The sequence below is a fragment of the Xenopus tropicalis genome, chromosome 7 (assembly GCF_000004195.4).
Source record: "Xenopus tropicalis strain Nigerian chromosome 7, UCB_Xtro_10.0, whole genome shotgun sequence".
Lineage (NCBI taxonomy): Eukaryota > Metazoa > Chordata > Amphibia > Anura > Pipidae > Xenopus > Xenopus tropicalis.
The window spans coordinates 96,521,451-96,593,539 of record NC_030683.2 but is presented as its reverse complement, the minus strand read 5'-3'; the positions used below and the strand labels follow the sequence as shown (position 1 = coordinate 96,593,539).

The following is a 72,089-nucleotide window of genomic DNA, read 5'->3' as shown; positions in this document are numbered from 1 at the left end:
TGTAGCCACGGGGGCAGCCATTCAAGCTGGAAAAAAGGAGAAAAGGCACAGGTTACATTGCAGGTAACAAATAAGTTCTGTAGAATACAATAGTGTTTTATCTGTTATCTGCTATGTGCCTGTGCCTTTTCTCCTTTGAATGGCTGCCTCCATGACTACATAGCAGCTTATTTATATAAATTATAGTAGACTTTCTGAAGTAAACACACAACTTTTACCAGTGCGGGGCAGTTACATTTATACACTTTCATTTTTTGGTGTTACTGTTCCTTTAAGACACTAAGTTCAACCTAATGAAATAAACGTAAAACTAGATGAACACAAGCCAAATTGTAGGATATTGGGCCAGTCTGCTGGATGTTTGTGCAGTTTGAGCAGGAAGTATATACAGTATATCCCATGGATAAGCCCAATTGGTGACTGCTAGGGACCTCCAGTGCAGTGCCAAGATACATGTTAAATCATCTCAGTGGTTGACCTGTTTTTTTGCTTTGGCCCTCATCAGTAGTTCATTAGTCACTAGACTAGAACACTCGGGGGGTACACTAACTCTGCACTCTGCTGTTTTAGGGCAACGCAGCTCTAATGCTGTGACATCCCTTGTGTAAGAGTTGGTATATTCAACTTGGAGAAGTCCTTTTTTTTAACTAAACCTCTGACATTCCACCACCAGCCTTTCTTTATTGCAAGATGTTTACTAACAAAGGCCCTTACTGTACTGGTGTATTGCCAGCAGTTGATTACACAGGGCAGACACATTTATCCATTTTGCATCTAGGCTAATTGGTCAGATACTAGGCAAGCTCATCTGTTGAAGGCCATTCTAACAGATTACCCATTTTGATACACAATAACATTTTATGAAAACTGAACTAGGAATCATAACACTGTTCAAGCCTCTGAACAAAATAAACAAGATTATAAAGAAGACCATTGTCTGATTATTGTGTGTGCATTTTTAAAAGAAAGACGTTCATTCTTTTCAAATACAACTGTACAAATGTGAAGTCTTACTTTCCCCTGTAAGCTCTTGCCCTTCTGGGCATCCATAGATGGTGCACATCTCACAGTTCGCCCCGACACATATTTTGCCCTTGGTACATTTACAGACAGCATTCGAGGTGGGGGTGCACTTCCTCTTGTACTCGAAGATATCTGTTGTGGTTACAGACATGTTAAAGGAACTGACTGATGAATAAAAAGATTTTACAAATATAATACCTTAAATGGTTGAACTTAATGGACATTTAAGCTTTTTCCTCCTAGCTATGTAATTATATAAGAAAGCGGTATAACCCACACACAGTGGACAGTTGACAAAATCTTTGGCCCTAGGGCTCTTACATTCCTGTGTGGTGCAACACAGCTCATTGGAGCTCAGGGCTTAACTGACCTCATTCTGCTCTAGTGGTCTGTACCCATAAGAGAACATTTAAACACCGGTAGTATGGCAAATACATACACATATACACCATAAAATAGTGGCCATTTTTCAAATTTCTCATCAGTTTAAAGTTGGCCATACCTAGGCCGATATAAGCTGACATCTTGGGTAATGTCATGATCCATCCAGCTAATATATGGCTGAAAATTGGACAGATATCTTTTGGACAAGTATAACATTGGCAGTGATTTGTCCTCTCCCAACAAGTCAGCGCATGTCCTATTCTGATGTGATAATTAGTCCAGAAACAAAAAGTTCAGATCAGCCTGACTCAAAACACAAGCGTATTATATATGTGGCCAATGTGATGCTCTATGTGTTTTAATCCAGGAAATTAATCTATCAGTCATTCACCTTCACCCTTTGCTTTTTTTCCCCTATTAGGCAACACGGAAATTTCACAGACACAGTCATCCTAGAGAAAAACATGTGGCTTTGAGTCATCCTATCATCCCAAAACCAGCCATAACATTCCCCTTTCTGTGTTTTGTCCTTTCTATTTCCTTGTTTGCATTTTTTAAAATGGACATTGCCTGTTTGGATTGTTGCCTGTTTTATGGGCACTGTAGTCTGATTTTTGCTAAAGATATATATATGTATGTATATCTTTATTTATAAAGTGCTACTTATGTACGCAGCGCTGTACAGTAGAATAGAATAATACAAACAGGGGGTTATTAAAATAATAATAGATAAATACAAAGTATAATACATATTCAAACTGTCCAACATGGAGCTTTATTCAATAGTATTAGAAGCAGTGACAGTCAGAGAGGGGCATTATGACCGCTGCTGTTTATCACTGGATGACAGAGATGGTAGAATACCTTATAAGCCATTGGTAAAACATTTGTTTTCAGGCCTGTATTACACTGTTTTCAGGCAGAACAAACACATTGTATACATAACAGTGTCAGCCTTGAATAAAACAGCCTCAAACACTTTCTTAATCCATATATATTAGTTAGGGTTAGGGAAGTATAAAAACCCATTTCAAATCAGACCAGAAAGATCAGTATTCTAGCAGATTTACAGCAATGATATGGCATGACTTAAATGGGTAGTTAAAGTATTTTCTAAAGAAACTACAGGTAGTGACTCGAAAATGAATTTAAAGAGAATTATTTAAAGAAAGTTATTTAAGGACTTTAACAGTAACAAGTTACACAATCAACTTTATTATTATTATGAATATTGTGAAACATTTATAAATAATTATTGTGAAATACTGGAAAACTGAGTGACTATTAAAAAGTGGAAACATAATTGTAAGTATATGACTGCTGCTGCTGGCACAAGGGCCACTAAACAGTGCGGCGATGTATATATTACATATAAACATATATATATACTAATATACTTTCAGCATGATGGTGGAATAAAAGCATAACTTCTATTAACGAAAAACGGAGTGCTGGTCCTTCATACTTTATATATATATAAGTCAGATGTAAAGTAGGCACTCTCGTATAAGTAAATAGATAAATTGCCTGCGTGCAGAAACATATCAAGTAGGAATTCAGTTTAATCAAGTTTCCATTTTGAATAAACATCCTTTGTTTGCATAAGACCTGTGAGTGTGGCTGAACTACTGGATTCCTATATATATATATATATATATATATATAGCGAACCCAGGGTGGCACTCTGCTTCAGCTCTTAGCTCGGGTGCAAGGTAAATGATTTAAATATCCAAAAAAGACCAGCAACACCGAGTTATGTTCCAAAAACAATCAATTGTGTATTAAAAACGCATGAACAGCCTGTTGGCTGTTCATGCGTTTTTAATACACAATTGATTGTTTTTGGAACATAACTTGGTGTTGCTGGTCTTTTTTGGATATATATATATATATATATATATATACAAGTATAGGAACCACTGGCACTCGCGTATAAAGCACAAAAATTGCCTGGGTGCAGCCTTCAAAGCAGAGAGCCGAAATAGAAAACGAAGAAGCCGCTCTCACAGGACTTACCGGTATGTACAAAATACAGATTCTTTTTATTTAATGGTGGACTAACGTTTCGGCTGAATACCTCAGCCTTTCTCAAAGTGATATATATACCAAACTATATTTGTAATAGTAAACTGGCCTTTCGGTTTTTCTGAACATTTTTTTCTGATATTTGGCATGGGATTTGCATGGTTATTTTCATACATGAAGGGTGTTACCTGGGATCAGATTATAATACCACTCAAGTGTAAACGATTCTATTAAACACAGGGGAAAACACAGAATTTTCATAGGGGAAATTCCGCTTGCACTTTCTGTTATGCACCATCACAAATGCAATATTATTGCAATAAATAGCCAGGACATCCAGCCCCGACATTACAATGTTTTATTCATTATTAATTTACTATTTACTCAACACTTTGGCTGTTACCAGCTTTTTGGTAGGACTTGTGCACTTTGTAGCAAGATGGCAGGGTGCTTGGGTGCTGCCTATTTAGGTTTGAGAGCTTACAATACATGTGAGGTGCTCTTTATCTATTTGTGCTCTGCATATCACTATTAGAGCCTGTTACTAAGGGTGCATGTCAGTCCTACTGAGTGGTTAAATCTATGCAAATGTATTCTTTCAGAAGCAATGATCTGCAAGGTCCCTGGTGATTCTGAATGTTCTACTTTTAGTTTCTAACTACAAATGTTTGGTGCCCTAAATTTCTGAAGTTCCATCTGGGGAACCAACAGAAGAGGCTGCTCAGTATTTGCACTGGCTGACAGTGTTGGATTGGCTTCTTGGTCCCACCACTTAATATTGAGGGCCCACTCAGGGCTGATAAGAATGGTCCTTGGCTGGGGGGGCACTAGGGCTGGGGCTGACTGCAAGATCCTCTGATACTCTGTTAGGGCAGTCTAACTCTGCTGTGAGACAAATAATGTAGTAGAGTAACAGCCTAATTGATGCCCATAGCCTCCCTGCTGCAGGTATTAACTATAGCTATTGTATGTATTATCAGGAATGCTTTGCTTTTGGGCTTTCCATAAGGCTACAAAAACATTTTAACATTAAATAAACACAATAGGATTGTTTTGCCACCAACTTCTATTCATGCAGTTTAGTTGCCATCAAGTACCAGTTACTGTTTTATTATTAGGAAAAGGGAAATTGGTCAAAAGAAAACATAGTTTCCTTTCAAAGCATTCCCATATTTTAAGCATTCTGGATAATAGGTTTCCAGACAATAATTCCAGTCCTTGTTATATCATGATACAATCCATAGCTGATGTAGGCAACCAGAGATACACAGTGCATGACAGTGAGGTGTATCCTGTCTGTGGGAGGAAAGGGAACTCCTGCCGTCTGTGCAGAGCGTAACGGTGGTTAAGCCACACACATAGAGCCAGGGAGTTCCATGCCATCACGTGTGTCTATGGCTGCATGTCACTAGCTTAGGTAAAGCTGTGAGGAAGTGACTCTTCCTGACTCTCGGTTCTCAGAGGGAAGCACTGAAATGCTAACCCAGCATAACAGTACAAAACATGAAGCTGCAGATTTAAAGTGTGTGTAACATAATTTTTTTTGTTCAAGGAATACTCTTTGCACCTGCATAGCTGACTAAAGGACCCTATGCAAAGAATAGATGCCCAAGGTTTCCAGATGCCTCCTACCGCCTTCAGAAACCTGAGAGCAGCAACTGATACATGATTGGGGGGGTATTAAAAATAATAGGCAATTATTCTTTATAGACATTATTTCACATATTGTAACTTTACTAGGATAACTCTGATGGTTGGGTCCCATAGTGTCAGTGCCCTGTGTTACAGATGACCCTGCAGTAGAGGACCATAGCAATGCAAAATATGATATAAAGGTAAATAATCTATTAGCTGTGTCTTTCTATATATTTGGATAGCCATTTATTAAGGCTACCTAAACTAAAAATGTAAAGAAGAAAAGCCCAAATGGATCATTTTACCACCAATAGGGATTCAAGCAGCTTAGTTACTATCTAGCCTAAGGTACTGTTTTATTATTACAGGGGGGAAAAGGAATCAGTCTAAAAATGTAAAAAATGTAAACAGCATTCCTATATTTCAGAGCATTTAGGATATTAGGTTTCTGCATAATAGATCCTATACATGTGTTGTTTTAACAGGCACACATCAAAATTATGTAAGGGACTTACTTTCACATGTTTTGCATCTCTTACAGCTGGAGTTGTCATTGGATGTTTCCATAAAGCTTCCTTTCGGACAAGGAGTACATTTGCCGCATCCATTCATCATGTTAAGCAAGTATCCTGCAAAAACACAATTTGAGATTATTGTTACTACCAAGCAAGTAGATCCCAGAGGCACCAGTGAGTAGATTCAGCCTGAGGAATCAAGGTGCTACGAGTGACTCCCCCCATTGAGAAAGCAAGATGGAACTGGTGGCCCTGGATGGTGTAGTGCACCTGATACAGGGAGGCTACTGTCCAACTTGTTCTTAGTGTATCTTAATAAATGAACATATTAAAAAACAACATCCAAACAGTGAAGTTATAATTGAAGGCGAATTTACTATTAACCTCAGTATCATTTGGATAAAGTCCTCTGATGCATTGCCTGGGTATGGGTGGTATCTGCACATGCCAGAACTAGTACATATCCTGCACTCTCTATAGAGACCAATCATTAACAGTAATACTAGCACTGGGGGGTGATACATTTATTTATAGGGTGATACATTTATTTATAGGATAGAATGCTCCACATCAGAGCTGTGGTTGTTAGTACTAAACAACTGGATCAGTCTAATGTAGCCCACAGCATGGGTGCAGATTTATTGCTTTGTTCAAACAATCTTACCAGGATTACAAAGATTGCAGCAGTCTCCTGTCTTTTTTTGGCAAATGTCATAGTGTTCATTAGCCCCCATGGTCCTTAGCACCAGCAACCCCAGCAAGAGGCTCCACAAGGCAGTTTCCATCTTGTATTAAGTAAACGCCAGGCAGTCTGAAATGTGCAGTAATATTGGCTCTACCTAAGGAAGTAAAAGTAAATTATTATTATTACTGAAAAGGGGAAGAGAAAGGTGAAAGGTAGTTTGTTCAAGGTAGTGGTGCAGAATTTATTATCAATATTTGTTAATGGACGTTCCTCATTCTCTATATATACACTCTTACTGCCATCTTTACTATCAGCCTAACCATTATAAGTTCATGCTGTTTTCCCCTTTCCCAAAGGTAAAGGGAAAGTGTTGCTTTTATAAATAATCCACCAAACTAAGTCCATGCTAGTTTGTTAATTTCTTCCCCTAAACACTATTAAATATGTTTCCATTATATAAATAATAATGCCCTAGTGACAAAGAGCATGGTTAAGTTGCTTGCAGTAGGTAGTACAATGTTAGATAGATGAAGAATATATAGTGTTATATAAATCTATTTTCCAGAATGCTTGGGACCTTATGGTTTGTTATTTGGATCTTTAGTAAAAAAATATATTTAAACATTAAATAAACTTAATAGAATTGCCTTGAATGTATACATCTTAGTTACAAGGTAGTGGTATTACAAAGAGAAAGGGAATAATAAAAAACAGAATTATTTAAATAAAATTAACTCTATGTGAAATGGCCTTCTCATAATCCAGAGCTTTCTGGATACCAGATCTCCAGGTAAAGGATCCCATACCTGTACTGTAATCAAAGTAGGAAAATGCAGAGAAAAAGTTATTTGGTAGATTGGGAAGATTTCGGGAGAGATTCGTTCAATTTTTCAGGCATAGTGACTGTAAATACTATACAAAATGTAAAAATGAAAGAGAAATGGCTAGCCTTGGACATTAAAGGAACAGTTTTACCAAAAATGAAAATGTCTCAAAGTACTAAGAATATAATGTACTGTTGCCCTGCACTTGTAAAAGTTGTGTCTTTGCTTCAGCAATCCTACTATAGTTATATAAACAACGTTGCTGCTGTGTAGCCTTGGTGATTGCTATTAAAAATGAAATAGGGCTAAATGGTACAGATTACATAGCAGATAATGGATAACATCTGTAAAACACCATTGTATTTCACAGAGCATATGTATGTACAGGTTACATAGACCTATGCTATGTAACCTGTACTTTTTCTCATTTTTTTCCAGCTTGAATGACTGCCCCCATGACTACACAGAAGCTTATTTATATAACCTATAGTAGAGTTACTGTAGCAAACACACAACTCGTACCAGTGCAGGGCAACAGTACGTTGACACTTTAATTCTTTTGGTATTACTGTTCCTTTAATGAAAGCTGTCATTGCAAATGATCGGAGTAAGTTCCGACTATCACAGTACCATTTAAATCATCTGTCTCTCATATTCACTTACTGTAATGTTGCGGGGAGGTGAGCCTGCAGATGTATGACACTGTGGTGCCTCTCTGGATGAGAAGTGCAGTTCAGGGCAGGTTATGGAACATTCTGGGAATAATTCTGCTCAGAAAACAGACAAGCAGCTGAGTGCAGCAGGTAGTACTTCTGTAGCTGCATACAGATCTGTAATGGTACTGTGGTTCTGACAAACATCCAATCCTTGGACAGGGAGACTGCCTGTTGCTTGTCTATGCATTGGGTCCAGATGGGTTCAGAGCGGTTCTAGGAACAAGAGCTCAGCCTTGCAGCCCCACTCTGTGAATAAGCCTCACAATATGGGCATGTTCAGCATTCTGATTCTTCTCTGGAGAGCAGGTTATTCCCCAGCAAGCAGCATAGCACTCACACACCATCTGCAGCCCCTGTGTCACACTGCATGTTGTGTTTAACCACGGTGTGGACTTTCCCTAATTAGAGGAGTGATTATATTTTGAGACTGCCCTCCCGCCCCTGCTTATGTTTTTGAATGCATTGAAGCAATGGCAAGGCAAGTTAATGCTGTGAACACAAATGAAATGAAATGATTCACAAGGAAATCCCATATAACAGATTTTACTGCTAGGGACAAGCTTTAAACAGTATGAAGTAATTCTTTGCTGGTAAATGGTAATGTGGGACATGTCAGTAAATGTGGGCACATTATGTTGTTGGGGACAGCTTTAGGACAGCTACTGTCAACAAAGTAGGTGTTAATAGGAATGTCGAGCAGATAGTCATAGGGTAGGTTGGTGTTGTGACAGGGTTAATAGGGATGTGCTTGGGCAGTAACTGAGTACCCCAGAATTTCAGGTGAGGTTCTGAACTACTGTTTATGTGATTATTAGGGATGTGGTCAGTTAAACACTAAACTGGGAACCAAGTAATATGAATAATAGTAATAGTAAAGGGGCTGTAAACCCAATGTTGCCTATTCAAAGACATTATAAAACTGAAATTCTAAGCAACTTTCCAGTTATTTTAATTACAGAGCTGCAGTTGTATTAAAGTGATTTGTAAATATAACTGTTATTAAATTATTTATTTGTTTTAATGTAAAATATACATTACTTTCTTCTTTAAAAATAACTGTAGCTACTACATTTTTTTCTGTGCAGAATGAAATGAATCACACAAGCTTTCCTGGCATTACCCAGTGGAACTGTCCTGTTGCACAATGATACATTCCCCTTCAAACCAACACTGAATTGCACAGGCTCACTGGGCTATTACATGGTACCCAGCAGGCCATTCTTTACAAAAGATTAGTGTATTTTTTACATCACTGAGCCTGCAAAGAACAGGCTTCTGCTTATCTGTAAGTCAAAACAGTTGCAAAGGAATGAATAAAAAGGGGGGGGGGGGTTGTTTATACGGATCTCATTATCTCTAGTTAAGCTAACAGCTAATTACATAGGTGTAAGTAATCCTAATTAACTCTCTATTTTAGTTTTATATTAAAAAAAGCATTTTGTTAAGATTTTTTTAAAAAAATGTTCTCATGTTACAAAAAAGTTATTGCTGCCCCTTTAAACCCCATAGCTGAACCTGTGCTTTTTTTACATAAATACACACATTTAGTAATAGAACTGCACCTTCAGGTTTTTTAGCACATCTAGTACTTCGGCCAGGAGCTGTAATAAGTATGTCTGGTTTAAAGAAGCATAGATACCCTGGGCAAGCATTACAATGTAACTCCTGTTACAGAGTCTAATGCTCTTCGATGATAAATCTAAAAATATGTTCCAAATTTTCTTGTTTGCTAGGAGTATTTGTTTTAATAATTAACAGTATTTCACATGACCTTTATTTTGGGATTGTACGTTAAAAAATGGTGTTTTATAATTGTTTACGCTAGCTACACGGAATTGAATGAATACTAGCGCCATCTAGAGGATACATAATCTACTAGCATCAAAGCTGCTGATTCTTCTAAATATTTAGATACCAAGTAGAATTCATAACAATAATCTCATAATGATTGCATAGCAATAATATGATTTTTGCTATAGTCGTGTTGTGTTCATTGATAACAAAACAATCACCACACAGTACACAGCCTTGTGGCTGTAGGGTAATTACTTGCTCCATAAAGACATCAGCAATTATTTATTTATTTAATAAAATAAATAATAACTATTTAATATACATGTAGATACCATATAAAATACTATAATAGAGGACTGTAATATAGAAGATGATGTCTTCTTACTTCCTCACTGGCTAAAGTCTTATGGGTCAAACTTTTCACAGGCAACAGGCAAGTTGTAGCATGGCACTGACCCCCTTATGTAAGTGACAAATACAAGACTCAAATAGAAAAGGCTGCTAATTTGGGGCAAGCCTAAAAATGGGGGCTTTTAATTACCCAGATATTGAGTGGAGCTACAGTACTGCCACTAGAGTTAATGAAAACAAGTTTCTAAACGTCCTACATGACGTTTTAGGTCACAGGTTTTTGAGCAGCCAACCAGAAATCATGCACTACTAGATCTAATGATCTCTAATGACCCAGAATGTATAGCAAATATAAATCTGTATAGCAAAATAGCTATACCAATATCTATGCTGGCTCTGATATGCATGCCCAATGTAGTTATGATGCACAGATTATAATATTTTCCGTGCTTGCGTATATAAAAATAAATAATATTTAATGCAAAAACTACTCATTTTTGGAAACAGAATCATAAAGTGAAAAATAATGCAATGTACCCAATGTATTTTTGATATAATGATAGATCCCCCTTAAATATTTAACAGACATACATAGGGGCTGATTTACTAATCCACAAATCCGAATCCCGAATGGGAAAAAATCTAATTGGAAACGAAGATTTTGCGACTTTTTCGTATTTTTTGCGATTTTTTCGGCGCTGTCGCAACTTTTTCGTGAATTGACGCGACTTTTTCGTATTGAGCGCTAGTAAACGGCGGGCAAACCTTTCTGATTTTTTCGCAACGGCTACGAATAAGTCGCGACGGCGACAAAAAAAATCACAAAATACCGATCATTACGAAAAAAACGCATTCGGACGCTTTCGATCCGTTCGTGGATTAGTAAATCGGCCCCATAGTATACCAGTGCTAAACAAGTGTTGCATATATGAAATGAATGAAAGCTGGTACTGGGACAGCACAGCTACTGTAGGTGGCACTTACTGTAACCCCTATTTGCATGTAGAAACTAACAGAAATTAAATTTTTCGGGGCAGTGTTGGCATTTATAGTAAATGATTTTGCTCAATGTGTACATAGTACAAGGCATGGCTAGAACTAACCTGGCTCCTAGTTTAACAGTAGAACATTCTGAAACCAAATTTTAAAAAAGCCAAGAGCAATAAAAAAGAGAATTCATATGAAACCAATTCCTTAGGGTGCGGTGTGTGTGTGCGCCCAAGGTACAGTTGCACCCAAGCTCTCAGCTCTCTGTGCCGTGTCGAGTTCAGCGTTCACAGGTGAAGTCACTGGTGTCCTAAACTAAACATGACACGGCAAAGAGAGCCGTGGGTGCAACTGAACCTTGGGCGCACACCACACACCTTGTCCAGTGAAGAGCAAATAATAATAAATAGTGATGGGCAAATGGATTTGTATCGAATTTCCATGGTTCGCCATTGTCTGATTTATTTGCAAAACAGGCAAAAAAACTTGGTACGTGTCCAAAAATTGTCGTCAAAAGAATTGTTGCGAGCGTCAAGAAAAAAAAAAGAATTGTCACACGTCGAAAGAATTGTCTTGCGCCAAAAATAATTGTCTCAATTTTCTCTCTTTGAAAGAATTGTTGCACGTCAAACATATTGGCGCGCGTATTGTCATTTGACATTTTCCCTGTTTCGCACAATTCACCGTTTCGCAAATCTTTTGAAAGTTTTGCAAATTTTTTGGCGAAGCAAAACGGGACAGATTTGCTCATCACTAATTATAAATAAAAGAGATTCGGAAGTATAGAGCTGAGACATAATCATTTAAAAAACAGCTAGACTGTGGTCTGTACTGTATTTGTGTCTCCACAGATATAGCCTAGGGGGTGGGGGGTCTTCACATATTATAAATCCGCCACTGATTCTGCTTAACTGTCTGGTCACCTTACTGGGGCATTTTCAGCAGGGCACTGGATTATAGGTATGTAAATTGTATGTATGTATATGTTGATTTGTAATTTGTATACCACTCCTTGGATGGTTGGAGGTTGAAATTATGGCTTTTTCATTATGATATATAAATATATAGCAGTTGGTCAAAATCCAAAGTTCTGCATTATTCATCACCTATACTACTTGCATACACGGTAGATGAAAAAAATACAATATCAGACCAGATATAAACAAGAATATAGAATATACATAAATACAAAAAAAATGTACAGGTCTCTTCCCTGTGCAGCTTCCAGTGAGTGGGTGGGTAACTTACAGACACAACTAGGTGAATAATAAGTACTGTAAAGTTTAGTGGTTTGAGGCATGGCTACCCCGGTGTGGTTGCTCTACCAAGACTGAATTTTCATGTGACAGTGTCCTTGTTAAAGGGGTACTAGGAGGACGCCCTTGGAGAGTTTCAGCTCCCTCTTGTTTACAGTCTGGGGGCCTAAGGTTTGTGGTTTTATAGGTTGATTAGCTCTCCAATTGCAGCTTTAGGAAAGGTACCATTGTGCCCAGTGTATAAAGCCCCAGAGCCCTAGGTATCCTGCCTTCTTCCACTTGGTGGTATCCCTAGGGATCAGCTAGCAATCAATCTAGTTAGTAGATTCTTCTAGGTCCTAGGATATCTCCACCCTTTCAGGTTTCTATTTATCAGTCTTTAGAAAATCTTTTTCTAAGAAATTTATTTTGAATATTGGGATCAAATAATCGAATAATCAGCATTGCACAGAGCATTGGTCACTTTCATTTGTTGGTAATTCACTTTTAATTTAGTTATCTAATTACACACAAAGCATGTGCACTATACATTGCAGTCACACAGTGACCATAAAGAGGTTTGTCTTCTCCTCTCACCTTGCCGAAATCCCAAAATAACATTGAATTGTTGGCCTCTAGACAAACACACAGGATGTAAAACATGGCTATATATACTGCTTTTTGTAGTAATAAAGTTTTACGCCAGAGGGAGGCCACAGCGCTAGAGAGTGTAATAATGTTTTTTGTATTTACAAATCAGAATTTCACCTCTTTATGTTACCAGAGGCAGCTCTTTGCCACCCCTAGTAACTTGCCGGGCGCTGCCACAATTGTCTCTAATTCCATAATGGGCTAAAAATAAAGGTTTACATATCCTTTAACTGGGCTTATATGAAAACCCATTATCCAGAAAGTTCTGAATTATGGGAAGGCCATCTCCTATAGGCCCCATAACAAATTATTCTAATTTGCAAAAATGATTTCCTTTTTCTCTGTAATAATAAAACAGTACCCTATGCTTGATTCTATCTAAGATTAATTAACAAAACAATTCTATTGGGTTTCATTAATGTTTAATTTATTTTTAGTAGACTTGAGGTATGAAGATCCAAATTACAGAAAAATCCCCCAAGGTCCTGATTATTCTGGATAACAGGTCCCATAGCAGAGCAAATAGGAATTCTTTTTAAATTATTGCCTTCACCTTGGGCCCCCGCAGCCACTGATCTAGGTCACCCTATGGGGGTATTGGTGCAAGGATCAACTTGAAACCAACAGGACCTGCTGGTTTACCTGCGAGTTGGGGGAACTAGTGATGGGGTGGTGCTTACCTACATACTCGCCCAGTGATGGTGGGGTAAGTGCAGGTACATAAAGCGCCAGGGCCCAGTTGGGTTGAGTTATATCGGGTTAGGGTTGGGCTTGGTTTGAATTATCCTAGCACCGCCTATCACTATAGGGGGGCTAGCCCATCCCTCTAATGCAAAAAAAAAAAAAATACTATTTAACTTTGTGTAATCATCCTGCAATGACAGTTTCCTTTAAAAAAAAACCAAAAAACTATTTATTGTGTTTTTTTTTAATGCAAAAATATGTTTAAAAATTACTTATTGTATGGCAAATTCTCCTATAATCCTCAGCAGTCAAGTAACCCTACAATGAGAACACTTACTTTAATGGCTACAAAGACTACACAATACAAACAGTGTTCCGTATAGACAGTTGGGGCGTAATATGTAGAAAAGTACGAAAACTAACCACTACTTCCGGAGCGAAACTGCGATGATATCTCTCAATAGATAATTATAGCATCTCAACCCACTTTTTCTTTAGTTCATTTCCCAGTTGTAAACCACAAACTGCCGTGAGCTCTTATTGTTATGCAAAGACTTGTAAGTTTGATATCCCACCCACACATGGGATCTTGTCTTATTAATGCTTTGAACTTGGCCTGGCGAGCAGCTAAGGGACTTTATTGGGTTTTTTTTTTTTCAATTACAGCTGCTTTCTCACACACCCCCCCTTATGTTAGCAGAAAATATTTGGCTGTGTTGTGTATTTGTGTAGGGTTTGTTTGACTGGGCCACATACATTTCCCCACCAAGTAAACTCTTCAATAAACCCTAAGACTGCTTATTGAAAGGGGGGCACTAAAGTAATTACAACTTGGGTTCTAGAAGGGAAAGATGAAATTCTGCCACCCCGGCAGTGCAAAGTCTATGGAAAACATGACTAGAGAAACACAGGACGACAGTATTGAATTTCCATTGACGTGGTGTTATGGTTTGCCAATTTTATGACTGAAACCTTGAAACTAGAAGCCCCTGATTTTGAAACTGTATGTACTTGCACAGATACTGCATTACAACAGGGGACCAGGGAATGTGCATTAATCAACCCCTCTCTTTTGTGAATTTTTGACTCCCATAAACAGATTTGGTTGTTGATTTTGGACAGTTTCCATCGGAGCATATGTGTGTCCTCTGGTGATAGTTACCACTGCATGGCTAGATCTGTTGGCTGGGCCATACCGACAGGGCTATCTAGTACCACGTATCTATGGCATGAGCTGTATTATAATAAAGTATAGTCTTCTTAATGAAATTCAGTGTCGGACTGTGGGAGACAAAGCCCAACTCCATCTCTGTCCCAGCTATTCCTCCCCAACAAAGGTAAATTCTTTCCCTTCATTCAGAAAGAATTTGGTATTGTTTTTGGAATTTCAAGAAATTTCTGCAGTTAACCAAACCACTAAGATTAAATGATGTGGTTTTGAACAAAGGTCTCACACTTCATTATCTGTGGTTTCCTAATGAACTAGGTCTCCTGGAAAAGTCCATCAAAGTGGTAAAACAACAAACAGAAAAGTCTCCAAAGTGTTGAAAGACTGAGAGCGATGATGTGGTGGAACTGTTCAGTACTTTGTAAGCTGATAGTGTGCATAGAGGATGCCTAATAGCCAATCTTAGCCCTTATTTGGCACCTCCATGAAATTTTATGATGCTTGTATTGCTCTCCAAGTCTTTTTACATTTGACTGTGGCTCACGAGTAAGAAAGGTTGGGGACCCCTGCTTTACGGTGAGGGCAGTGAGGTTGGGGAATGCCCTTCCTAGTGATGTTGTAATGGCAGATTCTGTTAATGCCTTTAAGAGGTGCTCGGATGATTTCCAAGGCTATTGTGATAGATAGGATAAATATTGGTATATAGTTATATATGTGAGCGTATAGATAAAGCTGTATAAATATGTGTATATATGTGAATTCAGGTGCATTTGGAAGGACTGAACTTTTGTCTTTTTTCAACCCAAATTAACAATGTAACCATGTAATTATAAAACAGTTTTCACAGTCCATTGTCCACGGGTTCAGCGTATAATATACACATAAACCTTGTGACAGTGATTTGGACACCAACTATAAATCTAATAATAAAACAAGTTTTTCTATTATTTTATTTGTGGTAGATGGTAATAAATGACAACAGTTTGGACAGAATAACAGGTAAACGGACAGATTATAACTTTTTGAAGAAAAAAAATGTAAATTAGTAAAGTAGATACAGTTTCTTTTAATCCCAGTACTGTCTTAAACCAAAGTAGGCTCATGGCAAAGGGAAATACTGATGCATTTTAGAGTTTTAACCTAAAATGCAAATATCTGGGAAAAAAAACAATTCAATTGTACTTACTGGATACTTAAGGGCCTGATTTATAAAGGTGTGAGATTAGAGCGCACCACAGAAAAATTCACCTACTTTATATTCATTTGTGTAGGTTTTTCAAGAGGGTATTTATCAATGGGTAAAAGTTCTCACATTTTGATACATTTTCTCCAAAGTGTATTAGATGAAGGCATTTGTGTTACTGTATGAATGGCTTGCCTAATAGCTGAGAAACATGGTTGAAACCACAGTTATAGACTGCTGTTAGCAGGAGATCTCCAGTCGGAACAGCCAGTAATGTTTTCCATAGAAGTCACAAGGGCATTTTGTTGTGTAAACAGAACACACATTCTCTCCATTTATGCAAAAACTTCATATCAAGCAATATAGCAGACGTGCGGATACATATATGTACCGATATTCATAAACTTACTGTTCTTTGTTCCCAGGTGTATGTATTCTTTTGCAGTCTTTCAAAGAGAAAGAAAGGGCAAATTGTATGATTAGGAAATTTAATCCATTTAAGCTTAAATGTCATGTCTCTCCAGTAGTTAGAAAGTATAAGTCCAGTCATCCTTTTTGCCACCATGGACATACTAGTCCTTCACAATAACTTTGACTCAAAAAAAAGTCTTTAACAAGGATAAGCACATTTGTTGTGCAAATGTTGGTCAAAATGCTGAGACGGATACAAAGACCTACTTCCAAACATTACATTGAATTCAGAACCCATCTACTGAACAGAACAGTGCGCTCCTACCTCCAAACGTGTTTAATTAAAGAAACTAACAAACTAGCTGAGGTTTTTGTGATCTCCTATAAATAAAAAGAATAAAACAGTATCTTGGGAATGAAATCAAACTAAAGTTCATCATGGTAAAAATGTTTGTCTTGAAGCTGCCTTCCATAGTCTGTCGCTTCACTGGTTAAAAATATATCCTTGTTCTGTAGAATTTCCTCTTCGCTCAATCTCTGATCCTCATTTTTATCCATTTCTTCCATTAGATGGCTCGCCTTAAAGGAAGACATAATATGAAACAAAAATAACTTTATAAATAGGACAGGATGTACATCAGCACTGTACTGTCTGCAGTCAACACTGAATGGAACTTTCCCAAGAACATCAAAACATTTTCAGCCGATTTGCTGTTTCCTTGTTAATAACACGGTACCTTGCAACTGATGGTAATTAAGCTGCATAAATCCATGTCATATTTATATATAGGCACCTTAAAAGCCTGTGCCTAGGGTGGCACGCAGCCCTGTGTGTGACATGGGCGGGGCACTGTTAGATCCTGTGCCTAGAATAGCACCAGACCTAAATATAGAGCTGGCTTAAATTTAAAAAGTTTCAGTGGTTCTGAGGCCTAAAGCTCCAATGGCAACATCCCAGAAAATACAGTTCCCAATCATTTCAGATAAGAAATACCATTAAGATACAATGGGCTGGCCTATTTTTCTATTTGTATTATCTATCTACTGTGCAAACAGATTATCACTTTTCAATACATATATAAATATGAATGTTTCTGACAGTGACACATCAGTGTTGATAAATTTGTCATTTAAACTGTCCTTATTGTCTGGAAAATGTTCCCAATAGTCTGGAAAGATTTAATGAATTCAGAAACAGGTCAAATTTTTATTTCTTAAATCAGCCTGAAAATTTTACATAGGGTATTATAAAAGTCCTTGGACAGTCTATACCAATGATTGTCAGACTGTTTTGGTTCAAGTTCCCCCTTGGAGGAAAAACAAATGTTGACCTTCCAGCTGAGCCCCCCTCACCCCTGCTCCACAGAAGGATGGCCTCAGTCTGGGAACCAATGGTCTATACAGTAATTATATGAATGGTAAAATGTTCTACTGGGGATTGAAAAGTCACTATACTACACATTAACCAAAATGAAAGAACTGGTGCACACGAAGGCTACTGAAACATTGTCTTGAACCAGTTCAGTGAGAAAAAGTTTTAGTGATAGGTGAGATTCAATTTGAGATACAATTCAATTCAGGAATACGTATCTCACAATATCACAAGAAAATTCTACTGAAGTCTATGGGAAAAAACTGGTTTAGGAGAAAAGTTTTTTTTTCTCTTCGAACTGAATCTTGTCTCCAAGTTTTCAAATGACAAACCATGAGATTACTTTTTCTCACTCAACTAAATTTGGCCCAAAGTGTATAAGGAACCTCAAATCTTAGTCACAAAAGTAATAAATTACCTCTTCTTGTGAAATCCCCAGGTTATTTGGAACAATCCAAGAGAGGAGCTCAACAGGGTTGAGTCTCCCATCACCATCCTTATCATAATCATTCATAAATCGGTCTTTCTCGACGATTAACCAGTGCGGATCTTCCACTGTACCTTAATAAAAGTAGATAAAATGCAAAAGTAATGTAGGCTGGGAATACTAATCTAACAGGTAAATCATTACAACATACATGTTGAGTATACTATAGATATAATGTTGAGTTTCAGATATTTAATGACACTTGCAATAAAGAACAGTAAATGCCAAAGACCCATTTGAATTTCCAGTAAGATCGACTACATATTTTCAGAAATATCTTATTATGCCCCACATCAGTTCTAAAGAAAAAAAAAAAACACACACAATCGCTTAGGCTTCATGTATATACGTAAGAATGTAAGTATTTTTGTTGAAAGCACAGGCATGGGTACGACAGCAAAATATTTTAAGTCTCCACAGAACCCAAAGAATACTAAAAAATAAAACTAAAGACACAAAAACAATTAGCAGCACAATGTTACAAATAAGAATGCTGAGATGGCACAGATTATACTTGATTATAAAATTATTATACAGATTATTAATGGTTCCTTAGGAGAAAATAATGTAACCTTCGAATAATTCTAATAATCTGCATGAACTCTGGTCGGATTGGTTTTCTCAACCACATTTGTAACCCTCTCTGACAGTTAACATCCCTCGCACACATACTGGAGACATTAATAAGTGCCAGTACAGGCTTTCACAAGTTTGGTAAGCCACATTCTAGCACCCGGCTTTATCATTTGGAATGCTCAGGCCACAAGAAGGTCATAGCACAACACACAGTAGCATTCCTTTCAAGCTGACTCACTTTCTTCACTGTGACTATTATATATATATATATATATATATATATATATGTAGGTTGCCATTCGCCAGTTTTCAACTTTAGTGCATACCAGTTATGCAAACTATATATCACATGACTCTGAACCAAGGAGCGCCAGACATATAATTGTAGCAGTGTACAAACTGTAGTGTTAAGCTTATAAACAGTCAAAGATGCAACCTTTACCCAAAAACTATGTTGCATGATGGATTCTAAGCAACTTTCCATTATACATTAATTCTTCTTCTGGGATTCCAATTTTTTTTTACCACAATTCTTTGCAATTTATTAGAAAACAAATTTGAGAAAATTTAAAAAATGAAAATAAAATGCTGATAAAGTCTTTAGTAAATGAATACAAATTAAGGATCGATAAACTTACCTGGATCTTGTGTATAATCTCCAAGGTATTCTTCCAAACTAACAAATCCATCTCCATCTTTGTCGTGCTCTTCTAGAGCTCCCTCAATGACAAATTCCTAAAATAATGAAGAAAAATGTTGTGTAGAATGTAGAGGCAAACAAGGAAATCAGGAATGACAGTTAAGAAGTCAGCAGTCTTTCTCCTAACTGCCGACACTCCCAAAATCTGTATATTCTGAAATTATTTTTATATAAACATATGTATCTTACCGACATATGATCAGTTTCCTCTGGGTGCTCAAAATCGGTAAATTCTGTCAGATTCAAACCAGGAATGTCATCTCTGTCTGCATGGTCAAAGCGTCTCTTGTCTCTTAAATGAATCTTTAAAAGTAAAATATAATACATATGTTTTAAGATTCAGTAACATTTACTAAGCATCCATTATAGTTTACTGAATGTTGAGAGTAGTGATGGTTGCCTGCTTTAATAACGCTACTTAAGGGATGTCTAACTGTAATAAAGGTTTACTCCATCTGAAATCCCTTGTCCTTGTAAAGTCTACATTAGCACCTACATTATACATACATTTTGCAGAGACTATATCGCATGCATTTTACCCTAATCTAAGATGTTGGAAATATGACAGACTATACAGCTGCCACCACAGAATGTCAAGATATTGTTGTTTAAGTACTTAAACTCCAACCATAGCAAAAGCATAAGGTCATCATTTTAGTACATTAAGCTTAGTAAACAACAAAGCAGGGGGACATGCTTTAGGAATGTTTCATTCGTCAATAGAATTAACTCTTAAAAAGAGCAGAAGAGAAGAGGCAGGTTTGGTAGAGCACCAGTGACAGTTATTAGATGTAACATAGAACACTTGTAGATGAGGTTGAAAATACTCTGAGCCATAAAGTCGAACCTTTTTGCCTAAGTGAAACTTGCCTACCTGCTGGTATATAAAGCACCCAAGCGTATATTATATCATAACCTTGCATATTTACACTAAATAATCATATTTACCCCTTACTAAAACCAAAAAAATTAATCTGTACAATTGATGCAAACATCATTGAGCACTTTTGTAATTGACATTGGTTTTCTATTTTTAGTGATTTATGAGATACAGGTATAGGACCCATTATCCAGAATGCTTGGGACCAAGGGTATTCTGGATAAGGGGTCTTTCTGTAATTTGGATCTCCATACCTTAAGTCTAAGAAATCAATAAAACATGAAATAAACCCAATAGGATTGTTTTGCATCCAATAAGGATTATTTATATCTTAGTTGAGATCAATAACAAGGTACTGTTGTATTACTACAGAGAAAAAGGAAATCAGTTTTAAAATTCTGAATTATTTGATTAAAATGGAGTCTATGGGAGACGGGCTTTCCGTAATTCGGAGCTTTCTGGATAACGGGTTTCCGGATAAGGGATCCCATACATGTATTTGCATTTGTAGCTATTAAATGTGTCTGAAATGATTTGCCCTTAATATTCATTTAATACTTTTGTCACAAAGGCAGATGTGTTCCTACCAATACATACTGATGGAGAGAGTCACCAATATGCATGAAGTGCTCTACCTTTTTGAGGCTCTGAATATTGTAATAAGAAGTAATTAAAGGAGACATATCCTATAAAAATTAAGAATATACCAGTGAATTATACTCCTCTAAATATAGAAGGATTTCAGACTGAAATTTAACCAAAACCCCACTAGCCCCGCCCATCTGTTCCACTTCCTGCTGGCTGAATTCTCTGAATCTGCAGGGAAGCCGGCGGCTCTCAGTACACTGCACTGTAGGATAGCAACCAATCAGCAGCTAGGCTGAACTGAAGCCTGTCTTTGCTTGTGTGAGTGCAGGGCTGTGATTGGCTCTCCCCCTCCAACCGGGCTTCTGGTAGGGACCGTTAGCCCACTCTTCATTTCAAACTCAGACAGAGAAGTGATAGCATCTATAGGGAGCTCCAATAAAGGGGCCATTTTTACAGATAGGATTAATTTTTAGCACAAAGTGAAACCAGCACCGTATATTATTCATAATTGCCTACAAAATTAGGGTTTTTCCCATTTATCTAATATGTCCCCTTTAAGTGGGAAACAATGACAAGTCAGTGATTTGAAAGAAAATTGTTTTCTTAAGTTCACAGTAATACAATACCTGCTAAAACATTCCCATTAATTACCTGCCGGAATGATTCTTCCTCTTCATCTTCAAGAACAGTGTTTTCATCATAATCAATTATTCGGTCATACATATGCATATTGTATTCATCCCAGGTGACAATGCCATCACCGTCTTTATCAATTTCAGCAAAATGCTCTTTTGTATCTTCTAATATATAGTGTTTGAAAGATTTCTGAATCCAGAAACTCAGCTCCTCTTTTGGATAAAAGAAACATATTATAAATAAATGCAATTTCAATAGACTTTACAATATATGCAGTCCTCACCGTACTTTTTTTAAAATAAAAGAGCCAGCAACACACTAAAATCTTTTAAAAACATGGAATTGTATTACTTTAGATATCAGCGGCAGTTTAGAACTCAGAAGAGGGGATCAGTAGTAGAGGGCCTGAAAACAATGATGGGCAATTGAAAATAACAAAAAATTCAACCTTCACAGTCAATTTTTTGGTGGTCCTTTGTCAGTGACCTCAACAGCCTGATAGCATTATAAGTTAAAGGCTGAAAACAGGCAGAATAGGAAAATATAAACCCTTATAATTAATACAAATCCAAAATGAATAATTAAGACCATTTGCAAAGTTGCTTAGAATATGCCTTTCTATAACATACTAAATGTAAGCATTTCCTTTCCACAAAAGAGAAGACTTGGCATTCTGGGAGTAATGCCACAGATGCGCATAGCTTCCTGCAGGGCTGTATTTAGGTCTGGTGCTCTCAGCACAGGACCTAAATGCGACGTAGTTCATGGAAGCGTGTGACGTCACTTCTGCCTATTTGCGCACTCGGCAACCTCATCCCCCCCAAGATTCGCCTCTGGATTCATCCTGCATTGGCTTTTTTTTTTTTTTTTTTACATTCTATCGATTATATAGGCACCCAAGGGCTATCCCCCTAAAGCTACCACCCTAGGCACAGGCCTTTGGGTGCCTATATATAAAAAAGGCCCTGGCTTACTGGGGCCATGTAAGTTAAAAGGTATTTTCTTTAATTCAATTTAATAAAATTATTTAAAAAGGGGTTTTTCAGAGAGGAACTGACTATGCCTCTTGGTGCCTCAGAGATTACATTTAATTTTTATTTTAACTTGTTATATTAAATGCCTATATATGGATTTATCAGCTTTTTGTGCAGATGTATCAAAGTATAAAATTAGAGCTCAGAAACTCTCACCCACTCTCTATTAATTTCTATTGGATTTTTAGAACTGTATTTATAAAATGGTGAACTCTAGCTTTCTCTCATTGATAAATACACTTCTAGGAATCATCATAATAAGTATATCATAACATGAGAGAAAAAATATTGCTCTCTTACTTACCTTCTGTAAGATATCCATCTGAGTCTGTATCGATTTTCCTGATAATCGACTTGAGCCTTTTCAGCTGATCTTCTGGACTTAATTCAGTGAATTCTTCAGCTTCTTCCTGTGGAAATAAGAAGAAGCTCCAAATCAGTAATTATGGCAGATGGAAATGCCATATTCCTGAGCTTTCTGGAGAACGGGTTTCTGAAGAGTAGATTCCCATACCTGTATAAGCCTTCAACTGCAGAAAAGAAAAGGTTTATGCCATCAAGAAATCAGTTAAGTTTACATGCCCCACTTTGCCTAATATATTTTTGAAGTAACCAAGTACTGCCCTGAGCTACAGGCATACCAATTGTTATTTGTTTAATACTGTTTTATTTCGGATACGTTGTGCTGTATCAAACCTGCAAAACTGAGTGCTGGTCTGCAAGTCTCACCTTGTTTCTACACACATACCATCCAATTTTTGTGACTTTGAACTGAATAAAAGTCAGCTGGCAGCGTCAACAGCTTAAAATGTAACATTTGGGACAGGTTAAAGACACTTTACATGTAAACCTTGGTATTGTATATTTTCAGGGCCTGTCTCCTAAGCACTTTAACTGTAAAGCTCTGAGGGTGAACTTTTTTTTGTTACTACCAATTACATTACCTCTCCTCCAAGGAACATCTTTTTGTCAAACTCAGCATTGTGCTCCCCATTTTCATAGTGTTCTTCATGCTGATGTGCTAAAGAAAAAGCCAAGCACACGGTGAAGAAACACCAGATTGTATGTCTCTTCATTTTCCTGGAATCACTGAAAACAGAAACAGAACTCGTTATATCATTAATAGGTCAACATAAAAAAACACCCCAAACTATACTTCTGCATAGATGATTTGTAGGAAAGTGAAGCCAGTCACACATTATAATGCATCGCAGAGCAGATTATGATTATAAACCACAGCCTCCGCGCATGCCTTACATTAAATATACAGATACAGGAGGAGACAGAGTGGTAATAGTAGTAGTAGTGTCATACCCCTATGCTTATTTTTCAGATTTTTCAGGTTTTTCAGTCAGACAATCTGAAACACTTTTGTTCCACTTTTGTGTACTATCAGGGATAAAACTTGAGCAGGTTGTAGTTTAAATGAAAAGGCAGTCGATAAAGTGCAACGAATACCATAATAATAGTTCTTATTGTGAGAATAAAGTTACTAAAACACACAGAATGAAAGTACTTCCCTTTCTAATTTACTTTATCTAGTTATGGCTGGTTTTCTGGAAGTCCGAAAGCCTAGGGAGTTTTATGAGAGGGGTCCTTTAGCAAAAAGCCAATAGAAATACAAAGTAAAAAGGCACTCCCATCTTTGCTACAGAGCAGCCTGACCTGAAAACATCTATTAATACAGTACCTAAAACAATGGTGCCTCTTTTACAATTAGCACTGTTAACCCATTGGTTTCTTGCTCACCTGTTCACTTGTCGATCAGTAATGTATTGTGATACAATTACGAAAAGCACAGATTTGCTTTCCTAGATTATCCTAAAAGCAAAACTTCTGTTTAAATTACATAAAAATGTATTCTGTACACCTAACGTTTGTATGAGTTCATCCAGCGCGTTCTATTATAAGGTTCATTCTATAGCCCTATAGAGAGCCATGAATGCCCACTGTATCATATACAGCTTATCAGTTATCTGCTATGTAAAGGTGTGTCCTATAGCCCCATGAGAACTTGGATTGTTGCTCCCATGGCTACACAGCAACTTATTTTACCATAGTAGCACTTGTCAAGCAAACTCAATTTTCTCATGCAGAGTAAACATGCCCAAACTCAGTTGGGGAGTCTGGACTATTGCCTGAATGCCTATCCTGTCAATCAAAGACTTTACCAATAAAGTGATGTGGGCCCAGTCCCAATGGGTCTGCATAGACTTTACAGACCAAAGGGCCCCTGAGAATGCAGAGAAGCTAGGTCCCTTAATGCAATACTGAGTGGAAAACTTGTTAAACTAAAACTCTCCAACCTCCCTAAGGTGTCAAAGGCTCATGTTAATACAATGTATGTAGTATCAACATGTCTTTCCCTTAGAGATCCCATTAGGACTGGGGGCCCAGATGGCGGCAGGGCTTGAGCTAAGTGGGTGTGTGAGTGGGTACAAGCGCCTCTCATATTATAAAGCTACTCACACAATGACAGGAATGATATTAGTACCGGGAATGTGTGCGTTAAACGTGGGTGAGTGAGGCCGGGTCCCTACCGTCAGATAGCCAGTCTCTCTCTCAGCCTACTCCCACAGATAGCGCACAATAGCATGGAATTGCCTTCTGGGTCAGGAACAAGATGCGCCTGCAGTCGCCGCTATTATTCCCTTTCTCTCACACTCACAGAACAGACAGAAGGTGACGCCATGGGTCATGTGACCGAGCTGTGCCTGTGGGACGCGCTGAGGCAGGAAATGGTGTGTCGGGACTACGACTCCCAGCATTCCAGCAAAGCTTGAAACCTGTCGAGCACCACTGTAACCGCAATGTGAAAGTTCAAGCTATGAAGCCGGAAAAAATACAATGTACAGTTAGAGCCCCCGTTGCGCATTTAATTGAATTAAGCAGAGTTTGACACAAGAGGCTTTCCGTCAGTTGATGCAGGGGGTGGGGCTGTACGTGAGATATTGGTGCGCTCTGGCCCTGGAGGCGGAGTTTGTGAGCTAGCGGAGAAAGAGAGTATGGCTGGCAAGAGGGCTCTATTGATTTTGGCCAAGGGGGCCGAGGAGATGGAGACAGTCATTCCCGCTGATGTGATGAGAAGGGCAGGAGTGAGTAATACATGGCTGCTAGCTGCTTGCGAGACCGTATGGCTGTGCAGCTTGCTGGGCATGGAGGGGTGGTTACACTGAGCTCTGAAGGTGTGGTGCGCTGGCACTGTAACTATTGGCTGGATACGGATTTCTAACATCAGGAAGTTCTAGTTCAGTAGCCGCCGCAGGTTGCCATTAGTTAGTGACTGTGCAACAGGTCCCTCTATCAGTGGCTAAGCACTGCTGCTGAACAGTCACACTGCCTATGTCTGCCTGGAGAAATCCAGCCCTTGCTGTCTGTGGCCTGAGCTGGGAATTAAGCACGTTTGATTCTTTGCCTCATTTGCCCACTCAGTTGTTAGGCGAAATCTGCTGCAGGGATTGCTTGGCCCCAGTGCCAAAATCAGCTCATAATTGGGACCTGTGCTGTCCTACTGGGAGGCACCTTGGCAGTCAGTGCTGGGTCTCAGTCAGTGGGCATGCCTTCCTTTTGGCCCCATACATGGGCTTTAAGATACTTAGTTTGTCTGGATTTAATGACTGCACTTGTCCTGCCAGCTTCTCCTGCCACTGTATGTGATTAACCTGCTGGCACGCAATATAGAAGATATAGAGACCAGAGTCTCTCCCACAAAACAAAGCAGGATCAGTTACCCTTTCTCTGAAAGGTTTGTTAACATTACCCTGTTACCTGGAATGTCTGTATGTGATTTAACACTAAGTGTAAAGATTTAAAATCTAGACCTTTCATGGAATGCAAAATAAGAGAATATATGTACAGAGTAACATAGGTTGAAAAAAAGACACACATCCATCAAGTTCATCCTTTTATGCCTAAATCCTGTCTGTTAGTTGATCCAGAGGAGGGCAATATATCTCTTCTGTTGCAATGACCTGCCCTTTGGGTACTGGTAACTGCAGTTTAGGTAAAAAGGAATGATTACAGAGACCTCTAGTGGTAACAAACCACTGTGCAACTTGTGTGTAATGTAACTTTGTGACCTGTGGTGTTTTTATTATCACCTATTAATAAAATACCAACATATTCCACAGTGTTGTACAACAAATGGGTATATCCATTAAATAAACAAGAAAATATACAATTACAACCAACAACCTATACAATACTTAAAGAAGACCCTGTCCAGAAAAACTTTCAACTTTCAAAAAGGGGTAATTTACTATGACCCGGGCACAAAGGGATGCAAATGGCAGAAACCCTGGCAGCACTACCTTCTAAAATAACTACAAGCTCGTGGACATTGCCTCCAGCAATCATATGCTCAAGAAGTCAGTCCATTGGGCAAATTTTAGACACAAATTGCAGTGTGTTGTTTATTAACATTGCAGCTGATTGGCTGTAAGGTGAGCTGTAGAGTAGGCATTCTTCACATTTTTTGATGTGTTGACAATTTAGAGATCAGTGCCATTTACTGCATTTGTGTACAGACTCCACAATATTCAGAATTCCTGTATTATTGTGGGCACATAATAGTATCAAAAGAAAAAGAGAGGAGCGTGCTCCCATAGGATAATATCAATGGTATAATTTTTTAATTTAAATATATTGCACGTAAATAAATAGCAGCAGTATCAACATCTCAACAGCAAAGTCCATATAAGCCTATAGTGTACAGACTTCCTTTGTGCCCCTGAGGAAGTCTTTTTATCAGAACAACACTTCGTAATAGTGTCTGATTCAACTTATATACTAAATATTGATGGAAAATAGTATGTGTTTTGGTAAACTGCACCTAAGTTACTATGTACAGTTGGCATCACTTCCAGGTCTTCAAATTCACATGCCATCAATAGTGGCTTTCCTGTCTGATATACTTGGTGTAAGTCAATTGAATCTGTGGGCACAAACCACTAATGGAAACCTGGAGCTACTGGCAGGTCAAGGCTCTCTTAATCCCATGGATCCCTTGTGTCAATGCACACAGTTGCATGCAATTCATGAGAGCAGGTCGAATGTTGCATGTTTTGTTAAGAAAAGTTTATTTACAGTTGCCATTTTTCCATTTACCAGATAAAGGTAACGATTGCAGGTCTAAGTGGAAAGGATCCGGTTCTGTGCAGCAGAGATGTGGTGCTGTGCCCTGACACTAGTCTGGAGGAGGCTCGAACACAGGTAAGGTATACGTTCATTATTCATAGGTGTGTTGGGCAAACACTCCTACTTTGGCTTACTGTACTGTGTTTTCTCTCGTGAAGGATAACCACATGCCTTCATTTTGCCTAAAAAAACTAAAATTAACTTTTTTTTTTTCTATAACATTTCTGACTGTGAAAGGCACATACATTATCCACTTGCAATATGATTTGGGGTAACCGGATTCTCTGTATAAATAGGCCATTGGGATTTTTGTGTCTAATCATGTGTGGATCTTGTGATATAAGAGTGTGTAGTGTGTTGATCAAATGCTTGTAGCTTGTTAGTTTTTATTTGCATGTATGAAGAATAATTCTAGCTAATATAGCTAGTGGAATACATATGTTCATTCTAGCAGCAATTCTTTACCGCTATAATCTCACTTTCAGCACAGGCAGGCATGGGCTGGGTGCTTTGCCGGCCAGAGCTGCTTTTTAGTGCCAGTCCAGCTCAGCCCTGCTTGGCTGCTTAACTGACAGTTTGAAGGTCAAAGTCTATTTCAGTACATGACACTTTAAAAACTCACCCACCTGCTAGATGTAAAGCCTCTTCATTTATGATCTTAGATATTACTTTCAGAGAATGCAGAAGATCTTTCAGGAACATCTTTCAGTGGACTTCTGGGAATATTACATTTTTTTGCAACACCAAAAAATACAGTTGTGTTTTATTAGTTGAAACTGCTGTTGACTAAATATTAATATATTATTATCCATTCAAGGGGAGGTTTTTTGTTTCAAAATATTTCATATGTGTGTGCTCTTAGCTTTTTTTTTTCAGAATAAAAAATTCATAGCCATCTGACCTATCCCCAAACATCTCATTGGCCATGAGGTTTACCATGCAATGGGCACTATTAACAATTAATATAGATTAGCGTCATGCACTGGGTTCCTGCACAGCATCCACAAATCAAACATTTCGACCTGTTAACTAAGTGGCAGGGTGCACTGAACAGCACCTAAAAAGTAAGGGTGTGGGGGACAGAGGGCCTAGCACAGTGACTGCAGCTAGCTGGGGAATTGTAAAAATGCTTCACATGTGTTGGCAGGGCTTAGAAAATGGAAATGCTTGGACTTCCTTTAAGGGGACCTTTCACGCAGACATGAAAAGCTATATAATAAAAGTCGTAAACATGAAACCCATATGGTGTTCCTTTTGATATTGTGGAAGTCACTGCCCTTACAGTTTTGACAGATTGGAGTCTGTGTTGGCCAGGAAATCTAGCAGTCGTATAGTATACAGTGGAGACCACAGTATTTAAGTTTTAGAGTTTTCCCGCTCTCATGGTATTGAAAGCTGAACTGTAGCTCATAAGGTGCATTTGTGCGCATTCATGTATTTTGTTCCACCACCAGCTGTTTATATACTGGTTCATCCAGTCCCAGGTTAATGCTAATAACCATGTCTCTCTATTTTGCATCAAAACTTGCACAGGTTTTCACCTTTAAATGAACTATTGTATGATGTAGAGTGTGCTACCCTGAGACAATTTACAATTGGTTTTCATTTGGTTGTTGGTGTTCAAATTACCTTAGCAACCAGGCAGTGGTTTGGAAGAAAGAGAGAAATATGAATAGCAATAAAACTGTAGCCTCACAGAGCAATAGTTTTTTGACTGCAGTGAGTCAGTGAACCAGAAGTCCACAGAGGATCGACTGATGGACGTTTTGCCACCCCTGATCTAAACAAACTATGTGCATACAGAAACCCATTAATTGATAACTTCATTAATTTGTGGTTAACACAAGATTTTCAGACCTGCCCAGTAGATACTGGACTGATGTTTAGACCAGTTTTGTTAAAGGCAGTATGTTGGTATAGCCCCTTAAATTGGCCAGTAAGCAGTTAATTCTTTCCGGAGTGTTCTGGAGCATCTTGCTCCCTGTCTCCATCGGTAGAGAACCACAGGAAATAAGTAAATCAATTTACTCATGCAGTGGAATCCATTAGAAGGACTTTATTTCTCTGATCCATAGTATTTATGTGCCCATGGGGAAATGCTTGAACCTGTGTATTAGGAAATGACATTGGGGACTGAACCTGATGAGGGGATAATGGTGCTGAGCTGACAGTCTAGAATCTTATGACAGTCTCCTATGATCTCTACGGATGTAACTCTGCTGATTCATAAGGGTAATACAATAAATAATCTCAGGGACTCTACTTTCATGTGACTGCAGCTTTTTTGCAGACCGAAGGTGATCCATGTTAAATGTGTGGTTTGGCATAATTATTGGGCATACAACATGTAATATCCTTCCCTTCTGCTTTTCAGGGGCCCTATGATGTGGTGGTACTACCAGGGGGCAATTTAGGAGCTCAGAATTTATCAGAGGTAAATTATTTTTGGCATCATCCAGTGTTTTATTGTTGCTGTTCTATTAAAATCTATAGTGTCTGAAGATATCATTTGTTTTGTGGCAGTTAAGTCATCCTCATAGGTCTGTAATACACAACATTCCCAACTTCCTATGAAACAAAGCATTCATAGTTGCCAATGTATGGCTGTACTGAAAACTGTATCTGACTATAGCCAGTTATGATGACAAATATCAGCACCCTGATATTTTACCGCTGTACCTCCTGATTCAATATAATACAATAGCTCTTCAGTCCCCACCAGGAACTCAACAGACACTCATTTATTTCTCCCAACAAAGCATACAGAGTGGGCTGGTCACCCATTCTAGCTTTTTTTTTTTTTTTTTTTTTTTTGCTTTATATGAACCACATTGTAGAGCACATACGCTACAAGCTACCACTGCTGTCTTTTTCTACCAGCAAAATAAGAAACAAAAAAAATCCCCCCTGGAAATGCTGAAAGCTGGCATTTGCTCGATACCCAAACTTAACAAACATCATACAGACCGATCTCAATAAAAAGTCTAATTCTTCTTTTAGATATTAGGAAATGATTTGACATGGTGGATTGGTCTCACATATTTCTTTCTCATAGACTGTTCCAAATTAAAGACAACTTCATTAACACCATGAGAGGTCTATACTCCACCCCCAAAGCAAGAATCAAATGTATGGGCCTACGCTCAGACAATTTCCCAATCTTACATGGCACTTGGCAGGGATGCCCATTGTCCCTCCTGACCTTCACATTAGCAGTAGAACCCCTCCCAAACTAATCAGACCCTAACATTTCAGGAGTACAAATAAAAGGAACACGGAAAAAAGTATCTCTCTCTGCCATTAATATTTGCCTTAACGTCTATAAACCCTCACATTTCTCCCCAATTTATAAGCTGTCTTAGGGTGAAGACACAGAGCTACTAGTAGTAGCTATTTGTTGTGGTTACTAAAATAGGCAATGCTTATCTTTTACTGATAATTGTCTCTACGTGTGTTTTAGCAGAGGCAAATGCTCAGTATTGTCTATGGCAGGTGTCTTCACCCTTAGAGGAAATTCCCTGTGTCTGGCCTGGAAGCAAATATTTCCAAATTCCAAGCAATGCCACTTAAACTTCTGTCCCTCAACTTTCCCTTTATCTGGAGACATTCCTCCCTGGAATACCTAGGGTTCAACAAAACCCAGTCTGACTCTACATTGTATAAGGCCCACTATCCCAAACTCATCAGAAGACTAACTAAAGACTTGGAGGAGTGGTCTCGCTACACCATCTCATGCTTTGGTAGAATACATGTAGTTAAAATGACCACAATTACCAAAGATCCTCTACAAATTTTGCACCCTACCTGTTAAAGTCAATGTAAAAGACATATAAGTATCTGCAAAGTAAACAAATTTATTTGGTTCAATAAACCGCTTTGTATAAACAAACAAACTATTTATGTTGAGGAATGCTGCTGGGTTCAACTAGAGATCCTTTTAGTCCCCCCATCCCAATTCACAGCCTTTTATATGGGTGAAAAAGACACAAAGTAAATTGCCAATGCCAACTAACTGTCATACTTCATTCCATCCATACTTGGCATAATATACTACAGTGGCTGTACCTCAAAGCACACTAATCCCTATTCACAATAGCCCACTCTTTCCCCTGGATTATGCTACCTATGCCTTTTTGCTAGTGGAAAGAAAACCATATTAGCAGAGTGCAAGATTTACTTTCCTCCACAGAAATCAAATCCGTCCAATAATGCAGTACACCTGTGATATGCCACAGACTGAAATCTTTAGATATTTCCAAATACAACATTTCTTAAAAACAATGAACTCAACCTTTTAAGAAACAAATACTTACCCTTCTTGAAACTTGTTATCAACAAGCTGGCAGACTAAAAGGGAGTATTTCCCTTTTATATAAGTAATTACTGTCTCAAAACCCTGACACACCTCTGAAGTATATGATAGACTGGGAGAGAAATATAGGCAATCTCTCCTGCAAGGTGAATGGAATAGAATATGCACTTTGAATTTGTAATATATCCCCAAACACACCTATCAAGTCAGCATATAAAATGATAACAAGATGGTACATTACCCTCAGAGAAAAAAAAATTGATCCCTCTACTGCAAATAAAAGTGGGCTGTTAATGGCACCCTTTCTCCCCTAACACCTTCCATTCCCCAATTTAAGATAAACACATCATTACCCAGAATGGTAATACACAATATGATAATATATCTGTGTGTGCAGGATTGTTATATCTTCACACTTGGTAGAATGCTCCCTGCCTTTAATGAGCATAATGGCTTATACAAGTATTATATATACACTATACTTGCAAGCAGACTCAGTAACAAACTGCTCTTGTGTTGTCTTTCAGTCTCCTGTAGTAAAGGAGGTGTTGAAGGAACAGGAAGCCAAAAATGGGTTAATTGCAGCTATATGTGCAGGTATAGTACTGTAACACTGTTGTCAAAAATAATGTTATCTGTCTTTTTAAAAATATTTTATGACTCCAATATGCATATTATTGAGGCCAGAATGTTAGCAGGATATCGTAATATCAACATGAACATTTTATTATTTTATAGCAGCAGTAGGGATTTATTGATCTTATGCTACATTAGAGAAATAACTCTCTTGCTTCTGCGGGTCACTGTGCCACATTTCCTAGAGCCAAAACTATATAATGCCTCCACACTGCCCACTTAATTCACTGTATTGCATTGATCTTTAAGTGAAAAGTTGGTGGCATGGTTCTATAGTGATGCACTATGATAGTGAGCCCTGGCAGCCCAAGGCAGGGGAAGAGTTCCATATGCACAGCTAAAACTTCCTACCATGAAGTCAGAGGGAGATTAAGAATGACATCAACTCTCCTTCCTTTTATGAGTTTTTTGGAGTCCTAGGGAGTGGCCTTTATGCATACATATAAAATATGATTAAACAAAATGTGAGATGGGGGGAGATCCAGTTAATGATATTCATGTTCAGTTAGCCTGTATAAACTAATTTCATGTTTCTGCAGGACCCACTGCCCTGACCGTGCACGGTGTAGGAATTGGGAAAACCATCACCACCCACCCTCTCGCTAAAGATAAAATTGTGAATGCAGGTATGTTATTAGTTATACTGTATTATTCGGATACATCGGCCAGCTGAAAGCATTCGCCCTTGCTTTCTATATTAGCCATAGAGCAGCGGTTCTTCCCACAAACTCAGTTGCATCCTCCACAGTTGCATTTGATGAGTCAGTATTATGATGACAGTATTAATCTTGACTTTTAATGCAAATTGGGTGGAAGTTGCATCAAGCATTTTCAAAATGGTGGTTGCATCACCAGAGATTATGTTGACAACGGAATTTGCATCTGATTCTTTGGGTGCAGATCTGGTAAGCCTATTGGCGCAACCCACTTTGGGAATCTTGGAGCTACTGCCAGGTTCAAGTTGTCAGTAACCTCAGGTGTTCCCCATTGTCAGTTGATGCAGTTTCATCAGAAGAGGCAGGATGGGCTCACGTTCATTGTAGAACACTTGTGGTTTCATTTGTAAATGGCCCTTTATGTTTCCAAGGATATATAGCATATTGGTCCTACACTTATTGTCCATATGTAATTGAATGAAACAGAGAGGATAACTCAGATTTCCTTAACCCCTATTTAAAGGACACGTATCAACTATATGAAATAGCTTCCCCCCACCAGAGGTGTGGGTTAATAGAGCCCACCCTCCGGTTGGGGGAAACCATGTGGCTGCCCACACCAGGAGCTCCCTCCAAAAAAAAAAAAACTTGTTTCCCCAAACCGGAGTGTGGGCTCTCTTAGCATGGACCTCTGGTGGTGGAAGCAATTTCAAGGTGATAGGTGCCCTTTATGGGTCTGTACCAACAGGGGTTTCTAAGTTTGCTTGCTGTGTAATGCAGTTATATGTGTTCCACCACATAACAATGCATGTGTTTCTCAACACAATAGGTTCTGTATCATTTTTCTTGGTGGCTTCTTTAGGGCAAATAATAAAATACATGCACATTTCTATGTAATTGGAGACTTGCTGGTGATATTAAAGACAGTGTATGCTTCTTTATTTGTAGATCACTATAAATACTCAGAAGAGCGGGTAGTCAAGGATGGAAACTTCATCACAAGCCGGGGCCCCGGTACCAGCTTTGAGTTTGCTCTAATGATTGTTAGCACCCTGGTTGGCAAGGAGGTGGCGGATCAAGTAAAATCACCACTTCTTCTCAAAGACTAGCTTATCCCAAGATGCTGCTGCTGTCTGGATCTCTCACTGGTACCATAGTCATGCTGGATAATTAGTCACCTTCGTCATGTTAGTAATGATCTGCATATTCTTCAATCTTCTAAAATGGTTTATCTGCAAAGTAACAGGAATGGCACTTAAAATTAATATATTGTTGATAAAATGACATTCATTTTGCACTTGAATAATAAAGCTGAGTATAGTGCTGGTGCCATGTCCTTCTTTTATTCAGATTAACAATGCAAACTAATATAACAAAATGTGTGGGCTGCTTAGTTCCTTGTAAATATAAGTATATTATTTTGGTAAAAATCATAAATTAACTCACTAATTTGGAGTTTCAGCAGCAATCTGGTTGCTAGGGTCTTGTTTACCTTAGCAGCCAGGCAGTATTTTGAATAAGAAACTGAAACATAAATAGAAGGGTGGAATTGAAAGATAGGTGATAAAACGTAACAATTACAATAAAATTATAGCCTCACGGATCAACAGTTTTTTTGCCGTCCGGGTTAAAACTGTAAAAAAAATAAAAAATAAAAAAATAATGAAGACCAACAGCAAAGTTGCTAGGAATAGGCCATTCTATAAAATAACATAAGTTAATATAAATGTGAACCACTCCTTTAAAGAAATATTTAAGATATGTCACATAGTAGGAGGGCATGTTTACTAAAACTCTTAACATTTTTACATTTTTTTTTTTATAAATATCTAATTTTTCTGTGCAAGGAAGGTCACAAAGATCCCTAATTTTCCATCTTGCTGCACGTAAACCACAACCTTTTAGAATTGTCGCACAAAGACCAGTGTCAAAAATCCAAAACGTCTAAAGTTTTGAGGCAAAAAAAGGATCTTTCAAGTAGAGGGACCTCTGCCTTTGACTTCTACATGATCTCAGCAACTTTTAGCTGGTGAATTGTCGGATTTGGATTTTTAGCTGTTTTGTTCCATAGTATATGTCGGAAAAGTTGAAACTTTTTTCTGTGACTTTTAGCTCTAAAAATCCAAATCGGGAAAAGAAAAAAAAAAATCAGACGGTTAGTAAATGGCCCCCTCAGTGTACATTTAAGAAGAAAAAATGTATGTCAACTTTCATCTAGGATTTGGAAGAAGTTGAGTTATTACAAAGGCAGGGCAACTGATCTTATAACAGGACTAGTAACACAAATAAAAGGACTTTGCATTTGAATATAATGCAATATAATGCAGCCCCTTTCAGATGTCAGAAAGGTTGCATGTTCATAATTGCATTGCAGATGATGTTCTTAATTTGTTATTCCCTTTCTAGCAAATAAAGGACGCTTCATTTTTCTCTGCAGCAGGGATTCTATACTTTTGCTATCTGAGACCTAAATTACGCTATTAAAATTTAAGTTGTAAGAATTCAAATGGTAATTTTTTTTTTAAAAAAAGGAGTCATTTTGCTAAATGATATAATGCTGCAATAGTCTTTTATAAGACAGCTGCCTGGTTACCATCCTCTATGTGGTTCCTCCCAAAAGCCAACCAGTGGCTTGTGAGGAACATGTTGCTCCCAGTTGCCTCAAAGTATTTTATTTCAAGCAGAAGCTTGTGCAGGCCACATGGGGCTACCAAATAGCCAATCACAGTCCTTATTTAGCACCCACAAGGAACTTTTTTCATGCTTGTGTGACTCGCCAACATTTTTTCCATTTGAGAGTGGCTCACAAGTAAAAAAAGGTTGGGGTCCCTGTGCTTTCCCCTTTGATAGTGAGCTAGGAAGTTGGAGAGAGACACTTTCATAGTTCAGGCTAGGGGCAGTGCAATCCAACCATACGCTGGAATACAAATGTAAACAACACTTAAAGGAAAACATTTTAAGTAAAAAATCTATTCTACCCTTCCCCAATAATTGCCCTATCCTGCACACCATTTATTATTTTGAATGCTTTATTAGGAAATACCTGCTAAAACTTGGCTTCCGGTCATTTGAAATAGGGCGATACGGCGATGCAGGGCAGAATCCACTATGCGACGATTAATCATTCCTAGCCTTCCTTCTGTATAGGAAGGAGTCGGGCTAGATTGATAAATCGATTTAAATATATATTTATTAAAAATAAATATAAACTTATATAAATATCCATTTAAATATAAATGGATAAGGAAAGTGAATAAAAACATTCCGTTTATTCCCCAGGGCAATACTTCTGTTAGGAAAAAACAGCCTTGGCCGAAAAATAGATTTGTGCATTTCGCAGCACAAAGTCCTGAAGTTTTAATATATTGTGCACTTGGAAATAATAATCTGACAAATGGACAACCAAGATGACTTGGTTGGAATCAAACATAGGACCCCAAATAGCCAAAATATCACTTAAATTCGACATTGTAGGTAGAAAACATGATGGCTGGCATGCAAAGTCAGAAATTGCTTTTCAAATTAGCTCAATAGAATATTAGGGCAAAGGTGTTAGTGGAGTCTATAGAGTGGCCAGCAGGGGGAGATATTGCACCATTTCATACCAACAAGTGATCTGTAGTTTCAGTTCCCTCAATGCTTCATAGAAGATAGAAGTATTTTTAAGAGGAATGTTACCCAAACACAACGTAAGGTTTTTGAAAAGTAATATGCAGCCTTTTCCTGATTTTCAGTGTAATAAAATGGCCCTGTTCTCCTGATTTGGCTGGCTACTGTGAGACTTGAACAAAAAAAAGTAACAGTAGTTGACTGCCCTTAGCCTGCCTTCAGCCTGCATCCTTCAAATCCTACAATTCCCTGCACATGTGATGTCAATAAGGAAAGGAACATTACAGTGCAGTGCATTTTGGGTTATGTAGTTCCTGCATGCTGTCTGTAAGCTGCGGAGGAGTTGTTACAATTTGTAACTTCAGTGTTTTAGTCCCTCCTCTCTGTATTGGTGGATAGAGGGCGGAACTTATTAAGGGGTAAGTTATCTGGTCTTGGATCATATTTTATCTGGGCCCATTTGCTTCTAATTAAAGGAGAAGGAAAGGTGCAATCACTGGGGGGTGCCAAAATGTTATGCACCCCCAGTAATTGTAAGCGCATACCTTATACCACAGGCTGGTGCTGCTGTTGGGAGAAAACCGCACCATCCCAAGGTAGCTGCAAGGGAGCCATCCTCTTCCTTCTGTCTTTGTGCCGCTTGCACAGGCAAAAGCTGAACTTTTACAAGAAAGTCTGCATTCTCATGCTACTACATATGCGCCGACCAAAGACAGATGGAAGAGGACCCGCTGTCTCACAGCTACCCTGGGCTGGTGCGATTTCACCAATAAGGTAAGCGATTACAATCACTTTTTTGGCACCCCCAGTGATTTTACCTTTCTTTCTCCGTTAAGCAGTTACCTGTGATATTCCAGTGTACTCTTGTGATATTGTGTGCATGACAGGCTTGACTGAAGCTGTTTGTACAAGCAGCTCTTTTCCAAGTGGGTATAACAGCCTTTGAAAATGGACTGTGGCTGTGGGATAGAAGATATAGTAGAGAATATGGTGCCTATGGTAGCAGTAGGATAATAGCCTCTGGGAAGGGACTGTGGCTGTGGGATAGCAGGTATAGTAGGGAGAGATGGTGCCTATAATAACAGTGGGATAATAGCCTCTGGGAAGGGACTGTGGCTGTGGGATAGCAGGTATAGTAGGGAGAGATGGTGCCTATAATAACAGTGGGATAATAGCCTCTGGGAAGGGACTGTGGCTGTGGGATAGCAGGTATAGTAGGAAGAGATGGTGCCTATAGTAGCAGTGGGATAATAGCCTCTGGGAAGGGACTGTGGCTGTGGGATAGAAGATATAGTAGGGAGAAATGGTGCCTATAGTAGCAGTGGGGATAATAGCCTCTGGGAAGGGACTGTGGCTGTGGGATAGCAGGTATAGTAGGGAGAGATGGTACCTATAGTAGCAGTGGGATAATAGCCTCTGGGAAGGGACTTTGGCTGTGGGATAGAAGATATAGTAGGGAGAAATGGTGCCTATAGTAGCAGTGGGGATAATAGCCTCTGGGAAGGGACTGTGGCTGTGGGATAGCAGGTATAGTAGGGAGAGATGGTGCCTATAGTAGCAGTGGGATAATAGCCTCTGGGAAGGGACTGTGGCTGTGGGATAGTAGGTATAGTAGGGAGAGATGGTGCCTATAGTAGCAGTAAGGATAATAGCCTCTGGGAAGTCCAGCATACATTTATAAATATATTACTGCCCATCTATAGAAAATGCAGTGGACATCACAGATTCTAGATTGGCACAGTTAATAGCATTAACACCTGCACAGTCCAGTGAGTTGAGCACTGCAGCCTAGTCAAAATATAGTAATTTGGGTGTTGCTATGCACCTGGACTGGTATATTGTGTGCAAGCTACAGCGCATGCTATTTTGCATGTAATTGCGCTGGAATTATGCTGGAATTCAATTATGATGCAATTAGACTGCTATTATGCTGGAATTCAGGAAAGAACTATACAGTGTAGGAAAAACATGGTCACTTGCACACATATTTCCACCTGTGTTAGAAAACCCTTTAGTGTTTATAGTCCCCTATAAGTAGCAGAATACCAATTTATGGCATGTGTATCCAAGTAGCAAACAGGCCATTGTTAAACTGTTAATATAACTTTACTCCAGGGTATATCTGTTATTAGGACACATTTAGAGGAAGCCGTTATTTGTGTTCTTGGGAACCTTTCTGGAAATGTGTTCCTTTATTTAAGAGGGTGCATGGGTTATCATGGGTCCCTGGTTTGGATTTTCACCATTTGGTTTGAACATTCTCCCTGTGTCTGTGCAGGTTTCCTTTGGGTATTCCAGTTTCCTCCCAACTTCCAAATCCAAACAGGCAGGTTAATTGATTCCTGATGAGGGGAGGTAGGTTAGTTTTGTGTGTATACTGTATATATATATTCCTGCTAAGAACTATTATGTAAATGGGTAAAACTGGGTAAATAAAGTTTCTTACAAAAAATACATTTGACAATACATTAGCAATTGGATTCCTACAGACAACAGCACAAAGGGAGATTCTTAGTATTCTGTCACTGGCAAAATGTGCAGTTGTCTCACTGTCGCAATTCCAAGCAATAATGAGCAGTGAGTGCACCAGCAGGGTCCAGCTGATTACCATTATATTGGAGGGGCAGTTATTGGTGTTTTCCTTCCTACAACTTAGGTATCATAATATGGCTACAAAGGATATTATGCAGTTCCCTAATATAAAAACACTTTATTTCAGGCAGTGAAGCAAACTACATGCCAGTTATCGCCCAATTTCAGCTTAAACCTCACCCCACTACCACTCCTAGGCTGAGTCACAAAACCTCTGCTGATTCCTCAGTATCAGGAAAATGCTAAAAGAGAAAATAAATAGATATGAAATAGAAAGAGGAAACTAGTCAGTTCCAGGCAGGTACACTGAAGGGGAAATCCATATGATAACCTGGAAGAGAGATACCAAACTATTAGTTGAGGGGTTAGAAAGAGATGTTTGAGTCAGAACCAGAAACTAAGAAGAAAATCACTAAGGGTGAGCGTGCACAACACACTAGATATTTAAAGAAAACTATTCCTTGAACAATGTAGGCCTCTATAAAATATATCGTAAAAAAAAGATAATATGTAAACCCCTGCTTCATATACATAAACCATTTTCAAAAAATATACTTTTTTAGTAGTATGTGCCACTGGGTGATCTTAAATAGAAAATTGCAATTTTAAGTACTTAGGGCCACCTCCTGGGATCATACAATTCACAATGCACACAAACAAAACAAGGGTACACATACATGTTAGGTTACATCAGCCAACTAATGGAGTTCTGTCTATTTCCTCTACTCATAGGGGCTGATTTACTAACCCACGAATCCGACCCGAATTGGAAAAGTTCCGACTTGAAAACGAACATTTTGCGACTTTTTCGTATGTTTTGCGATTTTTTCGGATTCTGTACGAATTTTTCGTTACCAATACGATTTTTGCGTAAAAACGCGAGTTTTTCGTATCCATTACGAAAGTTGCGTAAAAAGTTGCGCATTTTTCGTAGCGTTAAAACTTACGCGAAAAATGCGCAACTTTTCGCGTAAGTTTTAACGCTACGAAAAATGCGCAACTTTTTACGCAACTTTCGTAATGGATAGGAAAACTCGCGTTTTTACGCAAAAATCGTATTGGTAACGAAAAATTCGTAAAGAATCCGAAAAAATCGCAAAACATACGAAAAAATCGCAAAATACCGATCATTACGAAAAAAACGCAATCGGACTCCATTCGACCCGTTCGTGGGTAAGTAAATCAGCCCCATAGAGTAGATACACATCCGAAACACATTCACCTTTCTAATTGGAAGTTACTGTTGCAAAACTGTGTTAAGTTCAGTCATACAAAGATAGCACAGAAATAATAGGCCAAGGGGAAGAACAGGCCATACAGGACTTTCCGGACTCACGACAAGACGAGCAAGGAAAGATTCACCACACTGAGATCAGAGGGAGCCAAATTCCGAACAGCTGAAATGAATGAGTTAGAACCAGGTTAAGGTACAACCTCAGTACTGTGCCCCAAGGTCAAAATGTAGTATAACAAGAGGAATCTGGATACACTAAGGCTCATTTCAACCACTTGTCAAATATATATATATATATATATATATATTTATGTGTAAATATTGCCGTTTTACATCTTTTACCTTTTTTGATGGTTTGTGTGCTCCCTCAGAGATCACCTGGTAGGAAATAATGCAGCTCTAACTGTAACAGGGAGTAGTGTGGGAGCAAAAGTCAGAACATTGTCCATTAATTGGCTGATGTGACCTAATATGTATGTGTGCCCTTGGTTTGTTTGTATGCACCGTGAATCATATGATCCCAAGGGGTGGCCCTTAGTACTTAAAATGGCTATTTTCTTTTTAGGATTACCCAATGGCACATACTAATGTATAATATATATATTTTTTGTTGTATGAAGCAGGGATTCACATATGGGCTGTTTTATCTTATTTTTATAGACATAAACATTTTATAAACATTGTTCGGAGGTTGCCTTATAGGACATTTAAAGTCTTTTTCATTGAGGGGTACCTAAATGTTAGTCATCCCCCAATGAAATAGACCGCAATGGAGTAGATCTGCGGGGTTTACACTACTGTGTATGTGCGAACAGGGATTTTCACAAGGGACACCTTTGACACCAGTAGGATGGTAAGTTAAATGCCGGCGCAGTGCTTAGGGTGGTTTTTCTACAGACTGGTCCAGTTTTCTCCTAGTATTTTGGCACCTCCCTGTGAAATACACTCTGTCCTTTAAAGTTACATAGGTATCTACTTGTTAGGGCAGGGGTACATAGGGAGATTAGTTGCCCAGCAACAAATCTTCATTGTCACGGACGACTAATCTCCCTGCAATGCCATCCCACTGGCTAGAATGTAAATCCCCGGTGGGATGGCATACGCGCCGCTGCGATATCCCGCAGTTGCCCAAAGTTTTCTCTCAAGGCAACTTCGGGCCACTGCAGGGCATCGCATCGACGCGTATGCCATCCCACCGGCGATTTACATTCTTGCTGGTGGTATGGCATTTGCGGGGAGATTAGACGCCCGCGACAACGAAGATTGGTTGCTGGGCGACTAATCTCCCCATGTACTACTGCCCTTACTACACAGTACTTATTGTTAGTAAGTGAAACCTACTGCTTTTAATAGTGATTGTATGATGAAATAGAAAAACCCAAGTTAGCAATTAAATACTGAATGTAAGAATCAACATCCTCTGCCAAGGCAATGGTGACTGGGACAGGGAAATGCATTGATATTAGATATATGTTTATTTAAAATTGCTCAAATACCTGATGCTGCAATGTTTTTGAATCTACACTAGGTATATGTGTAAGGGCAGAGATAACAGAGGTAGTGCAAGTCCAAGAAGAGGTGCTCGAAGGCAAACTAGGAGTAAGGGAAAGGTAACTGAGCGAAAAGGAAGAGAATGGAATGGAGAGGGGAACAAACAAACTCAGTTGAGTGCATGGGTATGAATGGGAAGTGTCAGTGAAGCGCAGTAAAATCTGAGAACATGACTTTTCAGAGAGTGACAGAAAAAAAGCATTTGTGACTGGGGAAACTTTGTACAAGGAAACAGTATAGAGGAAATAAGAGGATTAATAACCTGCCTCTTTTAAAACAAGATGCCCAGAAGTAATGTTTTCTGAACTCAGTAAGCTTTGTCCTTGTAGCATGCTGTAATAAATAGAGGACAAATCATGTTAAATTTAAGGTAATTTGATGGAAAAAGGGACAATCTCACTTGTGTTGTCACAGCTGGCTCTGACAAATCTGTACATTTCCTAGCTTTATGGGAATATAGAGTAAGATCAAATTTTACTACCTTGCTTTCGGTGAACAAATAAAGACTGTGGTCGACAATAGATAGACCACCCAATGCATGTGCCCTTCTTAAATATGTACTACAGGCATGGGATCCATTATCTAGAGGTCTCCGAATTATGGGAAGGCCATCTTCCATAAAGTCCATTTTAATCAAATAATTCACATTTTAAAGAATTATTTCCTTTTTCTCTGTGATAATAAAACCTTGTACTTGTTGCCAACTAAAATATAATTAATCCTTAATGCAGGCAAAACAATCCTACTTAATACTGTTTAAATGATTTTTAGCAGACTTATGGCATGGAGAGCTAAATTACGGAAAGAACCTGTATCCAGAAAACACCAGGTTCCAAGCATTCTGGAAAACAGGTTCCATACAGTTTTCAGTAAGTTGCCTGTAGGCCTGCAGTAACCTACAGATAACTGCCTGATGAGTCCAGGCTCAGTTGTTAACAATATGGTTATCAATTAAATGGATTAGTTATGCTTTGGGGTTATGTGGCAGTCAGTGGTGAAGAATACAATAGGGTTTATGTATGTTCACAAGTGCAGTTGTGATACCTGCAATTTTCCTGCAATCAGTGTCATGTAAAACCATCTCATTAAAGGTACTTGTATTAAAATTGGCTTTTTGTACTTGCAAAAGTGCTCAATGCTGCTCAGTCCTTCCTGTCTTCCATTGCAAATTGCATGCACCTATTGATAGAGGGGAACCCCAGAGTAACTAAGGGGGTGGTGGTAGCTCCAGGGTCCCCTTCATGCCCAGCACAGTTGTGCAGATGTCACTAACACGCTGAACACCAGAATTGATGCCACTTCAGCACAGCTGCGTTTCATTTGTTGTGAAATGTGTACAGTTGTGGAAATTTAAAGGACACGTAAACCTCCTGCAAAAAAATGTAAGCAGTGAAAAGCCTTTTTGAAATCTTTAAATACCTGCCACTCTGGTTCTTAAAAGGTTAATAGTAAGGCTGCAGCATCCCCTTAATCACTTAAGGTGGCCATACACAGGCAGATTTCAGCTGCTGATGCAAGTCCTGCAGACTGTTTTGCCAGTAGACCAGTATTTGGCCTAACATTGGGCAGGTAGCCCGATATCGCCCACCTCGCCAAATGAGCGAATCATACCTTGTATGGCCACCTTTAGGATTCCTTCGCCCCCTCTAACCAGCTCGTGTCCATCCCTTGGGAATTTACTTAGGCTGTTGGATATTGAGCATGCTCAGTTCTTTTCAACTCAGGTTACCAGACACACCCTCCAGTCTAGTAGCCAATGAGGAGATGGCATTGCTGGTTTCCATAGAAACGCTGATCTAGCAGTACATCTCCTCACTTGAGCTCAGTGTAACTATTACAGTGCTCAATCAAAGCAGAACTTTTTATCAAAATAGGCTCTGCCTGTGTAAGGCTGCATTCCTCATTACATGAACTTTACAATGCACATGTGCTATTTGCAGATTAAAATGTTACTGGTGATGTCAGAGGGAAAATGGTCGCCGGGTGAAAGCTGCTATTTGTTTTAGAAAAATGCGAATGCTGGTGAACAGAGAGGATATATTTAGTACAAATGATGTGGTTTGGGTAGGGTCGATGTACCCAACTTATATGCATGATAGGAAAAGGTAGGGTTTTCATGTTCTTTAAGCGAATCAGGCACAGTTATGGTAGGTGCAGCACAAGCCCCCAAACACATTTTCCCTTTGTAACAGTAATGACTGAAATTCTGGGGAAAAACGCTGCATTATGTGAAAAATACATGGCAATTGCACTTTGGTCACTGCACATACAGAAGTCCATATGTGTAACAATATGTAAGGAACAATGAATTAAGTTATCTGGCTGAATGTCATCAGCAGGGATTGGACATCAACAGTATAAAACATAGGAAATACTACAATACGCCTGACACATAAGTTTTGGGCCCCTCATGTAACACTAGTTTGCACCACATCTAGTGACCACACAGCAACCAATTAGATGTTTACTTACATTTAACAAAGGTGACCTGTACTTCCACCATAAAGTTCTTATAGAAGAGGCTCCTAAACTCTGTGGCTGGCATCTTTTAGGGGCCTAAGCAGTCACTGTAGAGGTCAGCATGTGGAACAGGAACGGGAACAAATGCTTTTTGCCTTTTTTTGTGGTATATATAACCTTGTTGCTATCTAAGGGAGCCTTTATCAAATGTTAGGCCACAACTAATGACTTAAAGCTATGAGGTGGGTGTCCTAAAATAACCTTCACAGTCTCCAAAACTGAACATGTGTGGCAAGATCCTCAATATGCCATGCATCCAAGAAAAACTAAGAAGAGTTCTGCAAGGAAGGTGGGGGGAAATCCTAGATAGGCTAGAATGCTTCATAGCTGACTACAGGAAATACTTGGCATCTGTGAATTCTGCCAAAGGAGGTGTTAAGAGTACTCTGTGACAGTGTATCCAAACTCCTCAGTCTGCTAAAACCATCAAATAAACAGACATAATCCACTGACAATTCCAGAAGTAGGTTTTGTTTAACTGTGTACCAAGTTGAGTCGTGTCAGCATCCTTACACTTAGATATTTAGCTAAATGTACAGTTTGACCAGAGGTGCATTAACATTTTTTATGTAACTAAATAAGCAGCGATGGTACCAGAGATTCTGCGGTATTTTTATTTCACAACTAGATGCTAGCAGGATGGCTGGCATATTTATGAACATAAGATACTCCATTCTAGGAAAGCCCTGGAACTATAAACACAGGGGCTGCATGATAAGGGATGACCAGTGGTTGGATGGCTGGTATGTCAGGTAGCCCAGGAAAGTGGATGGTGTTTCATTATTGTCACACATTCCCTCTGGAAAATGGGGGTTTCCTTCATGCATTGAGCTTATATAAAACCCACAGAGCATGGGAAAATAACGTACACCTAGCACATGTCGCTTGCAGTTTCACAGCACTCAGCTTGCATATCAATTGGGGGGTAGATGCAATTTCACCCTATCTGTGCAAATATATAGAATTAGCAACCCCCTAGATAGAGGTATGTATACTATCTTTATACATTTAAGCTTATCACTTAGCTCCCTGGCACAAAGCTAGCCATTATTTTGTAGAGCTTAGTTTTGATTTTCTTGGGCAGAAAGCAGTTCCCCTTACTGTCAACATAACAACTGGTCATAAACTGGTTGGGGGGGGGGGTTTGAGGATTAAGGGCTCTGGCACACGGGGAGATTAGTCGCCCGTGACAAATCTCCCTGTTCGCGGGCGACTAATCTCCCCGTGTGCCAGAGCCCTAAGGGTACAAGCAAGCAAGAAACTTATAGCCCCCCTGTGCTAGGCTTGGGTGGCTGGAGGGAGGTCTCTACACAAAGGGAGGGGCTGCGACAGAAACAGCATAGTTGAGTGGCCAGTTGACCTTACCCTTGGAGCAGGGGTCTCTGAGCTGGGTCTCCACAGCATGGAAGGGCTGCTACGGGAGCAGGCATATATGGCTGGAGGGAGGTCCCCACAGAGTGGTGGCTACAGGAGCAGCACGGCAAAGTGGTTGGTTAACCTTACCTTCTGAGCCAGGCATGTATGGCTAGAGGGGGGTCTCTACAGAGTGCATGGGCCGCTATGGAAGAAGCATGGTAAGTGGTTGGTTGACCTTACCCTCAGAGCTGGGGAGGGGCAGCTAAGGGCCCCCAGAGCAGATGGGCAGGCACTCCATTGTTATTAAAAGAAGTGCAAATTTGGTATCCAGGATGGAATCAATTTGCCTTTGAAAGGTTATGTTAGCATCCTAGTCTACCACATGGGTAATTTATAGCAACAGGTAATTTATAGCAAAATAATGCTACAAATTCTTACGCAAGTCTCTTGGCCAATGGAATGTTCTAGTGGTTTTGGTTTCATACTTATTCAGTTCTCTAGCAGTGAACTAGTTAAGCTGGTATGGCAGGCAACTGAGTGAGACCTTTACCTGCTGTAACCTGTCCAACAAATATACATCCACAGGGGGGTAGCTGGATATGCCAGCAATTGCACATGGTCATAGATTATTGAAAGGTATTTTTTAATAAAGGAATGTATTTATACCATAAGGCTAATGGCCAATTTTATTCCATGATACAAAGGAAAATGTTTTGTATATTTTGTGAATATTTACTTTTCATTCTTCTTCTATGTTTTATTAACTAATAATCAATAGTTATAAAGTTATGGGTGGCAGTAGGACCTTGCCAGAGTACTGCACAGGAAATTTTAGAAGAGGGAGAAAGGAGGTTCTCTCCTGTGACTGCACGGTGGGTTGATGGAAACAGACGCTACTACTGATTGTAGGTGACAGCCTGCTTGATTCACTGCAGATCCAGTACCGGCAGCAGTGCTGCTGAACTTCTCTCATAGTGGTAGATGCAGCTCCTGCTGGTAGCAGAGTTTGGGGCCATCCTCTCTGTAGGTAGAGGCAGCCTAATACTCAGTGGTGGATATAATGACATAGTGCCGCTCCCAAGTCTTCAGTAAGGTACAGCAGAGCATAGTAGCGATCTCTTATGGAAATCTGGCTTTGAATATTGCCTTGGGGTGAGGCTGACAAGGTCCTATTTATGTGCTAAAATGTGAATACATGCTGTGGCCATTTTACCCATTTCTGGCTTCTGGTGTTTCATTTAGGTATGTAACAATGGGGTTCAGAGGGATGGCTGAAAGTGAAGGGTCAATTGAAGAGTCCCCTTGACATGGACCTTGACTTCAAGGCAATTTATTACACAAAAGCGAGCAGAAAATGTAGTGCTGGCCACAGAGTTCTTTTTTTTATTCTGCTGCATTGCTTGTGCCATAGTTGTGCCACCTAATATTCTTTTTTTTTTTAAGTAATCATTTAGGAAAAGTGAACAAAGACAAAGAAACGTAAACAAATCCATTTTCAGTATAATACATACTGTAACAGTAAATACAATCTAAGATTTATACATTAATACATTGATACATTAGCATAGTAGGATATGAAATAAAATTGAATTTATGCTCACTTGCAGTTGTCAACATTATGGCTAACATTATGACATTGTCATGAGAATTGGTGGAATGATAGAAAATGGCTTGGATTTTTGTTATTTCCAAACTATCGAGAGTGTTTAAAAATAATTTACATTTCCCAAAAATCTAGACTGATTCCTTGGGTTAATAAATCTGTAAGAATTAGCTTCCATTACACATAGATCTTGCAATTCAGCAACGACTCCAACAAATGCAGGAGGGGAACATGTTTGAAAAATTTGATGGATCCTGTGAATTTACCATTTTAGGTAGGATAGCAGTTAGTGGATTTAAACAATTTCTAGAAGGCTAGTAGAATTAAAATGGTGTTCAACAGCTTTCCAAAACAAATTTATGAAAGGGCAATCCCATAAATTGTGGAACAAGTTAGGTTGTAAAGAACCACATTTAGGGGAATTGGTAAGCAAGCCGCTGTTCTTAGAGTTATAGTTGAAACCTTTACAGGTGAGATGCACTAGTTCTAAGTGCTGGTCCCTCCAAGTTTCTGTGTGTATCAACTTGTCAAAATATTGGATAGAGGCTACTAAATTCTCTGGAAAGATCAGCGTTCAGATAAGAGGACCATTTCTGTGCTTTTTTCTCCATAGGATGTGGATTGAGAATAGGATTTAACAATAGTTTATGTTGAATTGTTCTAATTCTATTAATTGTCTGTGCTGATAAAAATGTATTCAATTCTATTATAAATGAAGGGTTTATAGAAGTCTGCATGTGGTTTTAGTAGTGTGAGACTTGGAAAAAGTATATATCAATATAAATTCAAAATATGTCCCAGAAATCTTCCCAAGTTAGTATTGTAGCTACGTTTTTGTTTCCAGGTGATCAAAAAAGAAGGATGATTCGAACATGGAATATTTTTGTTTTTTAAGATGGGTAAGTACGGTGTTATTTTATAATTGGATTTATACATTTTATGAAGGGATTTCCAAACTGTGAAGGTCCATGTAATTATTCTTAGAAGGTGCAACCTCTGGCAGGTTGCATCTTTTTGGCATAATTATTTACTTCTAAATTACCAAAGATCTTCCTTAGCCCACCATCTTACTGTACAAATACTGAAGTTTAATCGTTGTGTTATTGGGATCACTACCTAAAATTCACTAAGCATTTGAAAAATAGATATGATAACATTGCTTTTACTTGCATTTTACTTCCCATTCATGGATCTCATTATAGTTCTGCACATACACCCATGTGTTAAATCCACTAGCTGTCATTCCTCACAATGAATATATCAGGGTTGAACTAGGTTTGCAGGACACCAGAAAAAATCCTGGTGGGTCCTGCTGACCCAGGTCTGCCCCTTGATAGGAACTTTTGCTGCTCCACCCCCACCCCTGCACCCGATCATGCAGGAAGTAGGGGGTACGTGGTGCATGTAGGGTGGGGGAGGAGGCTGGTGGAGGAGTTGATGACTGGGGCAGGTGGCCCCTAGGGTGGCAGCCCTGTTGGGACCTGGACACTCCAGTCCAACACAGGAATACATTATGGTATATTATCATCAGCAATACATGGGTTTTCTGATACCTGGTACTTATGTGACTTGTGTTCCAAAAGCATAAAAGCAGGTTAACTGGCTCCTGATGTAAGTAAATGTAAAAGGCCGCACCGGGGTAGGATATAATGTATAATATCTACAAAATGCTGCAGAATATGTTGGTGTTCTATAAATTAATAACAGTAGTCTTAAAGCAGAATAAGTTACCATGATTTACAGTTCTGCCTAGGAAGGTCCCCACAGACTTAGGCAGAATAGACAAATCACTGAGCATATATGACAAATATATAAAACCTTAAAATCTAATTCAGACAAAAAAAATTTGAACTCTGTGGACATGTGTCTTTCTTCTACGTCATCTACTAGGTTACTGTTTACAGTATGTTACTAGTTAAATGTGTTTTGCCATGTGAATGTATGAGAAAGTTTCACAGCAAAGGCATTAACTTTAGTCTGAGAAAAACACGTGAAATAAAGTGCAACTTACCCCATCACATTTCCTGTGTTTTATCACTTTCACATAAAACTGAAAGGGAAAATATACACCCTTTTTTGAAGGGCCAGTAACAAAAAACAAACAGGTTTATATACATTCACTGTATAATTAGTCTGGTCTTGTAAAGGTTGTGTAGTTGCTTTAGAACTTGTAATAATTTTAATAGAATTCAGGCTCTGTAGTCAATGAACTCTTTACTGGAGTCATACTTCTGGGATACAATTAATTCATTACCAACAGAGAGCCAAAAAGAAAGCGAATGGATTGGCCCCATGGAGGGTAATAGTTTTGGTTTAAAATCTACTATCTCCTCTTCATACGAAGAGTAGGTTCCGCTAACCTACACTGTCAGGTTGCAACGTAGCATGAGATGAAGTAAACTGATTGGCCCCATTGAGGGTTATAATTTGGGGCCTACTTTATTCACTGGACACAGATTTTTTGGCTTGATTCTGAACCTCCACTTTTGCATGGTCTACACTTCTTCTATTCCTACTGAATATGTTCTTTCATACAAAAGGCACTATTATCACATCATACATTAAGTAGATACCTTTAACTTATACTGTCAGGTTGATCATATGACAATGCTCTTGCAATTCAGTTGTTTGCCCCTTTAGCATAGAAGCAGATACTGTGCAAGCTAGACATGCATTTGGTTGACCAAATCACATGGCTCAATCAGTTTAACTGTGGATGGATTGATAGTATAACATTGGCCTCAGAGAAAAGCACTGCCACACTGATCAATAAGGTTTTAATAGACAGAGCTGGCCAACAATGTTTCAAGTTCTTTGATATGCATTAGAAAAGGTAACACAAAGGTGGAGCAGATTTGTGCCCTCAATCTAATAAATTAGACCTTTCGGATTGCTGTTTTACAACACTTATAGTTATAGACACCCCTGCACTAACCACTGATGTTCAAACCCAGATTGGTAACTGCCTCCTGGCTATCTCCTCCTGGATGAACCGACGCCAGCTCAAACTTAACCTAGCTAAAACATAGCTCATGATCTTCCCGCCCAAACCTGGCCCTCCTCCTCCTTTCACCATTACTATTGATGGCATGACCATCAACCCTGTAAATTCTGCACGCTGCCTTGGGGTTATCTTTGACCAGTCTCTCTCCTTCTCTAACCATATTAATAACACTGCCAAAACCTGCCGCTTTTTCCTCCGCAATATTGCCAAGATACGCCCCTTTCTTTCACAAGCAACAGCTAAAACACTAATCAATGCCCTTATCCTTTCCCGCTTAGATTACTGCAATCTCCTACTAACCGGCCTCCCAGACTCCCACCTCTCTCCCCTGCAATCAATCTTAAACTCTGCTGCCAGGATCCTCCTGCTCTCTCCTAAAGGGATCCTGCTCAGCCTCAATTAAGCTCACTAGCATGGCTGCCTGTCAAGCAAAGGATAGCTTACAAAATCCTTCTGCTGACATTCAAAGCCCTTCACTCCTCTGCTCCTCACTACATTTCTTCACTGTTCTCCCTACATGTTCCTGGTCGTCTCCTCCGCTCCTCTCAGAGCCTCCGTCTCTTTACACCATCCACACCCACTGCTCTCTCGTCTTAAACCTTTCTATCTCGCTGCTCCTTACCTCTGGAACTCTATCCCTGAATCCCTCCGTAGGGAACACTCACCCACTCTCTTTAAGAAAAAACTCAGCTGTTACCTTCTGGAGCACTAAGACATTATTTTGCCCAGTCCTGCGCTTAAGGGCAAATGCCCATACCTGGTGCACTCTTACCTTCCAGTTTGTGCCTGTATGTTACCCAACCACTCAGATTGTAAGCTCTATGGGGCAGGGACCTCCTTCCTACTGTGTCTCATACCACATGGCACTTATATATATATATATATATATACATATATGTATTTATTGTATTTATTTATTATATCACTCGTCCTCCCTGTGTGTAATTTTGTATTCTGTAAGACTGTACAGCGCTGCGTACCCTTGTGGCGCTTTATAAATAAAGTTATACATACATACATACATACATAGTGTTTATATTCATTAAATGCAGCTTCTGTCTTGGAATGTTATAGCTGCGCTCTTGTTGTAAACTCTGCTAAAGTGTTAGAATGCTCAGCTTTGCTTTGTCTTAACCCATGTTTGTGATATTGTATGCAATACATTGGCATATAAATATATAAGTATTGGGCTCCTGTTGGTAAGTATTAGACACTGTTGGTTGGAATCATGGTTCTGGAAATAATTTGGGCCCTGGGGCTATAAATTCTCTAATTTGACAACAATGAAGGATTCGTATGTACCAGCACTAACAGGAGGTGTACTTAAACTGCACATCACATTAGCCAAGACCCTTGTGTGCTTCATTCTAGGCACATTTTTTGTTGTATGTAGTTTGTGATGTAATACAGGGACTACTAGATAGTATGTGATAGACTCTTAAATGTACCCTCTGTAATGCCCTCTAGGGGACACAGTGGGTTGTGCAATACAGTGCAGGGACTTCTTGGGATTTTGAAAAAAAACACAGATTGTGATTTTGTTGCATGATGTTCTGTATGTCGATGGATAGCAGATATAAAACTTAACATTTTGCTTTGGTTGGTATGGTGAAGGGTTTCAGATTCACTCTTAGGAACACATTTTCAAATGGGTTGGGTCTCAAAAGTAGACCAGTAGATGGGACCAGTAGATGGCTGCCTGCACCGCAAATAGAATACCAGAAGAATGTATTCACCAGCACTACCAGGAGGGTTACTACTATCTACCATTGCCGTTCTGCCACTGGTATGAGGACACAGATTTACATTTTTATTTTAGAAATGTCTCTGTGAATGGATACAATATAATAGTTCCCCTCTCTGCAAATTCTGCCCAATCTTCTGCCTCCTTTACATCCTCCAGCTGTTCCACTCATGCTGTAGGGCTTAAAGGTGTCTTTAGACCATCAAGTAGATTGTCCCATTCAATGAAAACCATTTGGTGACATTTCCCCTAAATAAATATGTCACATAGCTGTTCCAAAATATGAAGGTTTGAAATGTTATGGAGGTGCTTCCTGCTAGACTTAATGCAGATAAAGAATAGTATTGTCTGACCTCTCCTCTGGCCCCTCCTGGGTGTGAGTGGAGTTTCCTCCTGGAGAGCAAAATGCTAAGCTTTCATATAAAGTATGAAACTTTTAAAGGTAGTTGTACTCTGCAGGAGTGTCTGAAAATCCCGCCACATATTGCACAGTTCTTGTATAACAGAGCAGTGGAAATTATGCTGAAAATCTGAAGGCTTACAGGAAAGTATAAACAGCTCACCGGACAGGGTGGAGGCCACAGGAGTAACTCTGAGTGATTAATGACCTAATAGCCTACACACAAGAGAGTCTCATATAGCAGCATGTCACCACACCCAAGGCCAGGCCAAACCGAAGGTAAAAAACAATGTTCCTACCCATATTACTATAGTACATTAGGTCCTACTTAGCACACATTTAAGATTCAGTCATTTCTAAGCTTGTAAAAAATAATGTTCACAGAAAATATATTGGTGCAAGGTCCACCACAGGTTAATTAAAAAAGCATACACTTTTTGCCCAGTTAAACGTTATGGGATGATATTTACAGTACAAACAGCCACTGTTAAGTACACATGACCCTATCAATATCCCACCTGCAGGCATGCTGGGGGCATATAAATTAAACTTGGCCTAGTAAGGTGATAGCAAGCCTGCGGGTGCCTGCTATGTCAAATTACAAATATCTATGAGACTAGAAGACTCATTACAAAGGGAGTACAAAGTGCAATAAACCAGCAAAGTTTACTCAAGCACAATCTAATATTCTTACCCAAAATTCCAACATCTATCAAAATCAGGTGCAGGAGGTCTGGCAGTTCCTCCTCTTCCGTTGCTGTCCTTCTCCTGATACGACAGGTGGTGGGTTGAATTAGTGAGTGAATTAGGGATGGTTCACAGTACTGAGCAGGGTTTGCAGCAGGTTTTCTAGCAACTGTTTGTGGTAATGGTATAAAACCCGCTGGGCCCTAGTCCTGTTGGGCCCCTATCACTGGGCATGTTGGGGTGGGGGCTGGATTGCTGCTGACCAGTAATGAGTAGGGGCTAGAGAAGAAGGTATTTAGACCCTTAAATCTTGTTACAGAAGTGGAATTACACAGAAATATAGAAACCATTAGAAAGCTCAGATTGCCCTGAAAAAAAGTATGTATAGTTTCCCTGGGTAAACTAAAACTAAAACCCGTTGGGCCCCTATCACCGGGCATGTTGGCATGTGGGCCGGATTGCTGCTGACCAGTAATGAGTAGGGGCTAGATAGTTGTAAATAGTAAATAGTTGGTGGTTTGGGGGATCCATTACAATTATTTAATGTATATTGGAAATTGCTTGGAATCAGGCCTGGATGGCCAATCTGGATTCTGGCAAATGCCAGAGGGACTGCTGTAAGATGTCATAGACAGTCACTATTTATTGGGATGGTGGGGGGCTGCTTATGCCTCTATATACTTGAAATGCCAAGGCTGATTTTGAATCCCAGTCCAGACCTGCTTGGAATTACATTTTCCAGCAATGGTAGATAGTAGTTGCCTAATAATAAGGGTTTATGTTGACGTTTTTTTTGAAGATTCAATAGCTTAGTATCATTGGTGCCCAATGGGGAACAGTATGTCCTTTTAAATACGCTTTTGTCAGCATATATTCTCTCTTGCCAAAAAGGGTTAAATGCCTTCCACAGGGCATAAAACGTAATATCAAGCTAATTCTGTACCTCAAAAACTTGCTATTGGTACAGCTCTGTATATGGACCAATTGTGGTAACGTGTCCAATAAAGACAGGCATGGCTCTACAGATGGACACATTATTGATTTAAACATCAGCATTTTCTCAAGTTACATTTTCTTATAAAGAAGAAATGGTTTGTCCTCAGGAACAATACTCACAAAGGAGCCACTATGAGAGGAAGCAAAAAGGTTTATTATTCATTTGGTCAAGAAAGTTTGGGAAGGGAGGAGTGTTCCTCATAAACACAACCTCACCTTTAAGGAAAGATATGCACTTAAAGTGTTACAAAGTTATAATAAAATTGCAATAAAAAAGGTGGACTAGGGTGGGGCAGTGATTATGGATAGGCTGAAATATGTTACTGAAATAGAAAGGTAATTAGCAGCACCAGGCATTATAAATGTATGGGCAAGTATCCAATAACTGAGACTAAGAGAATGGCTGATGCTTTGGTGATGGATGCAATAAATGACGGTATAAAAAATCCAAGATTTTCACCTTGCCCAAAATCCATAAGAGGCGGCAGGCTCCACCTGGGTGGCTAATAGTGTTAGGTGTTGGTTCAGTGCTGGAACCTCTGTTCAAATGTGTGGCTTCATATTTTCAACCTTTGTTTTAAGAGTTGTGCACTGTGCAAACTGAACAGTGACTTCTTGATTGCTACTTGCTACACTTCTGTCACACAAACAGAATGAACATGGTGGTAGAATAAAAGTGGGTGCACTGATTGGTTTTAATAAAAGCAGCTTTGCTTGAAGCATGTAATGGCTCATTTACATCAGCTCTAGACACAAGTGCAGGAGCACTAAGTTGGACCCATAGCACTCATTTACTCAGCACCTCTGTTTAGGGATTTGTTGCACTCTGTACCTTGAACAGAGTGCAGTGCTATTGAGCATAGGGCAACACAGTTGGTGCACCTACACTTACAAGCCATAATTGCCAGGTCCGTGGAGGACATATTATGCAGGGATTTTTCTGCAAACCTGTGAGTGAGTGGCAAAATGCCCCATCTGACATTATGGGGTACTAATTCCTGTTAGAGATGTAGCGAACTGTTCGCCGGCGATCAAATTCGCGCGAACATCGGGTGTTCGCGAACGCGTATGTTTTGGGTTTGCGCCGCGTTTTCCGCCGCGTTTTTTATCGTCGCAAAAGTATTGTATAGTACGCCGCACAAGTCACACATGGCGTTTTTCCGCAAATCCCGTTTTCATGGTGTTTAAGCTTGACATAGCAAAAAAGCCGCGTATTTTCGCTAGAATAGCTTGCGGTTTTTGCGCAACTCTGTGCCAACAAAGTATTTTTCAGAGAAATTTTTGCCCTTGATCCCCCTCCTGCATGCCACTGTCCAGGTCGTGGCACCCTTTAAACAACTTTAAAATCAGTTTTCTGGCCAGAAATGGCTTTTCTAGTTTTTAATGTTCGCCTTCCCATTGAAGTCTATGGGGTTCGCAAAGTTTGCGAATATTCGCGTGTTTTGGCGTATGTTCGCGAACATGTTCGCAAACTTTTTTTTTTAGGTTCGCTACATCCCTAATTCCTGTCCCTCCTACATTTTCCACATTTTCACATACACTAAATACCTGAATGTTACATACAAGTTTCCTTTAGACAATGGCCATATAGGGGCCAATTCTCGGCCTGGGATAGATGCAGGCTGAAAACCAGCACCTACACTGCAAATAGCCAGTTTCTGCCCAGGTGCAGGCACATGGAGCTGATTTTGGAGCTGCACCTGGCCTGATATAGTGGCCCTGGGTACAGGCACATCTGAAAGCTGATCGAAGTGTAGGGGCTGATTCTTGCCTGTGTTTATATGCAGGCTGAGATTCAGCCCTCTGTGGCTTAGGCCTTATACAACTTACTGACTGCATATAGAGTTGAAGTACAGTCAAGGAGAATTATATGTTGCTGAATTGTAACATAACAAGCTGCTGCTCACTTAATTATTTTCTTGTAACTACTTTCTGGATGGTTTTACACCAAAGGCATCTCAGGCCCCAAGTCTAACATTGCTGGAAATATCTAGTTTATTTCTCACCTCCGAGTTCCTTCCAGAATATGTTGTGTGGCTGTGCTGTTAAGTAATAAGCCTAAGAAGGGTGTGTACACTTATAAGATTACACCACGTTAGGGAGGCACTAGCAGTTTCTAATGCATGCAACACCCATTATGATGTAACTTTAACTACCTACACCCCTGAGTGTATAATTACAATGAGAGAATGATCCTGTATTTTAGGGTAAGTAGAAACATGTGCGTGCTGTAGGTGTGTGCAGAGAAAATTCACACCTATAAACAACAGCCATTGAACTGTCTCCTTTATATTTATTTTGTGCCAACAGAACATGCATGCTGAACTTGCAACTATTCAGTTCATGGTAATAATGTCAATTTGTAACTATGTCAGCTGCCCTAAAAAGCACTGCCTGCATTTGGCAATGCTGTATTCATAAGAGAGGGGCATAAGTTAGGAAGTGCTCATGGTGGCAGGGTGCAATTTAGCCATGTACTTACTGCCAACCCTTTGGCCACCTTACTTCCTCAGTGCTTCCTGAGCAACGTGTGCAGCAAGGCCCCCATCTTAGTGAATGAGCCCTAAGAAAGAACCTGTAGATATTACCATAATGAAATTTGGACCAGGATCGATAATTCCAAAACTGACACAATTTCCACATCTGCTCTCCCCTAAAGGTTTAGCAGGCTCTTTGAAAGACAATAATTATATGGTTCACTGTATGTGTGTATAAGGTGTATAAGGTGCAGTTAAAATGAGTTCCAGCAGCACAGAACTAGTGGAATCAGTAAGTTTGGGTACTATGTAAAATATAAATAAAAAGCGAATAAAATAATTTGTAAATCTTTTAAACTGTTACAGTATTTAACTGCAAATAGTACAAAGACAACATAGATGTTAAAAGTGACACACGTGAAAATTTTTTTGGACGCGCCGTTTTTGCCTTTTTCGAGAATCTATTTTTGCCAAAGCGAAACGGGACAGATTCGCTCATTTCTACCAGTGCACGTTAGGGTGGTGTGTGGAGGTTTCAGTATGTTATACAATGACCAATTCTTAGCAACTTTTAAACTGTTTATTTTTTTTTAATTTCTTTTTTATTCTAATTTTTTTTTTATTTCTTTTTTAATCTTGTGATTATGAGGTAATTTGAACCAGATAGCTGCTGGCATCCCAAAGTGTAGAGCTGCTGAACAAAATCGGCAAATAGTTAAAAAAAAAACAACACAGAAAATAAAAAGTGAAGACACATTGTAAATTGTCTTAGAATATCAAGCTCGGCATCATATTAGAAGTTAATTTAAGGTGAACAAGCCTTTCAACTCAGCAATTTATTTTTCCACTTTCATAAAAAAGATTATTTGAGCCAGGTTCTCCCTTAAGATCCCAGGTCTGGTAATGGCTTCTGCAACTCATGTAGTTTTGCTCCTGTCTCTCAGAAAAACAAGGAGAAAGCAAGAAATCCATAACAGGAGTTTCACTTGAGGACTGAGACAGTATTATGTGCTTCTCCTTGTCGTGCCTAGATCAATATCCTAATTTTACATGGGGTGGGGACGTAAAGGATAGGTTGATACATAGGAACATGTCAGTCATTAACGTTAATGGGAGAGACACACCTGTCTGAGTGCTGGACATTTGTAGTGAGTTGATTAGCAGGTACTTTATTGGTACTTGTATGTACCTTGCGTTCCTTTCAATTTACTCCCATAAAGTTACAGACATAAGCACTTAGGTGGCCTTGTATATTCAGGTGACTAAGGGTGCTTCACAGATGCCACATTGGCATTTGTTAAAATTGCCAGCTCCCCTTACAGTATACATATAGTAATGAAGCTGAACAGGGTTACGTGAAGATCCAAAGCAAAATAGTATCTAGTGCTGGCATCGGTGCTCATAGTATTACACAATCCGATATTCCTTGGCAGTGAGCAGGCACATTACAGCCGTAACCATAAAAACACCACATGCCTTGCCTTATGTCACTGGGTTATTAGGGTTTCCTAATGTCAATACTATGGCTGAACAATCCAGAATAGATACGGTGGTGTCAGTGTGGTATTTAATGGAACTAAAGGCAATATAGGTCTTAATTATGACATCATTTGCTTAGCACAATAAATTGCTTTATAACTTTTTTTTGAAGTTGCAGAGACCTGCTACCCCCAAATAGCATAGCTTATAGTTTGGAGGTTGTAAGGTTTTGGTTCAAATGTAAGCCTTAATCTAGGCAAGATCTTTTCTGATGTATGCCCCGAGGGCCAGATGTGGCCCTCCAGGGTACTTATGGCTATTTAGGCTGCTCATTTGCTCACAAATCATAACAGCCAATGGGAGGTAAGTCACAACATTGAAATTCTGGGCAGCTCTGAAAGAGGTACTTAGAAGCACTTGGGCATACCTATGGGTGTCATCACTGAATGTCTAGATAAACAAACATGATTGTCATCTCTGGTTAGAATTGTCAAGGTCAGAACCTGAATAGGTTTACATGCAATGAAAATATTTATAATCCTTCCATGACTGCAGGTGTTCCTCCCCTCCAATAACATATAATCTAGCTGTTACCAGGCATTTTGAGTGCCAAGGACAATATTTTCCCATAATACACATATTTAACATTGTAATGTAGCACTATGTAACCACTGCCCAGTATAGTTACAGTAAATGTAATTGTATCTCCGGCTACAATTCAGAGCTCAGATCCGCTGACCCCCAGATTTGATCAGTCTTGTTTACTATGCTGATTGAGGACTATACCTTAATATACAGCAAACAGAGCTTTATCTTTCATGCATTTTCCACTAAAGGGTAGTCATTTTTATCATCATTAAGGGATGCAATATTTTTGTATAGTACTAATACACACACTGTTCTTTTAAGCCTTTGTGTAATTATTGATTTTCCACTGGCTGCTGAAAAATACATTCACAATAATTTTAATACATTTAAACAGATTAAGACAAAGATATTATAGGCCATATTTACAAAAACAGGGCAAAGAGACTATTGTGAATTATGTGATTACTAGCCTCTTTAAATCTTGAATAAATATATCAGACAGTCTGGCAAGAACTGCTTTTAAATTCCTCAATAGTCATAATAAGAAGATTTTCTGTAATAAAAGTTTCTAGCAGTCCAACCATGAAATAAAGGAACAATTCCAAAGGGGCAGATCAGCCATTGTGCACCACCAATCAAGAACTTGCTTTGCGCAGTCTACTACATGCAGAATAATGTATTGCAAGTAGAATGATAAAAGCATAGATTTGATTGGTTGCTATCAGTTACTGCACTGTGAACAGTGTTCCTTGTTTCGTATGATATTCGGTGCTTGTATAGCGACTCAAAATCTATGTTCAGGGCTAAATCGGCAGAAGGAGGTGGAATTTCTATTGTTTCTACCTCCATATCTGACGATTCAGCTCTGATCATCAGTGGAGGGTGGGAATTAGTGTGGGAATCTTTTGTGCGACCAATGGTTGCATGAAAGATAGTTATTGCTACGTGTATGGCAACCTTAACAAATGCCTTTGAAGAGCTGGTATGATATAATTCCTATTGATTGTAATGCTGGCTAACAAAGCAATCTGTTATTCCTACCAAAAAATGCACCACACATTAAATGTGTCATAAATATTATAGTTTTATTAATTTCAAAAGACATAACACACAGTATTAAAAAAAGCAAAAATCATTCCTTGTCAAATACTGTACATATGCAGTTATATCAGTGCATTTACTCTAGCATAACATTTATACCTTCATTTAGTTTGTAGTACAACATAGCAACTTAAATAGCTGTTACACAACATCCATCCATTTCAAACTGTAAACAGCATGTGTATCACTGGATAATGAAGACAGACAAATAAAGTGTTGAACCTGTTTCAGACAGCAGCACCTCTTCTATTACAGTTACGACATTCTACAGACTGAGATGGAAAACTGCTAAATCACCCCAAATTTCCTCCCACTGAATTAAAATGGAAAAAAAAGCAGTCTGTGAAAATATAGACATAGAAAGCAGCTTTGTTATAGAAAGGCACATTCATTATTGGCAATATACTAACAAGCCTTCAACTTCTCTTCTGGGTTAATTACACTGGCCTCTTAAACTGGCCATACACTCAAGATTTTGTTGGGCAGTTTGACTGATATCAAACATATGTCCCACCATGTGGGAACAAATGGCAAATTGGAGGCCATGTGGACATATAATCCTGTAATTTTGCAGGATCGAAGATTATCTGTCGTGTCGGAAAATTTCTGTTGGCCAACAGAAAGGAAGTGAAGATCTCCTTTTTCCTTCCTGCAATTCCTGTCACTTGGATGGAAAGCCAAACAAACAGAATAACAGAAAAGTGGGTATAGCCCCTTGTGTAGTATCCCACAGGCCAATAGGTGCATTATGGGTTAGCCTGTTTATGGCCACCTTTAAGTAGCTGGGTGATTGACTGTTCCTGGACAAAGCTAGATAAGGGTTTCATCCCTTTAATTACTAAGACTTCATTGGGTACTAGCCCTAGTGTCAGTAATTAATGGCATAATTGGTAAACCTGAACCTGTCATTTAGGGATGTCCAACCTGTAGTTCCTTGGCTGCTGAACTGTTGGTGGGCACCACAAGTTGGAGCTAAATAGCATGAGAGTCACAGGGCAGACATCCATGACTTAATCGCTGGCCATACATGCAGCCCAGTTAAGTAAGGGTGAAAGGTGATGCTCCTAACCAGGACAATAGTTTTATTTTTTTAGTTCTTGGTAATAAACCTGAAAAAACTAGGCCAAAAATGTGTCAACAACAATGACCAGCCAGGTCTTTACAATTTATAGGGAACTAACCAAATAAATTATGTTTTTCATCACTAGTCACAGACTAGTTAATATTTCCTCATACAGACAAAGAGGCAGAGGCAGACAAGACGTGCATGGACAAATATGCACACAAAACAGACAAGTCCAACATGGAAAATATCAGGAATACCAAATTCTTATCCCACAAACACCTGCTTTCTCCCAACTACTTTCAGGAGGGAAGAGTTTGAGATGCCTGAACACTACTGCTTGCGTTATTTGCCCCTACTAATAAAGGTTTGCTTAGGGAATATGAAAGGATGAAAAAATACTGAATAGATGACAGTAACACAAGTCCAGCTTGTGCATCATATTCTTAACAACACACTAGTAAAAAAATCAGAATTAACAGTTAAAGTGAGTGAATTTACTGGCAACTAAGAATAAACACTATCTGAACATTAGGGGGGGGAAAAACACTGAATTTTCTTCATATTTTTTCGATGGACCTTCTGACATGCATTGAGTAGATGTTGCCAACTATTCAAAACAGACGCAAGCATGTGCCAACTGTCCATAAAAAGAGTAGAAAGAGAAAAGGTGTTATGGACAGATCTTTGTGAAATTCCATTTATCTTTAGCTTTTCTCAGCACTGAGAATATATGAACATTACAGAGCCTGTTGGGCATTTGCAGTAACAGCTAATTTAAGAATGGTGTTATTCAGTTTGAGAAATTCACAATTATGGAATAAAAGTTTTGAACATGATCAGAAAGTGTTAAACGCAAAGGCAGGATATACAAATACTGCTCTATTCCTTCACGAGATTGCTCTATTTTAACTACACAACAGTCCTTTTTCTTTCGTTTGTAACTGCAAAAACCCCCAGACCAACAAAAACCCTCCTCTAAGCAAGTTACAGTAAATAATTGTTCAGCATTGACTTAGCAGTTCCATGCCTATCCATCATTTGGTTTTTATGACAGAAGGCCTTGTACATTAATCGGGCAGACATTTGCAGGCCCAGTGTGGCTTCGGCTCTGCTTCAATCAAACCTTTATCTGTTTGAAGAATAGAAGAGCATAACCTGAAGCTTATTGTACATACTTCCTCTCTATGAGCAGTATTTTTTTTAGCTTTCTCTACAAGTCAGTGTACAAAATTTTATGTAACATTCTGAAGATATTGTTATGACCTTTCTAGGGCATTCCTGCCACAACTTACAAAGAAACTACATCAGAAAAAGTGTTTATACTTTGCATGGTTAGCCAGGTCTATATTACTCTTTACATCTGACTTTGGTGAACTCAAAGATATGCTACTGTCACTAGAAGAAAACTGCTTCTTTGCCTCAGTCTCGATTCCATATAGTTCATTTTATATCTGTCCCATTAAGCAGGATGTCTCTGGAAGAAGATAATAATGCGTAGAACTGGCCTTCTTACCATTTTCAATAATGGGCAAAATACAAGGGACTTTACTGGCAGATCCCTCACTATTTTGTCTTTGATAAGGCTTGCTACTGACATATTTTGGATCAGGTGCAAAGCTCTGTGTTGGGGGCATTATCCCATGGAGGTATGATGGCAGACTTTTTGGGCTTGGGGTACGAGAGTTACTTCTTGAAAGAGGTTCCCTTGGTGGCACTTTAGGCGGCTTATCTTCATCACTGTACGTGTTTGAAGAAACTTCTGCTGACCACCTCCTGTGATCAGGTTTTAGTGACCTAGGAGGTATGGGAATCCTTGGTGGAACTTCAGGTTTTTCTTCATCAGAATTAGGGGAAGTCCTATTTATATGGCTTCCTATACGAATTGCAGGTTTATTGTAAGATCCAGCTGGTCCTGAATGAGATCGCCGTAGCTTCCTGTGGCTTTGCTCAGATTTCTGAGGTTTTGAGCTGTGTGTACGCCCATTTTGGTTAGATGCTGGACTCTCATCTGTTGGTTTATTTACAGATGGTGCATCACAATAGGCATAGTTTATTTGTCCACATCCCCTGAAGCTTCGCCTGCTTGGAACTCCATACTTAAAGGCTAAAGGTCTATCTTGTAAAAGCAAGTCTGTATCAGAACTTGTGAAGAATTCTACCTCACTGTCTGCATCATCTAAATAACAATCTTCTGATATTGGAAGTGGAGGAAGCGGCCTTGAACTTCGATCGTGTGATGAGATGGCAGAAAACTGTGGTGGTCCAATTTTGACAGGTGTAAGTGGAGGTGTTTTTTCACTACCAGATCCACCGTTCATTGATAGTTTTTTCAAGGAGGAAACAATGTGATCTTCTACATAGTTTGTAGATAAATCCTCTACAATTGGTATGCCAAGTTGAAGTAACCCCGTTTTTTTCAAATGTACATTCATACAATTTTCAGAATAGCAATGTCCATTCATTATTGGCCTTGAAATGTGGCCTAAAATGTAAAATAAGAAATGAATTAGACGAGGCAAAATTATGCATAGCAGAACAGCACTCTAAACTCTGTAAGCCCTTTTGGAATCCAACAGTAAACTGATCAGTGTCTTAGCAATAAACTGGTATAATCTACATACAGGTATGGGATCGGTTTTCCATCCCCAATAGACTCCATTTTAGTAGAATAATTCACATTTTTAAAAATTATTTCTTTTTAACCTGTAATAATAATAAAACAGTGCCTTGTACTTGATCTCAACTAAGATATAATTAATCTTTATTGGAGGCAAAACAATCCTACTGGGTGTATTTAACGTTTAAATGAAGTACAGATAGATCCCTTATTCTGGATAACAGGTCCTATACCTGTACTGTCATTTATGTGTATGGTCTACATGTTTTATTAACTTGAAGGTCTAAACTTGGAATTTAAATGCATAGTGGACTTGTTATTGCATGAAAGAAAGACTGCACCATGTAAATACTTACCAATGGTTGATATATGCTGACTAGGTGTCCTTAAACTGCAGCTTAGAGAGTATGGACTGCAAGTAAAAAGAAAAAAAAAAAAAGGACAGCATATAAATTATTTGAGTCAAAATTTACATTTTACACACATTTCAGTATATTTGCACATTTACAAACCTTATTCAAACATCTGTAGCAGTTAGTATAACTTAATAGATTCAAATTATACAGGCTCATTTGCCTGTAAAATGCTCATTTACAGTTGGAACAATTAAAGCACAATCTTATTATTAGCTATTGGTTTCTGCAGTGGAGTCCATTTGCACCAAATAAGTTGGTGCCCAAATCAAAATGTTACCGAAAACTTTTGAGAATTTCAGAATCTGCCAACAGGTGTACCATGTATTGTATTTATAAATGTTACCAAATAAAACATTTAGCTTCACTTTCACCAAAGAAGACACACTTGGCAGAAGTGCAACACGCCTCTAGTGATTAAAATTTAACTTACTTTTCAAAATGACGATGGTTTGTCCAGCATGAATTGGAACCCATCATGCCTTGTCCACTATGCACGAACCCATGTTTCAATGGGACCTGGGTTTCTTGTGTTGCAATACCAGCAGTTGTCATTTTGTATTCTTTGCTGACTCCTTCTATTCATAAAGTACTCCTGATGTATGAGCAGCTGTCATTCCTTCAACTACAATACAAAAAGAGAAAAAGAAAGGGTTATTGAAAAGGACAACAGGAGATCCAAGAGTTAAAATAATAATAATTACACTGTTATAGGTATGAATTCTTTAGTGAATAGTCCCTTTATCAAAGTCATGTATGCCATTTAATAATGTGCAATTGTCTGTTAGAATATTAGAAAGATTCTGTGGGGAAGGGCAACAGACCACATCCTCCACCACATTTTATTTATAGAATTATTATTCTTTTTTGGTGGGCAAGAAGTTTGTAGTACCTGCTCTACACTATCCCACAAGAATGATTACAAAAAAGTGAAAGTGAAATATGTTGCTCTATAAATATATAGGCTATAATTCTATCATATTGCTTTGACAAACAGGGCCCTATTGGGATTCTCTGCTACAGGTATTGGACCAGTTATCCAGAAAGTTCTGAACTACAGGAATTGCTCCCATAGAGTCCACTTTAATCACATAATTCAGTTTTTCAAAAAAATATATCCCTTTTCTCTGTAATGATAAAATACCTTGTACTTGATTATAACTAAGATATAATTAATCCTTATTGGAGGCAAAACAATCCTATTGGGTTTAATTAATATTTAAAAGTTTTTTTTAGTAGACTAAAGGTATGGAGATCCCCAAAATGTCTCATTTACCAATCAATTATGCTGCTGATCATCAGTTAATGCATCGGACTATCCAGAATTCAGAAAAATAAATTATTACACTCACAAAAAATATAAGTAAATATTTTTAAGTTAAAAACAAAACAGTTCCATTAGCTGTGTTGGAAACCACACTTGTGTCCAAACAACTCATGCTGTGCAGCGTGCCAATTGCATTACAGAGAGTCCATTCAGATGCCAAAACACACAGTCCTCAGTCTAACCTTGTAATAAACAATAATCCTACTCTGCAACGTTGTTGTTGGGAATGCAGCGGGAATTCATTAGGCCTAGAGATGTTTCATAAATTGAATCCAAGCTAAAGCATAGTATAGAATAAAGTGGAACTAGTCTTTGTAAGGCTGCTATCTACTGTGGGTGTTGTGTTACACATGAAATTGTCCAGGTACACTGGCAGCACTTACAACCAGTTTATAGTTCTGGTTGTAATACTTGGTGCTATACCAAAATAAAATATATTCTATGAAATGATAGACTATGTTCCCAATTAGGCACGGTCTTACATTTAACACTTTACTTTTAGGCCATGTGAACATCTGCAAGATTTCAGGGATTCTATGCCTTTCAGCCCCAATTTGGATCAAAAGGGCTGAACAGTTCTGATGCCTTACAAGGACAATGGAACAATCATACAAAAGTTGTGTGAGTTGCCAAACGTGCAAGTACAGTAGAACATTTTTGGGTCTGACGGACAAACTCCTAAAAATTCATTATGCTTTTAGGTGAGGATATGAAAATTGTTAAGCTATCCAACATGGCTGCTGTTTTACTTGCTGAGTTGTTGAGTTTTTTTGTGTGTGAGCGAGAAATCAGTGTGAAAGGTGTGCAAGTAAAAATGGCAGATGACAAGCAGGAGACAGAGGATTAAACATATATAAGAAGAGACCCAGTCCAAATGACTGATCTGTTGAGACAATGAACACCTGCAACCTTACAAGTGGGGTCTGGTTTATTTTATCTTTTCACCCAGTGTCAGGATCCTGCACTACGGATCAGAAGATCTGTTTTATGCAACTAGATTATCTGCATTACAAAAAATAAATAACGTCCTTCAATGGAAGTGATGGGAAAAAAAATATACAAAGCCTAACAAAATTAGTAGGGAAATATACAGGGGGAGATAAGAGCATGGCATGGCAAGAGCATGTGCATTTTGCACACGCAGAACTTTTAACTACGGTAGCAGTACCATATAACTGTGCCCAATAGGTGATGATCCCAGTGGATACTGCCTCTGTAAAGAGTTTGGTTAAATATCACAGCCCCTTCTACCCAATAGGTTTCACTGAGAATAATTACAAACCTAACTTCATAGCAAGAGCAGAAAGCTTGTGCCAACCCATGGCACTGATGCACTATCTGATGATGTACATCAATAAAATGGGAGCTTCCTATACATAAGGATGTGCTGCACATCCTCCACCTACACTCAGGATACAAAATGCTAGGGAATAATATTTAAGCATTTTAATTCTCCTTTAAAAAGTTAGAGATTCCTAGTTCTATTTTAAAAACCAAAGAGTTAGAAAAAAAATGCTTATTGCTTATATGCTTACAAAAGAATCATTCATCCAATATTTCACCACTGGATAGGTATTTTTCATTAATTAGAGTTTATGCATGAAATATATCAAACTTGTCAGAGGAACAAGTGTGACAGCTCTCACACGTACAACATATAAATAAGAATCCCTGAGCAGAAAAACTGAATGTTGTTTGCTTCTATGTTATGGACAATAGTGCAAACACACCTGTAAATATAATAAAATACTCTTACATACATCCAGCATGTGCTTTGGAATAAGCAGCGCTCACAGTGTTGTTGTGGAACACACCGTTCTATACACCGAGCAGTGTACAAATATCTGTGCCCTTCCCTGTTGTGCCACGTAACACACCGAACGTAGAGAACGAGGAAACAAGAGTCCATGCTCCTATTATGTGAATCACTGTGATAAAGATCTGACAGGCAGTTCATGCTCTGTGTTTACAATGTGCTACAAATTCACATTAAACACTGAAAGCGAGTAAATGTGATGTACGCCTGTGCATACATGCCGTAAGGGTGTGGAAACATTAAATGCCCAGGCCTGGAAAGACTGGGCCCTTGAGTGGGCAGCAGGGTGGAGAAACTGTGCCACTGGCTGTGGAGTCAGATCTGTTCCTTCTAGAACACCTAGACCATCATGGGTTTGTCTTTGTTTCATCGGAGACCTAGATTTGCCAATTTATATTTCAAAATGCTCAACAATAACCCATATACAAACACTGGTATTCAAATTAGGCCCTGGCATTTCAAGTAAACAGAGGCCCAAACAGCTCCCCAATAATTAGTGGCTGTGTATGGCATCATACAGCAGCTCTTCTGGCATTTTACAAAATCCACAGATTGCCAGTCTGGGCCTGTAAGAAGCCCTTTGACTTTCCTGGTGACCCCTTAGCAGCACCCCCCAAATCATTCACCTGAGCAGCACAAGAAAACCAGAATAACCATCAAAAATAGCAGCTTATATAGCAGCAAATATGCAGCGTAGAACATAGAAATGATCAGGCCAACTATGTACATGAAGTGATAACACTGATAAGCCTGTTTCTCAATTTGTATTGGTACATTTTGGCACTAGGGAAGAAGGCTGCCAATTAGGGAAATTTTGCCAGCACAGGATTCCTAAGCGGAAACTATTCACAGCACAGTGCAGACAATAAAAAGGTATGTGAATGCATACACTGTAACTGTGACATTGCCGTGACTGGCAGAGAAGTGCCAATTACTCACATCCTGCTCAGGGTGCTGTAATCATTATGGAACTGACAGCAGGATGTGAAAAGTGCAGGGAAAAATGCCTTCCCCCTGCCATCACTGTGTTCTCCATCAGCTTTCGAAGGATGCTGTTCATGCATAGGAAATGATACAATAATGGTTTCTGTTTTAGCATTACTTTCCCATCTGATGATCGTGCCGGACATGTCACTGATACAGCCAAGTGCTCTGAGCATTTCCTCACCTAGGCAAGTGGCTTTAGAACACAGTCCAGATCATATCACAACAAATGTCACATGTTAATATAGTGCACAGAACTATTATAGTGCACTTATGTGCCAAAAAAAAAAAAAGGAATGGTCTAGTCAGATACAAAAATAAAAGCACAAGATAACATTTTGCCATGTTCCCATCACTAAATCTTATTCCAGCCAAATGCCTTGGGGTATTCTAGGCACCCCATCCCCCTACCCACAGAAGTCCTACTACCGTATATACTCGAGTATAAGCCGATCCGAATATAAGCCGAGGTACCTAATTTTACCTAAGAAAACTGGAAAAACTTATTGACTCGAGTATAAGCCGAGGGTGGGAAAGGTATGTCCTTTTTCCTTATGTCATTATGGGCACTATGCATATATGAAAGTCATTTACACTATAAAGTACCGGTACTGTATGTTACTGTATTTAATTCAAATTTACATAACTTCTGCCAGCTATAGCTGTAAAAGTAAGATAAAACCAGCACTAAAAATCTATTATACTGACAAAATATAGGTTTAGAAAACAATATAGAAAGAAAGAAAAGACAGATCTAAGCAATTTATTCCCAACGTATCATTCCTGTATAGTTAATCAGTGTTGATATTGGTCTATATAAATTATTATGAAGGTATATGTGAGAGTTAGATTTGTCCTAAATTAATCTGATTTAATACATTATTTTCATGAATAAATGAGAAAATCAATATAAATGGATTATTATCGCTCTACCCATAATGATGTTTAGTGAATGTGCTCTATACTGTTGGTAGTGACTCCAGATAAACAACAGGATCAGAACAATATTAAGGAAACTGTGGTGCATCAGGATACTGTAACTAAAGATGCCCTACTAATGTTTGAACGATAGGAGGCCATCAATATATTGCAGCCTGTGCACAAACAACAATCTGTCTCTGTTAAATAATTTATTTCCTTTGTAATGGTTAGGCTTTTTAATAAAGCTTTTATGTACAGAGGCTTACCGCTCCCCATACTGCTCCCACTACCGCGTCTTCTCTCTCAGCTGGCTGGTGTGATGGAGGACGCAGGGGGGGCGGGGCAATTCACGGGGCGCATGAACGCCACTAACGCGTTTGCGAACATTCGGCGCGCTCTGACACTGGGGCTGTTCCTGGAAAGACGAGCCTGTGCCTCAGAGCCTCATGTTAGAAGTCAGCTCTAGAAGTTGCCAGTTTATCTGCACATTAACACTGATGGGAAGAACGCTGATAACACTATTATTTACAGTGCCGGCTATGGCTCAGAATTACTGTTCCTGACATTCGCGCGCGTGATCTTCCCATCAGTGTTAATGTGCAGATAAACTGGCAACTTCTAGAGCTGACTTCTAACATGAGGCTCTGAGGCACAGGCTCGTCTTTCCAGGAACAGCCCCAGTATCAGAGCGCTTAGTGGCGTTCGTGTGCCCCGTGAATTGCCCCGGCCCCCACCCTGCGTCCTCCATCATATCTGCGTGTGTCAGAGAGCGCTGAATGTCAGCAGTGTCAGCCGTATATACTCGAGTATAAGCCGAGGCTGAGTTTTTCAGCACATTTTCTGTGCTGAAAAACTCGGCTTATACTCGAGTATATACGGTAATAATTACAGAGAGTCGGACAACCACTGCATTCTAAAAAGCTCATCTTTCAAATAAGTAATTGTACAAGCACATGGCTTTCTCCAAAATCCCTGCGGAATTCTTAGCTTTAAATGGATACTTAAAATATTTATGCTTTCACTAAAAAGGTTATTTTAGTTACTCGTTTTGAGTTGTCGCTTCCTTCCATGCGTAGGAAAAGAAAAATCCTCCAGCCTCGCTTATGACAGATAAATAAAGCCTTTGTGTCACGGGAGGTGACCGGTCTAAGGATTCCAGCAGCCGGGAGCAGTGAATGGACGGTATTATGAAAATGCAGTTGCACATCCTACTGCCGCAGAAGGGGGTGGGTGTTTAAAAATACAAAATTACATATTGTTGACAAGTCAGCTTAGAAGATACAGATCAAAAAAAAGAAAAAGGGAGGGGGAATCAAAAGCCTATCGCAAGCATTAATACTGATTTGAAGGCAAGAAATGCATTTTACATTCTGTTGCTATAAGTTGGGATGATTAATGCTTGAATTCCTATGAATGAAAGTTTCTAAATAATGAATGCGTGTGTGTGGGGGACACAAAGGGAAAATGTGATAAACGGTTATGGACAGAAGCTTTGTTGCATGATTAATCCCATTAAACTGCACCATTGAAATAATTCCTATTTGCATGTTTTTATGCCTTCTAGATAGATGCCTGCAGGTTCGGACTAAGATTCATAATAGGCCCTGGCATTTGGTACACCAAAGCCCACCAGCCCGTTAAATCGTGACTCTACAGCCTCTTACAGCAGCCCCTCTGGCATTTGCCACAACCTTCAGGATTGCCAGTCCAGGCCTGGATGCCAGCAGTTTAAACTAAATACACTCGCCTGCTGGTATATTTAAATCTACAGAAACACTTTATGCCTTTCAGGGCTTGGGGCTCATTGTCACTGAATCAAGCTTGTTATCTGTGCCAGAGGAAGGAAGGGAGACTAGACGCCCCATGACAGGTTGTGCTTGTAATACATCCTTGGTACATTCAGGGCAGCTCACCCATAGCCAGATACTGCGTTTTCCTTCTATACTGAATAGGCGTTAAAATTCATATTAGTGTAAGGGTGTGAGACATATAATTTGTATGCTCCTATAATTAAATGGGATCACCTAGAACTACTTGCCTAGTATATTATTAGGAAATTTAGCGAGGAGAGGCACATTTCTATAGTACGCCTTATCCTGTTTGGCACTTTTTATATTCAGTCACCTCAGTCATAGACACTTAAATAAATGCCCATACCATGCACAGCAGCCCATAAAACAATCAGGGGAAGGCATACTAAGGCAATAGGAACAAAGTGCAAGCTCCAGACCCCCGATAAAGCGAATGAAGAACTGCCAAGGGCTCTCAACCAGCAAAATGTAAAGCGAAAATCATTTGTTAAAAAGTTAGTTAAGCCTTTGACTTTAGGGGCTTATGTTGCAGTGGCTGAATAGCACAACTTGCCACCAGGCCCGGACCAGCAATCTATGGATTCTGGCAAATGCCAGAGGGGCTGTTTGAAGCCATAGCCAGTCACTATTTAGTGGGTAGGTGGGAGGCTGTTTGGGCCTCTGTGTCCTAAAAAAGTAAATGATCAGCATTTTCTATTGCTGTAGCCATGTCAAGTAGCTGCAACTAGTAGCAGTTTCTTTACACCTTCTGTGATCAGACCACACCAGTGGGTTTGTAAGGACAACATAACACGAGCAGTTAACCTGGGTGAAGGGCAAAGGCATAATACAAACTGGCAAAATGGTTTATGATGAAGCTGAACTGCAACTAAATACTCAACATCCAGGTACAAGTATGGGAACTGGAAC

At 39.1% G+C, this 72,089-nt stretch overlaps 4 protein-coding genes across 7 annotated transcripts in view; 1 reads left to right on the top strand and 3 right to left on the bottom strand.

Annotated features, from left to right (window-relative positions):
- tnfrsf9 (tumor necrosis factor receptor superfamily member 9) overlaps positions 1-8,239 on the bottom strand; it is an 18,495-nt gene extending 10,256 nt beyond the window's left edge. Inside the window, exons 1-4 of the mRNA XM_031906603.1 lie at positions 7,755-8,239; positions 6,247-6,421; positions 5,583-5,696; positions 1,015-1,155 (exon numbers count right to left, since the gene is read on the bottom strand). Coding sequence (XP_031762463.1) covers positions 1,015-1,155; positions 5,583-5,696; positions 6,247-6,367 — 376 coding nt within the window. The 5' untranslated portion in view covers positions 6,368-6,421; positions 7,755-8,239. The remainder of the gene's footprint in view (positions 1-1,014; positions 1,156-5,582; positions 5,697-6,246; positions 6,422-7,754) is intronic.
- A 7,359-nt stretch (positions 8,240-15,598) lies between these two features.
- On the bottom strand, positions 15,599-25,206 carry rcn2 (reticulocalbin 2). 3 transcript variants are annotated; one of them, XM_012966690.3, is made up of 8 exons: positions 25,039-25,206; positions 23,489-23,633; positions 22,849-22,954; positions 21,526-21,722; positions 19,596-19,709; positions 19,345-19,441; positions 18,062-18,204; positions 15,599-16,850 (listed from the first exon to the last, which is right to left on the bottom strand). In XM_012966690.3, the coding sequence occupies exons 2-8, from the start codon at positions 23,618-23,620 to the stop codon at positions 16,698-16,700; spliced, it is 942 nt and encodes a 313-aa protein (XP_012822144.1). In that variant the 5' UTR covers positions 23,621-23,633; positions 25,039-25,206; the 3' UTR covers positions 15,599-16,697.
- Positions 25,207-25,445: 239 nt separating this feature from the next.
- Positions 25,446-35,720, top strand: park7 (parkinson protein 7). Of its 2 annotated transcripts, NM_001015851.1 has the most exon segments (7): positions 25,540-25,639; positions 27,654-27,755; positions 30,055-30,114; positions 32,520-32,589; positions 33,168-33,254; positions 34,233-34,436; positions 34,500-35,720. In NM_001015851.1, coding segments are annotated over 6 exon segments (570 nt in total). In that variant the 5' UTR covers positions 25,540-25,549; the 3' UTR covers positions 34,394-34,436; positions 34,500-35,720.
- Positions 35,721-60,188: 24,468 nt separating this feature from the next.
- errfi1 (ERBB receptor feedback inhibitor 1) overlaps positions 60,189-72,089 on the bottom strand; it is a 16,152-nt gene continuing 4,251 nt past the window's right edge. Inside the window, exons 2-4 of the mRNA NM_001142047.1 lie at positions 64,755-64,946; positions 64,265-64,320; positions 60,189-63,773 (exon numbers count right to left, since the gene is read on the bottom strand). Coding sequence (NP_001135519.1) covers positions 62,737-63,773; positions 64,265-64,320; positions 64,755-64,876 — 1,215 coding nt within the window. The 5' untranslated portion in view covers positions 64,877-64,946 and the 3' untranslated portion in view covers positions 60,189-62,736. The remainder of the gene's footprint in view (positions 63,774-64,264; positions 64,321-64,754; positions 64,947-72,089) is intronic.

Excerpts from the sequence above, each read along its gene's own strand:
- rcn2 (XM_012966690.3), bottom strand. The coding sequence starts at position 23,620 with ATGAAGAGACATACAATCTGGTGTTTCTTCACCGTGTGCTTGGCTTTT. Across the intron at positions 21,723-22,848 it reads AGATGGATATCTTACAGAAG|AGGAGCTGAGTTTCTGGATT; the intron begins GTAAGTAAGAGA and ends TTTATCCAAAAG. Across the intron at positions 19,442-19,595 it reads AGGAAACTGATCATATGTCG|GAATTTGTCATTGAGGGAGC; the intron begins GTAAGATACATA and ends TCATTATTTTAG.
- park7 (XM_031905057.1), top strand. The coding sequence starts at position 25,550 with ATGGCTGGCAAGAGGGCTCTATTGATTTTGGCCAAGGGGGCCGAGGAG. Across the intron at positions 30,115-32,519 it reads GAGCTCAGAATTTATCAGAG|TCTCCTGTAGTAAAGGAGGT; the intron begins GTAAATTATTTT and ends GTTGTCTTTCAG. Across the intron at positions 33,255-34,232 it reads AGATAAAATTGTGAATGCAG|ATCACTATAAATACTCAGAA; the intron begins GTATGTTATTAG and ends CTTTATTTGTAG.